This window comes from Urtica dioica, chromosome 4, assembly GCF_054948205.1.
Source record: "Urtica dioica subsp. dioica isolate 48M chromosome 4, U.dioica_male_clone48M_v1_H2, whole genome shotgun sequence".
NCBI classification, from domain to species: domain Eukaryota; kingdom Viridiplantae; phylum Streptophyta; class Magnoliopsida; order Rosales; family Urticaceae; genus Urtica; species Urtica dioica.
In genome coordinates this window covers 22,449,695-22,519,182 of record NC_142759.1, presented here as the reverse complement: position 1 = coordinate 22,519,182, position 69,488 = coordinate 22,449,695, and the positions used below count along the sequence as shown (strand labels likewise).

General features: G+C 44.0%; 7 protein-coding genes and 4 pseudogenes across 13 annotated transcripts; 1 reads left to right on the top strand and 10 right to left on the bottom strand.

Annotated features, from left to right (window-relative positions):
- Nucleotides 1–20,390: 20,390 nt before the first annotated feature.
- Nucleotides 20,391–20,858, bottom strand: LOC149401261 (uncharacterized). Its single transcript, XM_089610640.1, has one exon. It carries the CDS (start codon nucleotides 20,856–20,858, stop codon nucleotides 20,391–20,393), a length of 468 nt encoding a protein of 155 aa, XP_089466766.1.
- Nucleotides 20,859–24,187: 3,329 nt separating this feature from the next.
- On the top strand, nucleotides 24,188–26,416 carry LOC149401260 (L-type lectin-domain containing receptor kinase IX.1 pseudogene; annotated as a pseudogene).
- Nucleotides 26,417–34,508: 8,092 nt separating this feature from the next.
- LOC149401259 (uncharacterized) lies at nucleotides 34,509–37,457 on the bottom strand. Of its 3 annotated transcripts, XR_016296605.1 has the most exons (4): nucleotides 37,054–37,457; nucleotides 36,481–36,585; nucleotides 35,910–36,089; nucleotides 34,509–34,771 (listed from the first exon to the last, which is right to left on the bottom strand). XR_016296605.1 is itself a non-coding variant. In XM_089612847.1 (2 exons), exons 1-2 carry the CDS (start codon nucleotides 37,395–37,397, stop codon nucleotides 36,540–36,542), a joined length of 390 nt encoding a protein of 129 aa, XP_089468973.1. In that variant the 5' UTR covers nucleotides 37,398–37,457; the 3' UTR covers nucleotides 36,112–36,539. The 3 variants fall into 3 exon arrangements, 1 of the variants encoding a protein (XP_089468973.1); XR_016296604.1 differs by lacking the exon at nucleotides 34,509–34,771 and having other exon boundaries at nucleotides 34,789–36,089; XM_089612847.1 differs by lacking the exons at nucleotides 34,509–34,771; nucleotides 35,910–36,089 and having other exon boundaries at nucleotides 36,112–36,585.
- Nucleotides 37,458–38,095: 638 nt separating this feature from the next.
- On the bottom strand, nucleotides 38,096–39,056 carry LOC149401258 (uncharacterized). Its single transcript, XM_089610639.1, has 2 exons — nucleotides 38,845–39,056; nucleotides 38,096–38,489 (listed from the first exon to the last, which is right to left on the bottom strand). Exons 1-2 carry the CDS (start codon nucleotides 39,054–39,056, stop codon nucleotides 38,096–38,098), a joined length of 606 nt encoding a protein of 201 aa, XP_089466765.1.
- A 1,897-nt stretch (nucleotides 39,057–40,953) lies between these two features.
- LOC149401257 (uncharacterized) lies at nucleotides 40,954–43,745 on the bottom strand. 3 transcript variants are annotated; one of them, XR_016296607.1, is made up of 4 exons: nucleotides 43,340–43,745; nucleotides 42,767–42,871; nucleotides 42,196–42,375; nucleotides 40,954–41,057 (listed from the first exon to the last, which is right to left on the bottom strand). XR_016296607.1 is itself a non-coding variant. In XM_089612858.1 (2 exons), the coding sequence occupies exons 1-2, from the start codon at nucleotides 43,681–43,683 to the stop codon at nucleotides 42,826–42,828; spliced, it is 390 nt and encodes a 129-aa protein (XP_089468984.1). In that variant the 5' UTR covers nucleotides 43,684–43,745; the 3' UTR covers nucleotides 42,348–42,825. The 3 variants fall into 3 exon arrangements, 1 of the variants encoding a protein (XP_089468984.1); XR_016296606.1 differs by lacking the exon at nucleotides 40,954–41,057 and having other exon boundaries at nucleotides 41,064–42,375; XM_089612858.1 differs by lacking the exon at nucleotides 40,954–41,057 and having other exon boundaries at nucleotides 42,348–42,871.
- Nucleotides 43,746–44,383: 638 nt separating this feature from the next.
- Nucleotides 44,384–45,344, bottom strand: LOC149401256 (uncharacterized). Its single transcript, XM_089610638.1, has 2 exons — nucleotides 45,133–45,344; nucleotides 44,384–44,777 (listed from the first exon to the last, which is right to left on the bottom strand). The coding sequence occupies exons 1-2, from the start codon at nucleotides 45,342–45,344 to the stop codon at nucleotides 44,384–44,386; spliced, it is 606 nt and encodes a 201-aa protein (XP_089466764.1).
- A 1,897-nt stretch (nucleotides 45,345–47,241) lies between these two features.
- On the bottom strand, nucleotides 47,242–49,986 carry LOC149401255 (uncharacterized). 3 transcript variants are annotated; one of them, XR_016296609.1, is made up of 4 exons: nucleotides 49,628–49,986; nucleotides 49,055–49,159; nucleotides 48,484–48,663; nucleotides 47,242–47,345 (listed from the first exon to the last, which is right to left on the bottom strand). XR_016296609.1 is itself a non-coding variant. In XM_089612866.1 (2 exons), the coding sequence occupies exons 1-2, from the start codon at nucleotides 49,969–49,971 to the stop codon at nucleotides 49,114–49,116; spliced, it is 390 nt and encodes a 129-aa protein (XP_089468992.1). In that variant the 5' UTR covers nucleotides 49,972–49,986; the 3' UTR covers nucleotides 48,636–49,113. The 3 variants fall into 3 exon arrangements, 1 of the variants encoding a protein (XP_089468992.1); XR_016296608.1 differs by lacking the exon at nucleotides 47,242–47,345 and having other exon boundaries at nucleotides 47,352–48,663; XM_089612866.1 differs by lacking the exon at nucleotides 47,242–47,345 and having other exon boundaries at nucleotides 48,636–49,159.
- A 687-nt stretch (nucleotides 49,987–50,673) lies between these two features.
- On the bottom strand, nucleotides 50,674–51,634 carry LOC149401254 (uncharacterized). Its single transcript, XM_089610637.1, has 2 exons — nucleotides 51,423–51,634; nucleotides 50,674–51,067 (listed from the first exon to the last, which is right to left on the bottom strand). Exons 1-2 carry the CDS (start codon nucleotides 51,632–51,634, stop codon nucleotides 50,674–50,676), a joined length of 606 nt encoding a protein of 201 aa, XP_089466763.1.
- Nucleotides 51,635–59,360: 7,726 nt separating this feature from the next.
- On the bottom strand, nucleotides 59,361–61,445 carry LOC149401253 (L-type lectin-domain containing receptor kinase IX.1 pseudogene; annotated as a pseudogene).
- A 1,376-nt stretch (nucleotides 61,446–62,821) lies between these two features.
- Nucleotides 62,822–65,196, bottom strand: LOC149401252 (L-type lectin-domain containing receptor kinase IX.1 pseudogene; annotated as a pseudogene).
- An 885-nt stretch (nucleotides 65,197–66,081) lies between these two features.
- LOC149401251 (L-type lectin-domain containing receptor kinase IX.1 pseudogene) lies at nucleotides 66,082–68,284 on the bottom strand (annotated as a pseudogene).
- Nucleotides 68,285–69,488: the final 1,204 nt, after the last annotated feature.

The window sequence follows — 69,488 nt, the reverse complement described above, 5'->3', positions numbered from 1 at the left end:
GCAGCGCACCACAAGACAAAGGGACTTAGGGATCTTTAAGACGAATCCACGCATGTTGGAATCGATCTAGGGTTTAAGAAAAAGTTTAACGCTTCGTTAAGCGGCGGAATTTTAAAAATTTTCTTTTTAAGTAAAACTAGTTTTTACTAACCTAGACAAGAGCATGTGCATGTAAATAAAAACTAATATGAGCTATTAAAGTTACTAACCTTTCTTGAAGCTTGAACCTTGTAGAAGCTTTTGGAAAGTTGCAATGCTCGTCTCCCCTCGCAGCACGTCTCTCTTCCTTTCCTCGGCACCTCGAGCAACCACGAAAGTTTCTATCACTAAATCACTCGAAAAGAAGGAATCAGTGAGTGGGCACTTTTAAACACTACGACTTGAGAACGAGTCTCGAAGTCGCAGAGCTAAACACTAGGTCGAGTGAGGACCTAGGTGCCAAGACAAAAAATAATCGAAAATAAACTAGAGAGAGAGAGAGGATTTTCGGCCAAAGTTCTAGAGAGAGAGTCTCTCAAATCTCTTAAACTTGGATGAATGAATTGTGAGGAAATGAGGCTCCTATTTATAGGAGAGGCTTTACCTTCAATAAGGTAGTTTCCTCTTCTATAGAATATCACATATTCATGAGCAAATATTGCCTCTTTCCCACTTGAGAAACTCGGCCAAACAAGGCTTCTAGAAGCCTTGATTTGTTTCCAATTTTGTTCAACGCCTTGCCTTGTCTCTCACTTGGCCGATTACCCTAAAGCATCCTCATGCAAATTTGTTTCCTCTTTTTCTTTTGGCAAGTATCTTGATATATTTATGCACAAAATATTCTCTCTTGGTTGGGTATGTTGGGCGCCTATGTCTTCTAGAATGGGCTTCTAGAAGCTTTTCCATTTGTTCATGACAACATGAAAAAGGCCCAATAAGAATTTTCAATAAAATTCTTATGAAATGAAATTAATTCACAAGGCCCAATGATCAACTCATGGCCGAGTGAAACATGTCATAAAATGACCTTGTCAAAAATTTATTGACATTCATTTCATCGTTTGTCTCAAAAGACAAAAATACCCTTTTCACTATTTTCGTTCTTGTTTTGACTTAGCTTCCAGTTTAACTATTCCTATCGATGTGATTCGTGACAGTGACCTCATGGACCCAAATGAACAAAGCTTTAGCTAAACACTTGGACTCAAAAGTTCACAAACCTTTTCCAAGTTTAGCTTAATGCCAACTGACTCCACTAAAGAGCTGACACTGAAAATCTCTCGGTTCAAATGAATTTATTTTCTACTCAAGAATTCGACCTAATTATGATGAGCGGATCCACTGAATATTATCTATGTTTACCCTTCATGAATGTCATCAGCTAGTCGGGATTTACTAAATTACCATTTTACCCTTCTAGCTGTTATTTCCTCAACTCCTTTGTCGCTTGTGAATAAGTTAGAAACAATGTATTGACGAGGAGCTAACAAGTCACATTGTTTCATCCAAAAGAGTCAGGACTCAATTTGGACACTGGCCAGTTCATTTATTCACACTCCAAGGAACAAAGCATGAGGTGACATACATTGCATTTCAGCAATCTTGTACATGAATTCCATATCTATGAGAACTTCACAAAGTTACTCATGACAGACTCACAACTTAGTACTTCACCAATAGGCCTTGTTTCACATAGTGAGTCCGAACTTTGACTTTCTCAAATGAGAATACTAAGGTGTGAAATGGCATGTCTCATTTCAGGATTAAGGTAAGCATGATGCAATTCATACATAGTGACTTCGAGACATAAGAGATTAAATGGTTTGTTCTTATCTTGTCTCTAGAAGTGCACTGGTCAATTCAGTACATTCGGAAGATACCTAGAAGAACTATAGAGTTCCTAACTCTCAATGCCTCATAACCAGACATCATAGATTCTTCTAACAATCATACTGAGGTCAATAGTCCTTTGACCCTAAGATTGCGAATATATCGTTTTAAGCAAACTACGAAGAGTTTGTTCATGCAAATCTACATTTGTCTCTTCGTAAGTTATTAAGTTTGTTTATGGGCTAAAAGACTATGGTTTTATCATAAAGCTTCAGACAAGGAAGATTAAATGAACGTTTCAACTTTATTAATGAATGAATACGCAATTACAAGCAAGAGTCTTCATGAGACTTTATTACATCAAATGTTCAAAATAAAGACTACAACTCTTCTTGTGGGCACCATTGACAACAAACTCCCACTTGACTCAAAGAAGGTGTGTGTAGTCCTTCATGCCTAATCCCTCACGATGTTGGTCGAAGACCTTGTTCGATAGGGCCTTGGTGAATGGATCTGCGAGGTTGTCCACCGTTGAGATCTTCTTCACTTCCACGTCTCCTCGCTGCACGATCTCTCGAATCAAATGGTATTTCCTCTCAATATGCTTAGAGCGCTTATGGCTTCTAGGTTCCTTTGAGTTAGCGACAGCCCCACTATTATCACAATAAAGGGTCATGGGCTCGTCGACGTTTGGAACAATTTCCAAATACTTAAGGAACTTTCTAAGCCATACAGCCTCTTTGGATGCTTCACAAGCAACCACATATTCTGCCTCCATTGTGGAGTCAGCAATGCAAGATTGCTTAATACTTCTCCACACAACAGCTCCACCATTAAGGATGAACACAGATCCCGAAGTGGATTTCCTGGAATCCTTATCCGCTTGAAAATCGGAGTCGGTATATCCCGTCATAGTCAGGTCAGTACCTGAGTATGTAAGCATCAAGTTCCTAGTTCTTCGAAGATACTTAAGAACATGCTTAACAGCAATCCAGTGCTCGGGTCCAGGGTTGGATTGGAAACGGCTAACTACGCCAACGGCGAAACAGATGTCAGGTCTAGTGCAAAGCATAGCATACATAAGGCTTCCTATGGCAGAGGCGTAAGGAATTTTTCTCATGTCTTCAATCTCTTGTGCAGTCTTGGGAGACTGGTCCTTAGAGAGTGAAACTCCATGCCTAAAGGGTGTTTGACCCCTCTTGCAGTCTTGCATCGAGAAGCGATCCATGACCTTATCAATATAAGATGCTTGAGAGAGCGACAGGGTCCGGTTTTTCCTATCTCGAAAGATTTGGATCCCCAGAATGTACGCGGCTTCTCCTAGATCCTTCATGTCGAATTGCTTTGCTAGCCAGACCTTAACCTCAGATAACTTACCCACGTCATTACCAATGAGTAGTATATCATCGACATATAGTACCAGAAACACAACTTTGCCTTCGTGTATTAACTTGTAAACACAAGGCTCATCTATCGACTGTTCAAAGCCGAAGCTCTTTACAGTTTCATCGAATCTAATATTCCATGACCTAGATGCTTGCTTTAGTCCATAAATGGATTTAAGCAACTCACAAACCTTGGTCTCTTGACCTTTATCCACGAAACCGTCTGGTTGAGCCATGTAAATGCGCTCGTCAAGATTGCCATTCAGAAAGGCTGTCTTGACATCCATTTGCCAGATCTCATAGTCGAGAGCTGCAGCTATGGATAGGAGTATGCGGATGGATTTAAGCATCGCGACTGGCGAGAAGGTTTCTTCATAGTCAATCCCTTCTTGTTGGGTATAACCCTTTGCCACAAGTCGTGCTTTGAACGTCTCGACGTTCCCATCAGGACCCCTTTTCTTCTTGTATATCCACTTACACCCTACGGGTTTAATCCCTTCGGGAAGGTCTACAAGTTTCCAGACTTTGTTGACATACATCGAGTGCATTTCAACTTTCATGGCGTCAAGCCAAAGGTTTGATTCAGAACAAGCCATCGCTTGGCTATAGGAAACAGGGTCATCCATGTCGGAGACGGCTACAAGAGAGTCTCCATAAGACATGTACCTGTCAGGCTTTTGAGTAGCCCTCCCACTACGTCTAAGTACTACTTGACGAGATTCTGATGAGTTAGGTTGTGTTTCAGTTGGGGTAAGAACAGTTCTTACAGATGAGGTAGAAGCTTCCTCACCCAACTTTTCTTCAAGCACAATTTTGCTTCTAGGTTTCGCATCCTTCATAAAGTCCTCCTCAAGGAAACGAGCATTCGTGCTAACGAAAGTCTTATCGTCCTCGGGACTATAGAAAGTAAAACATTTGGTTTCCTTCGGATATCCTACAAACAGGCACAATTCTGACCTACTAGCCAACATGCTAGTCTTTTGCCTCAGCACGTGTGCAGGGCAACCCCAAATTCGGACGCGGCCAAGATTCACTTTACGGCCAGTCCATCTCTCATAAGGAGTACCAGGAACCGTCTTGGACGGAACTTGGTTCAGAATGTAGGCGGCTGTTTCGAGGGCATATCCCCAAAAGGAAAGCGGGAGTGATGAGTAACTCATCATTGATCTAACCATCTCCATAAGAGTTCGGTTTCTTCTCTCTGACACTCCGTTTTGTTGAGGTGTGCCAGGTGCGGTAAGCTGAGAAGCGATACCTTCTTCTTTAAGAAAGTCATCGAACTCTCCAGACATATACTCACCACCTCGATCAGAACGAAGGGTTTTGATCACTTTGCCAGTTTGCTTTTCCACTAAAACCCTAAAGACCTTAAATACGTTAAAGGTCTCGGATTTGTGTTTAAGCAAATAGACAAACCCATATCTTGAGTAATCATCAGTGAAGGTAACGAAGTATTCGTATCCTCCACGTGCCTGTTGGTTGAGCGGACCACATATATCAGAATGTATTAGTTCCAGCAACTCAGTGGCTCTTCGACCCTTATCGGAGAAAGGTCGCTTAGTCATTTTTCCTTCTATACAGGATTCACAAGTAGGCAGTGAGCCTATTGCAGAGGCTTGGAGTGGACCATCCCTCACAAGTCTCTTAATCCTATCTAGACTGATATGACCAAGTCTTAAGTGCCAGAGGTATGTAGATTTTGTTAGATCGGAGGATTCAGAAAGTTTGATCCTCTTTGGCTCCCTAATTAGATCGTTATCTATTTCGGTGTTTAAAAGAGAAGGTTGAGTGGGATAGATGTAAAAAAGACCATTCTTCATACATGCATCAGTGACGAAAGAATTAGAAAAAGAAATACGAATTCCATTCTTTATAAACTTTAAATAATAATCTTGCTCGAAAAGTTGAGCAACAGATACTAGGTTTTTCCCAAAGGAAGGAACATAATACACATTATTCAAATTTAAAGTTCGATCTTCAAAAGATAGCGTCACGGATCCCACAGCCTTCGCAGACACCACGCTCTCATCACCCCACTTGAAGCAGAAGTCGCCATCCTCTAAGCTTTTGCTTTTCCTAAAACCAGTCAAGGAGCAGCAAATGTGGTTAGTAGCAGCGGAGTCAATAATCCACGATGATACATTATCAGCTACTAAACAGGCTTCAGTAACAAGTACAATACCTTTTGCTTTGGTTTTGAGGTAGGCAGGACAGTTCCTACGCCAGTGACCAGGCTCGTTGCAGTGGTGGCACTTGTCTTTAGACTTGTCCACCTTCGGAGCCTTTGGCGCCTTCTTCTTCGTTTGAACCTTAGGTTGGTTCTTCTTCTCGGCGTTGCGAGGTCTCTTCTTAGATCCAGAGGTGGAGGCAGTAGCATGTACTTCTCCTTGAGCCCTCTTTTTCTTAGTGAGTACCTCAGCGGTTTGAAGTTCCTTCGTGAGCTCGGTAACAGTGTACTCTAGCTTGTTCATGGAATAATTCAATTTGAAGGTATCAAAGGTTTCGGGGAGAGTTTCCAAGATCATATCTATTTTAGTCTCCCCATCAATCTCAGATCCAAGAATCTCCATCTCGTTGAGATAGCTAATGATCAGCATCGTATGATCTCTAACGGGAGTTCCAGCCTTCATACGACAGTTCATGAATTGTCGGACCGCTTGTTGCCTAGCTTGACGTCCTTGCCCTCCAAACATCTCATGGAGATTGTAGAGCATATCGGTGGCAGTTTCATAATCACGATGTTGTTGTTGCAACACATTGTTCATCGATGCCAAAATATAGCATCTCGCAATCTCATCGGATCGAAGCCAGGCCGCCAGGACATCTTTCTCCTCTTGCGTCGAATCATCATTCGTTTGAGGACAGGGGGTGGTGAGAACCCATTTGTGCTTGTCGACAGTAAGGACTATGTCGAGGTTACGTTTCCAGTCGACGTAATTGTCGCCTTCGAGTTTATTCGAGGAAAGAATTGTAGAGAGAGGGTTGAGAGACATATTGCCTATAAAAGTTGAAACAAGTTTATGATTAGTCTTTGGTTTAGGATTTAAGTTTTATTAAGACTTTTATAAAATCCAAAGGTGTTATAAACCAAACGATAATTTACTCCCTCAAGAGAAGGCCGCAAAAAATCTCCTTTTATAAGTAAATGACACATCATTAATGCTTAGCCAAGATGTCAATACATCTATTTTGACTAGCCACCTTGTAAATTGGTTTGATCACTCACATCCTTTCGCAGAGCCTCAAGGGAGGATACTAGGGATTGAGCCTAAGCGTGCAACCAACCACTTAGTCCAAAAGATCAGCTTTGAAAAACAATCCCCCAAGGGGAGGCCTTGCCATCATTGCATCACTCTCGGACGTAGCTCATTGAGCAATGATCGAAGCAATAACGCCTTGGAGTACTCACATTTAAGTGAGGGTCGCAAGAGCGGCTCTTAGTCCCACGTTATTGCATCTTTCACTAGTGTTGGGGATCGCGGGTTACAAACAACGAATATAACCCTCCCACTTAGTTTTTGGAGTTGGTTCATCGACTCATATAAGTTCGGAAACAAATTTCCTAGTTAGAGAGCGACAGAGCGGACAACTAGAAGAGAATCCTAGATCGACATGTTCAGAGCAGTATTAGTGCATAAAGGCACAAGGTACATACTCGATCTTTTCCTATTTTCTATTTCGGGAAAGTGCGTGAGGGAAGTGTGAACTTCAACTCACTCGAACACTTGAAAGTTTGAGATTACACATCTTTTTATTTTTCAGCTTGTTTACAAGGAGACCTCCCACTCAAAATTTCAAGAGCATATAGATTTTTAACATATGTGATATAGATATAGTTTTGAAAACATTTTGAAAACTTATTTGATTTGGATGACAAAATATTTTCAAGTTTGAAAGTGAAAACGGTTTTTCAAAATTCAAACTAGTTTTGTAAAAAAACAATTTCAATTAAACTTTCAAAAATCAAAACATTTTAATCTTACACATCATGTTTATAATCATATGAAAAACATTTTTGCTCAAGAAAGTTTTCTCATTAGAGTTCTATAACTCATGGTAGTGGGGTTTGAAAATCCGGATTTCTAAAAAAACTGGAGTTTCAGACAGCCGCGCACCTCGGAGTAAAATCGCCATAACTGGCGGCTCCGATGTCCTTTTGAGTCGAAACCGGTGGCATTGGACAGAGGACAGACAGAGCTTTAATTTGATTCAAGAATCATTAAATTTCGATTTCTGAGCAGAGAGTTATGCCACTTTTAATGCGGGTTTACTCCAGCTCAAAGAAAAAGAAATAAATTAAAACGTTGGTCCTTTTTAGGTGCGAAAAAGAATCAAGTGTAACGGAACGTTTTAAGATGTTGTTTAAAGCTTTTATATGTGTTTTATTAGCAAGGTAATAACATAGAATAAAAGAAATAACAACAAGCATAAAACGATTCAAGTAAAAATAAGAAACTAGCAAGATATCAAAACTAGTCACAAAATTTTACTCGAAATTTTTCAAACCTTTAAAACACGTTTTTCAATATAAAAAATTAAAAACTTTTAGAACTGATTCTAATGTGTTTTAAAAACATCCCAAACTCATAGAAAATCAACATGGTTTTTAATTTAGAGACATGAGCAATAAATTTAAAAAAAAATCTAAGATTACAATTCTAACTTGTCACAAAATTAGTAAACTTTCGAAAACGATTTTCAAGCTCATAATTTAAAAACATGCACATGCATTCCTTTGACCATAGCTCTGATACCATTTTTTGGAATCGATCTAGGGTTTAAGAAAAAGTTTAACGCTTCGTTAAGCGGCGGAATTTTAAAAATTTTCTTTTTAAGTAAAACTAGTTTTTACTAACCTAGACAAGAGCATGTGCATGTAAATAAAAACTAATATGAGCTATTAAAGTTACTAACCTTTCTTGAAGCTTGAACCTTGTAGAAGCTTTTGGAAAGTTGCAACGCTCGTCTCCCCTCGCAGCACGTCTCTCTTCCTTTCCTCGGCACCTCGAGCAACCACGAAAGTTTCTATCACTAAATCACTCGAAAAGAAGGAATCAGTGAGTGGGCACTTTTAAACACTACGACTTGAGAACGAGTCTCGAAGTCGCAGAGCTAAACACTAGGTCGAGTGAGGACCTAGGTGCCAAGACAAGAAATAATCGAAAATAAACTAGAGAGAGAGAGAGAGGATTTTCGGCCAAAGTTCTAGAGAGAGAGTCTCTCAAATCTCTTAAACTTGGATGAATGAATTGTGAGGAAATGAGGCTCCTATTTATAGGAGAGGCTTTACCTTCAATAAGGTAGTTTCCTCTTCTATAGAATATCACATATTCATGAGCAAATATTGCCTCTTTCCCACTTGAGAAACTCGGCCAAACAAGGCTTCTAGAAGCCTTGATTTGTTTCCAATTTTGTTCAAGGCCTTGCCTTGTCTCTCACTTGGCCGATTACCCTAAAGCATCCTCATGCAAATTTGTTTCCTCTTTTTCTTTTGGCAAGTATCTTGATACATTTATGCACAAAATATTCTCTCTTGGTTGGGTATGTTGGGCGCCTATGTCTTCTAGAATGGGCTTCTAGAAGCTTTTCCATTTGTTCATGACAACATGAAAAAGGCCCAATAAGAATTTTCAATAAAATTCTTATGAAATGAAATTAATTCACAAGGCCCAATGATCAACTCATGGCCGAGTGAAACATGTCATAAAATGACCTTGTCAAAAATTTATTGACATTCATTTCATCGTTTGTCTCAAAAGACAAAAATACCCTTTTCACTATTTTCGTTCTTGTTTTGACTTAGCTTCCAGTTTAACTATTCCTATCGATGTGATTCGTGACAGTGACCTCATGGACCCAAATGAACAAAGCTTTAGCTAAACACTTGGACTCAAAAGTTCACAAACCTTTTCCAAGTTTAGCTTAATGCCAACTGACTCCACTAAAGAGCTGACACTGAAAATCTCTCGGTTCAAATGAATTTATTTTCTACTCAAGAATTCGACCTAATTATGATGAGCGGATCCACTGAATATTATATATGTTTACCCTTCATGAATGTCATCAGCTAGTCGGGATTTACTAAATTACCATTTTACCCTTCTAGCTGTTATTTCCTCAACTCCTTTGTCGCTTGTGAATAAGTTAGAAACAATGTATTGACGAGGAGCTAACAAGTCACATTGTTTCATCCAAAAGAGTCAGGACTCAATTTGGACACTGGCCAGTTCATTTATTCACACTCCAAGGAACAAAGCATGAGGTGACATACATTGCATTTCAGCAATCTTGTACATGAATTCCATATCTATGAGAACTTCACAAAGTTACTCATGACAGACTCACAACTTAGTACTTCACCAATAGGCCTTGTTCGGAATCACATAGTGAGTCCGAACTTTGACTTTCTCAAATGAGAATACTAAGGTGTGAAATGGCATGTCTCATTTCAGGATTAAGGTAAGCATGATGCAATTCATAGTGACTTCGAGACATAAGAGATTAAATGGTTTGTTCTTATCTTGTCTCTAGAAGTGCACTGGTCAATTCAGTACATTCGGAAGATACCTAGAAGAACTATAGAGTTCCTAACTCTCAATGCCTCATAACCAGACATCATAGATTCTTCTAACAATCATACTGAGGTCAATAGTCCTTTGACCCTAAGATTGCGAATATATCGTTTTAAGCAAACTACGAAGAGCTTGTTCATGCAAATCTACATTTGTCTCTTCGTAAGTTGTTAAGTTTGTTTATGGACTAAAAGACTATGGTTTTACAATAAAGCTTCAGACAAGGAAGATTAAATGAACGTTTCAACTTTATTAATGAATGAATACGCAATTACAAGCAAGAGTCTTCATGAGACTTTATTACATCAAATGTTCAAAATAAAGACTACAACTCTTCTTGTGGGCACCATTGACAACAACGCATTCGCACACGCCTGAGCCGGGTCTTGTCCCGCAATGAGTTTTCACAAAGACAAGAAAATACGCTCTATTGAGCTCAACACACACAAAGCCAACACAAAAATATCTATCAAAGGAAACTACTATTAACACCGTGCTGCCCCACTCGGGAAAAACAACACAATGTACCGCCTCCAACAGTTTAGTTCCAAAGAAACAAAAATATTAACTAAGGTTTGGAAACCATACTGGCTCACCAGGGCAAAACAATATGCCGAAATAGTCTGGAAAACATAATAAATTTACTGAATGAATAAAAAAAGGTAGAACACGATAACTTGTCTCATTGGGAAGCTTGATTAGGCCGGCTCAAGGTTCCAGCTCGCTCGCCCGAGGCGATAGCAGTTGTTGCGATATTTTTATAACTAGCACGCAAGCGGACGTATCGAACAAGTAATAGTGTTACGTAAAGAACGGATATCGATCTCACATAGACTAGTTACTATAGCGATGTTAAACAACCTAGAGCAAATTGATTTCACAGAATTAAAGTTGGTGGTGCCAGAATTGACTACAATTAAACTAATAAAACCTATAACAGAAATTAAACACGAAACTTTGATTAAGAGAAAATGGGGGTTACGACTTCACCGGAAAACTAAGACTCGGGGGTTTTTGGTTCGAACAACTTGAGGTACTCTATTCACGCTAATCTCACTCTCCCTATGATATTACTAGCCTTTCTCGAGTGATCTAGCAACCTTGGTAATTGACGGATTATATATCATCTCGGCCTCTAATCCTATTAAAACAACTACGAGCAATAAACGCGAGAATTCAAACAATTACATTAAGCTTAAGCCGTCTAGCAACCTAAGAACAATACGAAGCATGAATTATGAGCTTGAGATTTCGCTCTCTCTCGAGTGATGAAAACTCCTAAAAACAATCCTAGATATGGCCAATATAAAGAACGCATTAAGACCACAGTCACACAAGCACGAATAATTAAGAAAATCAAAGCATAATCTAACTCTAATGAAACCCCCTAACTCAATTCAATCCGGCTACGTCGCAACCACGTTAAAGACTTAGCCTCTAACGGAATTCATATTCATAAGCATAGTGATCAAGACGAGAATCAACATAACCATATATAAGAAAAGCAATAGGGAATTCATGAACGGGAAGAATGAAACTATTAATTAACGGGAATTAAAGTAATAGAGAATAAGGGAAAGAAGGAAAAACTACTAAAAACGGGAGTTCACGGTTGCTTGTTCGTCAGATCTTCGACTAAACTTTTCTCCCAAACAAAAGCTCTAAAAAAAAAGTGCAAAGTAGAAAAAACAAAACTAGAAGAATGAAGAATGAATTTTTTAGGTTACAAAGGTTTTTTTTTTTTTTTACTCTGAGTGTGTCTTTTTTCGGAGTCATCTGAGCCTTCCAATTAAATCCAAGGGTCAAAATCTTCATAAAAACGTCAATTTCTTATTCCAGCAAATCGGAAGCGCGCGGAGCGCGAACTAGACTTTAGTTTACGCGCTCTCCGCGCATAAGACTCTATGAGTTCTCTCGTTTTTTTTCCAGTATGCGCAGCGCGCACAAAGAAGCACACGGCGTGTGGTCTCGAAGTCTGTCTTCCTGCGGCGCATGAGGTGGTGCGCGCGGCGCGCGGAGTCGCAGATTTTTTACTATTGCCTTTTTACTCCATTTCAACCGTTTTGTCTCCAAATCACGTCCTTTTCCATGCAATTGACTGTAGACACTCTATTGCTCCTTTGAATCTGAAACTAATAAAAAACATACTAAAAACTATTAAAATACTCGAGAACTCGTCGGTTTTTGGTTCGGAGAATAGGAGTTTTACGCGTGATTAACGCACCTATCAAATCCCCCCAAAACTCAAACCCTTACTTGTCCTCAAGTAACAAAAGAGGATAAAAACATAAAATCACACAAAAGAAGTTATCTATACTAAATTGGTAAATTTCAACGCCCTGACTACAATGATCGACTTATGCTTGCCTCAACTTCAATCCACTAGACTTACATCGACATAGAAATTTGTGGTTTTAAACTCCAAGTCAACTACCAAGTGTAAAGGAACCCTTATAAATTCGTGTTAGCCCGAGCCGTTTGCAATGTTCTTTTGTCTCGATTAGCTTTTGATTCCCAAGTCTCGTAGCCTTTCCAATCCTAATACGCGACCACAAAAATCGTTTCCTTTGAATGATCATTTATTCGATTCGACACACCATAAGCCTTCTCTTCACCCTTGATCTCCACTAATGCGCACACGTCATTCCTAGCTAATCAATAGGTCTTAAAGGCTTGTAATGTTTAGGCTTAGGTTCGGGTATGGAAAAAAAATTTAGTGGCTTCGACATTAACCTTAGCGACTCCATCCTCACGAAAACACCACCTTCTCATTCCTTCACTCACTTATTTTCCAATGCTCTTGGCTTTGAATACGCCTTTTGAGAAACTTCTTAATGCTTTAGTCTATCTTTCCCAAATCCCCCCAAACTTCGACTCAACTACAACCAATCTCTCCAAATAAATAGAACACCACGCTAGAACTACAAACACCTCAATTAGGCACACTTGTTATTATTATACTTTTTTTTGGTAATATATACGAGATACAGATAGATAAATCACTGGCGTGGTGTCTAAAAATCTAACAAGCACAGAGAGATTGGTCGAAGTACATATCACAAAATTGGAAGAATTCACTCAAATACGTCACTCAGGAGTCGCTAAAGTTAATAGGGCTCTTTGTGGGATTTCAAACTTATTGGCTCGGCTTTTTCTGACTGAGTATCAAGAAAGGTAAATCGATCGGCTTTTTGTGAGTGGGTTCTAATTGATACATATTTTTGGGTTGGCTTTTTGGCTCGACGGGTTATTCCTAATGCCTATATCATTCTTACTAGACCAGTGTGCGTTCAATTTCGCTTCGACTAGGGATCCGAAGAGGTTCTTAGTGTGTTCGGTGGTCACTTTTTAGAACTTAGTTAAAATACTACTCAAGGTCATCTAAGCATCGAGACAAACATTATTCGGGCTTTAGGCGATAACAGATAACTCAACAAGATTCTTTTTCGCTCGGTAATTCACAGATCTTTTCATATATCTACATCTTAAGACTATCCATATCATTGACAAACATTTATCGAGTCAATCAAAGCAGACAAAACACCAATTTCTACCAATTATCCTAAAATAAAACAAAAAAAAATCAACCTAGAAAATTAATTACTAGTATACAAAACAGCCCCGCAAAACAAACAATAATCATCCCCCCAACTCAAAACTTACATTGACCTCAATGTAACTATGCAAAACACGGATGGATGGACTTACGTTGCGGGGGTGGTCGAGCGCCCCTAATCACCGTGGCCATGATCCTCGTCCTTGTCGGGGTCACAGGGAGCGTAAGCCCTTGGCTCCAAAGGAGGATACGCCGGGTATGGTGCCACCAGGTGTTGCGGGTACGCGGGGTAGATGGGGGTGTTAGGATATGCTCTGGCTTGAGCATCGGGATGAGGAACGGGGAAGTTTTGATGGTGCGTCGTCCACGTGTTGTAAATTTTTTGGTGAAACTCATCTCTGTCGCGTTGTCTTTGGCCGAAGTCGGTAAGGAAGCTCTCAATTGCATTATAGCGCTGGCCAAGTTTTTCGATGTTCTGGTCGATTCGACCCAAGTGTTGGTCGAAACGGTTCATCATGGCTAACATTTCATTGTATCCGGCTATGGGTGCTTCGTTGGTCGCGACCGGGGGTCGGATGTCATCGGGAGCATCTAAGATGGGAGCACCCGGGTTGCCTTGATATTGTTCAGGAATGTCTATGAACCTGCAACCATCTGGGTGTGCTGCTCCGTGTTTCCACTGCTTCAGGCTCATGATCCTCCGATCGTCGATTGGGTCCCCCAATTTTTCTCGCGTCTCAGAGGCCGGGATTCGAAGTCCCTCGTTGAGGTAGAGCTGTGTGATGAGCCCTCTATTGCCGAGTGTGATGTCGATATCGCGATTTGCATAGAACACGAACCTCTCCATAAAGATTTTTCCAATGTTGACGCCTTTACCAGTGACGATTCACACTTGTAGCGCCATGCGTTGGAGATCAACCGTGAGCTCACGTAGATTAGGAAGGATTGTGGCACAGATGAAGTTCTCCAACGCCTTTGCGTAACGGTTCAGGCTCGAGATGAGGAGGTGGCTTGGGACCACCTGGCCATGCACAACTTTCGTCTTGTAGGTAGCTCCAGGGTGGACGAGTAGGCGAATCCATTCCTCCCATTGTGGGTACAAGAAGTGGTCGGCGTAGTCGTCATTCTCGGGTTCTGGGATCCCGAGTTAGTCATTGAGCGCCGGCGCCAAGATGTTCTCCACCACATTACGCACTTTGACGAAATTTCCCTCTGTTACTGAGAGATTTGCGTAGAACTCTCGCACCAACTTTGGTGATGCTGGCGTCTCGATATTGCACAATTTTTCCCAATATATGGAGTCTATGGATTTGTGCTGACATGTTCCCACACAGCCTATTGGGTGTAAGCACGTGCTCAGCTATCAATCCTTTTTTAGAAATGGCATCCCTCACCTCGCCGGCACCTTCAAGTAGCGTTGATGGTCGAGGCAAAGCCGCCCCCGATTGACGAACACGTTTGGGTTTGACTCTCGATGTCGAAGCTCGTTGCATCTACAAAACACAACACAAAATGAGTCGAAGATATTGTGATGATCGTTTATTAACCCCTTTCTACCCCCAAACATATTCACAACTAAATCCCGTTCTTATTAACCCGTAAGCATAGGCAAATATTTCACTTTTTCCTTTCCTTTGCATGCCAATTTTCTATATAAAATTGAGTCACGAAGAGTAACTAAACCTTTCCTTTAGCAAGCATTCTCTAATCCACTCTTAATATCACGAAATCATCACCATTCAACAATAGAGTTTGAGTTAGAAAGTCATACCTTGATGTGTTGGGGATGGAGAGGTTGAAGAGATGAAAAACACCAAAAACAAACACAACTCACGCAAATTGATGTAGATGAATCAAGTACAAGGAGTTTGATGATCAAAGACCGTGTTTTTATGGTGATTGTGATCGAATTTTTGTGAATAGGGTTCAGGGTTTGAGAGAAATCGGAGAAGAGAAAGAAGTTTATGAAAAAAATCACCTAAAAACCCATTTTAAAATCACTTACGCGGCGCGCGGACCAGAATCTTGACATACGCGCAGAGCGCGCATTAGACTTTGTAACTCTACGTGAAAAACTTCGATTCGCGCGCCGCGCACATGGGACCCCACGGCGCGCGGAATCATGTCACCTTCGCACTGCGCATATGATGTCATCGCGGTGCGTGATTTATGGTTCGGCTTAGTCGCGGTCTATGCATATGACACTGTGAATGAAAAATGCCGAAGTTTATGCTCGCGCGCCGCGCAAGGGGTTACTCGCGGCGCGCGATATGCGTTTTTTTTTCGAAACCAGAAAACTAACAAAGCAAATTAAATATCGAGTTCAACCAAATGAAAAATTAAAATACAACGAAAGAAAGTCAGGTTGCCTCTCGATTAACGCTTTAGTTAACGTCAATAGCTTGACGGGATATGTCTTTTTTTAATGAAATGGTGGTGATGAAGGTAACCGCTTTCTCACTCTCGAACACGCCACCAAAGTATGGCTTCACCCTTTGACCGGTGACTTTGAAGCATTCTTCCTGCTTGTTCCCCAGTTCCACCCAACCGTTTGGATATACGCTCATGACTTCGAACGGGCCCGACCATCTCGACTTTAGCTTCCCAGGGAAAAGCTTCAACATGGAATTATAGAGGAGTATCTTCTGGCCTGGGTTGAGGTCCTTCTTGACGATGTGCTTCGCATTCCATGCCTTGGTCTTGTCCTTGTAGATCTTGGCATTCTCGTATGCTTCTCGTCGGAGTTCATCAAGGGTGTTCAGCTGAAGGAGTCTTTGTTGGCCCACAGCTTTGTAGTCGAAGTTGAGCTTCTTCATCGCCCAAAGCGCCCAGTGCTCTAGCTCAACTGGAAAATGGCATGCTTTTTTGCAAATGAGATGGTACGAGGACATATCAATTGGCGCCTTAAAAGTTGTGCGGTAGGCCCACAGTGCGTCGTCGAGCTTGGCAACCCAGTCTTCCAGAGAACTTCCCACCGTCTTTTCTAGGATTTACTTGATTTCCCGGTTAGAAACCTCTGCTTGACCGTTGGCTTGAGGGTGGTACGCCAATGTCTTCCGGTGTGTGACGTTGTATTTGGCGAGGAGTGCGTCGAACTGCCGGTTGCAAAAGTGTGCTCCCCTGTCACTGATGATGGCTCGTGGTGTGCCGAATCGGGTGAAGATGGTCTTCAAGAACTTCAAAACCACATTCCCATCACTTGACGGAGTAGCTTTGGCCATGACCCACTTAGATACGTAATCCACCGCCAGGAGAATATACTTGTTTCTGTAGGAGGACGGAAATGGGCCCATGAAATCTATTCCCCAGACGTCGAACGGTTATATTTCCAAAATGTTAGTGAGTGGCATCTCATTCCGGTCACATGCAATGATGAAGTCACAGATATCTTTGAAGAGCGTCAGCCAATAGAAGCCGCTTTGAAGAACTTTCACTATCGTGCGGTTCGGGCCAAAGTGGCCTCCGCACTCGAGACCATGGTAGTGTCGTAGGACTGATTCCATCTCATCCTTTGGAACACACTTTCTCACGATCAGGTCTGCACATTGCCGATAGAGAATCGGCTCCTCCCAATAGTACCTCCGGACCTCCAAAAGAAATTTCCGCTTCTGGTATGTCTTTAGGCATCGCCTTGCTTACGAGGTAGTTCACTATGTCGGCGTACCAGGGGAGGATGGATTGATGGACGGCCAAGAGCTTCTCTTCGGGGAAGTCATCGTTGATGAGTACCGTTTTGTCCGAAATATGCTCGAGCGTCTCCAGTGTCGAGAGGTGGTCGGTTACTAGGTTCTCTGTGCCCTTCTTGTCTTTGACCTCGATGTCGAACTCTCAGAGCAGAAGGACCCAACGGATTAGGCGTGGTTTGGCGTCCTTCTTTTCCATGAGGTATCTTATGGTTGCGCAGTCGGTGTAGACGACTACCTTGTTGCCGATGACGTATGGTCTGAACTTGTCGAAGGCGAACACCACTGTGAGAATCTCCTTCTCCATCGTCGTGTAGTTCACTTGGGCTTCGTTAAGGGTCCGGCTCGCATAGTAAATAGCGTGGAAAGCCTTATCTTTACGCTGCCCAAGGACTGCACCCACCGCGTGGTCGCTGGCGTCGCTCATAATCTCGAACGGAAGACTCCAGTCTAGGCCGATGATGATCGGGGCGGTATTGAGTCGCTGCTTGAGGGAGTTGAAGGCCTCTAAGCACTCGGTGGTAAAGGAAAACTTGGTGTCTTTTTCGATTAATCCACATAATGGCTTTGTGATTTTGGAGAAGTCCTTGATGAAACGCCTATAGAAACCGGCGTGCCCCAAGAAGCTTCTCACTCCCTTGACCGAGGTTGGCGGTGGTAGCTTCTCGATTGTGGAAATTTTTGTGATGGCCCAACACGTTGCCTTCTTGTACCATGAAATAACACTTCTCCCAGTTTAACACAAAGGCTCGTTTCTTCACACTTGTTAAGCACCTGAGACAGATTCTCTAAACATTGATCAAATTTAGGGCCAAATACAAAGAAATCGTCCATAAAAACCTCAATTGTCTTCTCCACCATGTCGGAGAAGATGGCCATCATGCATCTCTAGAACGTGGCTGGTGCGTTACATAGTCCAAACGGCATTCGCTTGAAGGTGAAAGTGCCATAAGAGCATGTAAATGTGGTCTTCTCCTTATCCTCCGGTGCAATAGTGATCTAGTTATAACCGAAATAGTCATCAAGATAGCAATAATACCTGTGACCTGCGAGACGGTCAAGCATCTGGTCGATGAATGGGAGTGGGAAATGGTCTTTGCGTGTGGCATTGTTGAGCTTGCTGTAATGCATGCAAATTCTATACCCGGTCACCGTCCGAGTGGAAATGAGCTCGTTGTTGTCATTTCTTACCACCGTCATTCCGCCTTTCTTCGGAACGCATTGCATCGGACTTACCCATGCACTGTCGGAGATCGGGTAAATGAGCTCGACCTCGAGCCACTTCAGGATCTCCTTCCTCATGACCTCCTTCATCGCCAGATTTAGGCGTCTTTGGTGCTTCACCGATGGACGATGTTCGTCCTCCAAGAGTATGCGGTGGACGTAATAGGAGGGGCTGATCCTTTTGATGTCCGAGAGTGTCCACCGGATCGCTCTCTTCTGCTTGTGTAGCACCACGAATAGCTTTTCTTCTTCTCCCTCGGTAAGGTGATTCGAGATGATCACCAGAAGGGTCGAGTCTGCGCCTAAGTAGGTGTAGCAGAGATGTACCGGTAATTCCTTCAACTCGAGTGAATGGACGGGAGCACCCAAGGTTGGCTCCCCCCGAAACTCTCGATCGAGTTAAGTCGATATGGCATGGCTGCGTTCATGTACTCCACATGCTCTAAAGCTTCACGTTCATCAAACTTGTTAGTGAAATCGATAGAGTTTAGCAAACTTACCTCGAGCGGGTCCTCGGGTTGGTGGGAGAAGTCGGCGATGATGGAGTTACACACGTCGATCCGGTAGACACCGTCGCTCGCCCTTAGGTACTTTATGGCGTTGAACACATTGAACACTACTTCTTCATCTTGCACCCTCAGCTTTAGTTCTCTTTTCTGAACGTCGATGAGTGCTCCTCTTGTGGCAAGGAATGGCCGCCCTAAGATGATTGAGACGTCGCGGTCTTCCTCCATGTCAAGAACCACGAAGTCGGCGGGGAAGATTAAACTTGTCGAGTTTGACTAAGAGGTCCTCGATCACTCCTCGTGGATATACGATGGACCTGTCCGCCATTTGGAGCGTGATTCGGGTCGACTTCACCCCTCCAGGTTGATGCGCGCTCTTAGGTCGCATAGTGCTCGCTCGAAAAAGGTGTTCCCGATAGCACACGGGACGATGAAGCTTCCTGGATCCTTCATCTTCACCGAAAACTTCCTCTGAATGATGGCGGAGCACTCTTCGGTGAAGGTGATCGTGCTACAGTCCTCGATCCTCCTCTTTTTCGAGAGGATGTCTTTCGGAAACTTGGCGTACGTCGGCATTTGCTCAAGAGCGTCAGCAAACAGGGTGTTTATCTGAAGCTGCTTGAACACCTCGAGGAAATTCCTGAATTGATGGTCAAGTTTCCCTTCTTTCTGCCTCTGGGGGAAGGGCAGCTTTGGTGGGCTTGTTGGAGCTGGGGCACTCGCCGGAGGTGGCATGGCTCAGCTCGCCGATGTTGAAGGTTCATCTTTCTCTATTTTCTCTTTTTTCTTGTTTGAGTTGTCAATCACTTGTCCGCTTCTGAGTATAATGGCGTTGACTTGTGACCTGGGGTTGATGTCGTGTTACTCGGTAGTGTTCCCTGAGGTTGCGAGTTTACCGCGGTTGACAGTTGCCCCATTTGTGCATTGAGATTTCAGATCTGAGCCGTTTGGTTCGAGAGAGACGTCTTCGTTTCGTGCATGAATTCTGTGGTGGAATTTATGAAGGCGGTTTTTGACGTGGCCAAGTTGGCGATGAGCTCCTCTAGGTTGGTCTCGCCTTTGTACGCTCGGAATGAAGGGGCTTGGTTTGATGGTGGTCAGGGCTGATTCTGTGGCGATCAAGGCACGGCTTGAGGCAGGAGTTGCATTGACATGTTATTTTGGGGACCTCTCCATCCCTCATTCTCGTAGTTGTTCCTTGGGCCTTGGTTGTAGTTATTTTGGGGCGGCCTGTTGTTGATGAAGTTGGTCTGTTGGCCGTTGTCCCCATAAGCGCATTCGTCGCTATTGTGCTGCCCGTTGCACCAGAAGCATACCTCAGGGGTATACACGGCTTGGACAGAGGCCTTCTGTCCCTAGACTGACTTTGTGAGATCCGCCACCTGTGCCGCCAGTGCCTTTATCAGCTCCATCTCGGGAGTGACTGGCATGTTCTTCAAGATGCGCCACTCAGACGGGCATTGATCGTTGTTGTATGTCAGCTCCTCGAGGATGATGTGAGCTTCTTCCTCCATCTTCTGAAAGAACGACCCTCCAGCGGCTGTGTTGACTAAGGTGTGTGACGATGGCGAGAGCCCGGCATAGAAAATCTGCACCATCATCCACCCTTGGATGCCGTGATTGGGACACCTCCGCTCTAACTCCTTGAAGCACCCTCATGCGTCAAATAAGGACTCTTTGTCGTATTGCGGAAACGGGTGGATCTCGTTGCATCTCTTGTGCATCCTCTCGAACGAGAAGAACTTTGAGATGAATTTGATGCGCAGGTCAGCCCATGAGGTGATGGAGCCTGGCGGGAGTGACCTGAGCCACGTCTTGGCTCGGTCCCGTAGAGAGAATGGGAAGAGGTGGAGGCGGATGGCTTCATCGGACACGTTGTTGAGCTTGAACATGTTTGCGATCTCGACGAAGTTCATTAGATGGTCTTGCGGGTCTTCGGTAGGTGATCCAGAGAATTGATTCCCTTGGACCATATGTATTATGCCGGTCTTGATCTCAAAATTCTGATTAACCACAAGAGCCGGGAGAGCGATTGCCGATTGCGCGGCGTCAGCTGGTGGTAACCCATATTGAAATAGGGTTTTTAGCTCTTCGATCGCCGCGTTGTTCGCTCTATCTCTCATTGTTCATTCCTTTGATTGGTTTGTGTTTGTCTTGTAGAATTTTTCGATCTCAAGATTGAGTGGAATGAGGTTTGATGTTCCCTCACTCCGCATGCACCTTCAAAACAGAGAAAATGACACGCAAAGTTATGAAACGAGTAACGAAATCAAATGGCAAAGCAGATTATTTTTCGACGCTATTGTAAAATGTCCCTGGCAACAGCGCCAAAAACTTGTTGTGATATTTTTATAACTAGCACGCAAGCGGAAGTATCGAACAAGTAATAGTGTTACGTAAGTAACGGATATCGATCCCACGAAGACTAGTTACTATAGCGACGTTAAACAACCTAGAGCAAATTGATTTCACGGAATTAAAGTTGGTGGTGCAAGAATGGACTACAATTAAACTAATAAAAACTATAACGGAAATTAAACTAGAAATTTTGATTAAGAGAAAATGTGGGTATGACTTCACCAGAAAACTAAGACTCGGGGGTTTCAGGTTCGAACAACTTGAACTACTCTATTCACGCTAATCTCACTCTCCCTATGATATTACTAGCCTCTCTCGAGTGATCCAGCAACCTACGTAATTGACGGATTATATATCATCTCGGCCTCTAATCCTATTAAAACAACTACGAGCAATAAACGCGAGAATTCACACAATTACATTAAGCTTAAGCCGTCTAGCAACCTAAGAACAAAACGAAGCATGAATTATGAGCTTGAGATTTCGCTCTCTTTTGAGTGCGAAAACTCCTAAAAACAATCTTAGAGATGGACAATCTAAAGAACTCATTAAGATTACATTCAAACAAGCATGAATAATTAAGTAAATCAAAGCATAGTCTAACCCTAATGAAACCCCCTAACTCAATTCAATCCGGCTATATTGCAAGCCCGCTAAAGACTTAGCCTCTAACGGAATTCATATTCATAAGCATAGTGATCAAGACGAGAATAAACATAACCATATATAAGAAAAGCAATAGGGAATTCATGAACGGGAAGAATGAAACTATTAATTAATGAGAATTAGAATAATAGAGAATAAGGGAAAGAAGGAAAGACTATTAAAAACGGGAGTTCACGGTTGCTTGTTCGTCTGATCTTCGACTCAACTTTTCTCCCAAACAAAAGTTCTCCAAAAAAAAGTGCAAAGTAGAAAAACAAAACTAGAAGAATGAAGAATGAATTGCTTAGGTTACAAAGGTGTTTTATTACTCTGAATGTGTCTTTTTCGGAGTCATCTGAGCCTTACAATTAAATCCAAGGGTCAAAATTTTCATAAAAACGTTAATTTCCTATTCCTGCAAATCGGAGGTGCACGGCGCAGACTTCAGCTTACGCGCGCTCCGCGCATAAGACTCTATGAGTTCTCTCAATTTTTTTCCAGTATGCGCGGCGCGCGCAAAGAAGCATGCGGCGTGCGGTCTCGAAGTCTGTCTTCCTGCGGCGCGCGAAGTCGCAGATTTTTTACTATTGCTTTTTTACTCTATTTAGACCGTTTTGTCTCTAAGTCTGTAGACACTCTATTGCTCCTTTGAACCTGAAACTAATAAAAAAAACATACTAAAACTATTAAAATACTCGAGAACTCGTCCGCGTGATTGACCCACCTATCAGCAGTCTCAGCCCCGACTGGAGAAGTCCTTACGTTAAGAGAAGAGGTCTCATCCATGAGATCGACATTCAACCTGAACTCATCTACGACCTTGGGAATCGCTTGCTCAACATCCAATCCACCTAACTCCGGATATGGAGTAAAGTTCACATCGGAGAGGTTGAGCGTAGGAACGGCACCCAGACTATCGATGAAGGTTGTCTCCAGGTCCTTTCGATCCACCTCAGCGTCTCTCAGCTCATCCTCGATCGTCGACGTCCCTTCCACCGGCCACTAGAGAAGGGAGACGTTGGCGCAGCACTCCGTCACATTGAGCTCGGCCGTCTTCACCATTTCCTTGGCTGCGTAATGGGCCTTAATGGTGCTGATGAGGGGTTGGTACTTCATGGAGGTTGCCATTCTTCCTTCACAAACCCGCTTCTCCATCTCGTCTCCGAAGGCCTGATCAAGCTCTTCATGAAGCGACGTAAGCCGATCATGCTCTCTCTGCATCTCGGTGAGCTCGTTGATGATGTTTACGTCCCTCTCCTTGCATGCTCGATAATAATCAAGCTTCGACGCCTTGACTTTCTCCCTCTCCCCCGTGAGCTCAAGCTTAAGTTCTCCTTCCTTCTCAAAACGAGCATTGACTTCGTTCTCAAGCTCCTCAATCTTCGCCCCATTTTGGCCAGTTGCATCGAAGGGACCTCAGCTTTCTCGAGCAGCACTCTTGGACGAATGCATCCCTTTCCATGTGCTTCAGCTCGTGCTTCTGGTGAAAAAGGTTCAGCTTGGCCATCGCCTTATAAAAATAAAAGAAGGTACTTCTCAAACTCATTCAGAATTTTTGATAAGTAAATTTAGTATCACTTACCTTGGCAATTGTGGTGTAGGCTCGGCAGTATTACTCGAACTCAACCAGCTCCTTGACCGGAGCCAGCCTAATCTCGGGCTTATTGACCTGTCGGAGGAGAGCGGCCGTCGTCATCGAATCCTCATACAAGGGCCTGGAACCCTTGTAGTCGAACATGATCAGCACTGGAGGAGACCCGGGCTTGGTCACTTGAGTTTCCTCTTCCTTTCCCGAAGGATGAGGCTTTTTTTGCCAGCTCCCGCTATGTTGACACTTCGGCGACCTTTTCTGATCGCCGTTCCGAGCTTCAGAACCCGCAACCTGCGCATCCTTCTCCAAGCAGAGATTCCCTTTCACCTTCGCTCCATTTGGGGTCACAATGATGACCTTTTTAGGAGCGGGCTGAGAAACCCATTTTCCCTTAGAAGGGACATCTCATTCTCTTCTTTCCTCTTCTTCTTCTTCCTCATCGTCTTCTCCGATCTTCTTCTTTCCCTTGTGATCTCGCGCAAGCGACGGAGGCCCATCCAGCTCAGAGTCAGGATGGGAGGCCACATGAGTGATCACCACATCGTAGTCTAAATCGGCCCTACTAAGAAAAGAAGAAGGACACTCGTGAATAAACTGGGGGACTTATTTCTTGATTGACTCAACTGAAGTATTTGACGGGCAAGGAAAAGGTAATTAGTCAACGGAGACTCACAAATGTCTCTCGTTTCTTCTATTTTTTTTAAGAACTATTCGACGGAAACTATTATTTCTTGATTGACTCAACTGAAGTATTTGACGGGCAAGGAAAAGGTAATTAGTCAACGGAGACTCACAAATGTCTCTCATTTCTTCTATTTTTTTTAAGAACTATTCGACCGGAATCCCAAAAGCATAACAAATGATACCAGCGTTCCAGACTTAAAGTAATAAGAGAGGTTAATTAATTGATTAATTAACGATGATGGGTTTAATCTTGGTGTGGTCGCTACAATTGCTTGCCAAGCAAAGCAGTGCCTCCTTCAGCTTTGAATTCCAGGAACTGGTGACACCGACGGCGAAGATAGAGAGAGAGAAAGACGTGTATCATTCCCTTGTGGGCCTTGAACTCACGAAGAACCAAGTTGACGGCAACATTGGAGCCAGTTATGGCCGAGCCTCGTACTATGGCCCTATCAAGCTATGGGACCCGCTGACGAGGCGGCTCGCGGACTTCACGACCCGGTTCTCCTTCGTCATAAGGAACGTCCACAACGACACCAACACCGGCGACGGGATGGCTTTCTTCCTCGCTCCGTTCGACTCGTCGATGGCCAACAACTCGTCTGGAAGGGACCTCGGCCTCGTCAACGAGAACGTCACGGCGGCTAATGCCAGCGCGACTGGCAACGCCTCCTTTGTGGCCGTCGAGTTCGACACTTTCCCAAACCCGCCGTTCGACCCGCAGTTTCAGCACGTCGGAGTGGATGTCAGATCGGTGCACTCGGCGGTCACCGCGCGGTGGACGGACGGAAGCATGACGGACGGTCGGACGGCGTGTTCGTGGGTGACATACGACTCCGCTTCTCCTAACCTCACCGTCTTCATGACTTACGATCGGAATCCTGTTTTCAGCGAGAAGTACCGTCTCGTTTCGCATCAACTGGATTTAAGAGATTATTTGCCTGAGCGGGTTAGAGTTGGTTTCACTGCCTCCACAGGTGCGTCTTTGGAAACACACACGGTAGTCTCTTGGTCGTTTAACTCGTCCTTAGACTTGGTTCATAACAGCACGGGTCTCAGACCTCCTAGCCCTAGCTTGGAAGTGATTCCTCCGACCGCTACCACGTACCCTGATCGAGGGAGTGAGAATTCCGGTTTAGCTATTGGATTGGGCGTGGGTTTTGGCGGTGCTACTATTTGTGGCCTGGGAATATATTTTTGGTTTGCCTGTGTGAGAAAGAGGAATGGCGGCGATGAAATTGTAAGCGACGTTGAGGAAGCAGAGGACGAATTCGACCCAGCCATTGATGGAGAGTTTGAGAGAGGAGCAGGGCCAAAGAGGTTCACTTACGACAAGCTCAGGATCGCGACCAATGATTTCTCCGAGGAAATGAAGCTCGGGGAAGGTGGGTTCGGAGGAGTCTACAAGGGCTCGTTCCCCGACAGGCAACTCGTGGCGGTGAAGAGAATCTCCAAGGCTTCAAAACAAGGGTCTAAAGAGTACATATCGGAAGTGAAAATCATAAGCAGGTTGAGGCACCGGAATTTGGTGCAACTCATTGGGTGGTGCCACAAGCAAGGTGAGTTTCTATTGGTGTACGAGTACTTGCCCAACGGAAGCCTCGATTCGCATCTCTTCCCTGGCGGTAAATTCACAACTCCGTTGCCTTGGGAAACAAGGCACAAGATCGCCTCTGGTCTAGCCTCGGTGTTGCTGTACCTCCACGAGGGATGGGAACAATGCGTGGTTCATAGAGACATCAAGTCAAGTAACATCATGTTGGATGCCAACTTTAATGCCAAGCTCGGGGATTTTGGGCTCGCAAGGCTGGTGGACCACGAGTACAGCTTGTACACGGTGGCTCTCGCGGGCACGATGGGCTATATTGCTCCCGAGTGCCACGAGACTGGAAAGTCCAGCAAAGAGTCCGATGTGTACAGCTTTGGCGTGGTGGCTTTGGAGATTTGCTGCGGAAGGAGAACGGTGGTCCCGAACCCGAGCGAGGAGAGCAGAGTGAGGCTGGTGAATTGGGTGTGGGAGTTCTACGGCAAAGGCCAGCTTCTTGAGGTTGTGGATGAGAGGCTTGGCGCAGAATTTGAGGCACGAGAGATCGAGTGCTTGATGATTGTGGGGTTGTGGTGTTGCCATCCGGATCCGGGTTTCCGACCGGCAATGAAGCAAGTGATGAGCGTGCTCACATTTGAATCGCCGTTGCCGGATAATCTTCCAAGAGAGTTTCCAAGGCCGATGTATTGTGTGTCATCTTCATTCAGTACAATTCTTGACTCTTATAATTCATCAGCTCATGCAGGGAGTTCGATTTCCTCTTCCAACTCCGGTGTGAAAGGCGCTTCTACTAAACCTTTGTTGAAAACTGATTGTTGATTTTTTTTTTCCCGTGTATTTCGATCGTTTGTTATATACCCTGTGTTTCAATGTGTTTCTTTGTTTCTTCTTTAGTTTTTAAGAGAGTCTTTTGAACTTTTGTTTGTGTTATGAAAGTAATTAATAATGAAGTATAATTAGTTCATGTTGTGTATGATTCGAGGATCTTCAAACAGCGGAACGCTCAGGTCCCTAGAGGCTCAAAACCCGACCCATTAAGACAACCTATTAAGAAATTGTAATTGCATGTGATGGCTGTTTTATACAACTTTATCTCAAGAATACTGTATTCAAAGCTTTTCTTGCAAAAATAACCACTTTCAAATTATTAAGAGTTATTTTTTTTTTTTTTTTAATTTTCTTCATGTTTACGGTCTTATTTTCTATTTAACTTTATTTAGTGTTTACAATTTCATTTATAAAGAAAATAATTATTTACCATTTGAAAAAAATTATTATTTTTAAAATAACTGCTATTTTTTAAAATATTATATTTAAAAGAACATTATTTTTGTAATTTCCCATCAAAATAGCCTAAGCCTTCTTCCTTTCTCCTTCTTTCTACTGAAGGCATTATTATTATTTTTTTTCAAACAATGAAAAAATAATTAAGAAATATTTATGGTAACCGTTCGAGCCGATGAAATTAGTAATATTATCCGTAAACGTATTGAACAATATAACAGAGAAGTAAAGATTTTAAATACAGGTACTATATTTCAAGTGGGCGATGGCATTGGCCTATCTACCCTGTGGTTCATACCTTTTCGTATAGTCATGACATTAAAGTCAGACTTTAATTTTGTCTTCTCCGATATTGAGACTCAACATTTTTATTATTATTATTGAGATAATATTAAAATTATGATCATTTAAAATTGAGATTTGTTAGTAATTAGCCTATCTATAAGGGGCAAGTTAAAATTAATGCCAAACTATCAACTTATATAAAATAATAGCCAACATTAATAAGAGTTTCCAAAAATATATATATTTTTTCCCTAATTCACCTCCGATTCTAACAAGTATTGTGTTTTATAAACTATAAATTCATTGTACTAACACAACTATAACATTTTCATTTTTGCGAATAACCAGAGGATCCGGATCCTCTATCGACCTTTGGTGTGACCCTCCCTGTGCCTGGTGATATTCTCACATGTCACGCATTCTTTGTAATTGTTTTGCTTTGTTTGTTGATAATGTTACTTCATTGAAAAACCCTCACTCTCCATTATATATAGCTAAATAGCCTCCTAAAAATATACAGTTTTGGATTTAGCCAACATTTGGTTAATTTTGTGTTAATAGCCAGGCGAATTTATTTACATAGTTAAAAATACCAATATATCCTCACACACTACTACAAATTCACATTTCTGGTGCGGAAGGGTATTAGGTGCGACATGTCGCACCTAAATGTCGCACCTAAGCACATATTAGGTGCGACATGTCGCACCTAATACCCTTCCAAGCGACTAAAAATTTCGCTGGTGATTAGTGCTATCCAGTGCGACTTTGTCGCACCAGATATGATAATGTCGCACCTAATACCATTAGGTGCGACGAGTGTCGCACCCAATAGTATTAGGTGCGACAAGTGTCGCACCTAATGGGTTTGAAAATTTCAAACGGTCAGAAATTCCCCCCGAATATTTTTGGTTCTGGAATTTCACATTGGGTGCGACACTGATGACTATTAGGTGCGACACTGTCGCACCTAATAGTTTTAGGGTATTTATATACCCGAGCGTCTTCTTCCTCGCCCAAACCACCTCTCTCTCTCTAACTCTCATCCCCGACGCTCGTCCCCGGCGCGACCAGCCCCGCGTCCAGCCCCGCCACGCGCGACCAGCCCCGCGTCCAGCCCCGCCACGCGTGACCCCCATTCCCCGACGCCGTGACCAGCCCCGCGTCCAGCCCCGCGTCGCGCGATCAGCCCCGCGTCCAGCCCCGCCGTCCTCCTCCAAGGTACGTCTCTCTCTCTCTCTCTCCCCCCATCTCTCTCTCAATCTCAATGAGCTCTCTCTCTCCATATGGCCGTGACCAGCCCGCCGCTCCACTGCCCCGCCGCCTTCCCGCCCCGTCCCGCTGCCCGCGACCCCCACTTCGGCGCCGTGACCAGCCCCGCCACGGTCCAGGCCCGCCACGCGTGACCCCCACTCCGGCGCCGTGACCAGCCCCGCCACGCGTCCAGCCCCGCTGCTCCGCTGCTCTACCGCCCTCCAATCTTGTCTTGATATCTCCAGCTTCATTCGCCAACTCAACACTTACGTAAGCCTTTCAATTTCACACTACGTCTGTAAATCTATCTACAATTTGTTTGTATCGATTGTTGTTTGCCTAAATGCTTTTCTTTAAAGTGAGTTTATCAGACATTGTTAAGGGTTTGTATATGATTTTTAATAGGAAGCAAATTCTGTATTGAATTGATTATTGAACCTTCGTCAATTTTTAATTCATTTCCTCTTCAACAGATCAGAACATTGTTATTTCACTCTATATTCGTGTATCTATATACAGATTATTGCTTTCAATTCCTCTTTTTTTTTTTGGATTTGTGATATTTTCTGAATCTGAGACATTGTTACACTTACAATGGTTTTTACCGAAGACCTGTTTGTTTGAAATTGAATACTTTCTGTTATAAACTGAGCAAATTATCTTAGCTAAGACTACATCGAATCGCATTAATGTTTGATAAAATATGCTTCGTTGAATTGATCCTAGTCAATTTTTTAGACTCTTGAGACAAAAAGAGGGAATATGAAATACTATAACAACTCATTTCCTCTGACCAGACATTTCTTAAGAATTTGTTTTTTTTTTGGCTTTGAATTCATTTTCGCAGGGGTTCAAGAAAGTCGATCCGCAGCTTGGTCACTTGCAGCCCCCCGCCGTAGCTCGTTGCCTCTTCGTCGCCTCGGAAAAGGTTAGTTATTTTAATAATATCTAATATTTTAGATTAGATCGATTAAGTTGATTACTATGTTAGATTAGATTAATTAAGTTGATTACTTTTAATAATATGTAATATGTTAGATTAGATTAATTAAGTTGATTACTTTTAATAATATGTAATATGTTAGATTAGATTAATTAAGTTAAAATTAACATATTAAATTAATTAGTAACAGGTTTAGTGTAATTTAATGTAACATGTTTAGTGTAATTTGATTGCAATTTGTTGAATTAGTAACATGTTAAATTTAATTTAAACTTATTGAAAATTTATTGCGACCGAGCCACAGAGGCTCGATTTAGTATTTAGTATGTTAATAGGATAGACCTGGTTGGTTATATATGTGTTTTTTTTTAATTGCAGATTTTGGTTAGTCAATATTTTAGGGGAAACTCTGCCGAATTTTCGGTAGAATAATAACTCTTTGTAATATAACGAATTCTAACCATTTTTTCAAATTAATACATATTTTTCACAATTTCTCTTTCACTCACTAATTTGCTCTCGAATCTTTCAAATGTTAACGAGTCACTCTCAATTTCCTAACAATTCATCACTCTCAATTTCCTAACAATTCACTTTAAATTTCAAATATTCACTCTCAGTTTTACCTCTCAATGTCAATAATTCACTCTTACAAAATGAATTCTAACGATTCAGTTTTATCTCCCAATTTCCCGTCTCATTCAGAAGAATGTCAAATCCAAGTAGGGACTGGATTACCGAGAACAATCGGTTGAGTTTGCAATATAAAACAGGGGTTAACGAGTTTATCCGCGTTGCAAGCAGACTCCCGAACGAAAACGGTCATTATCGTTGTCCTTGTAAGTCTTGCAATAACGTGAGATGTCTGGACATCGGGGTCGTAAAGAATCACCTTTTGAACAAGGGGTTTACTCCGGGATACACCGAATGGTATCATCACGGCGAACGTCGAATGGTAGAAGATGCCAGCGAGACTAACCAAAGAGGAGTCGGTGGATTGCACGATGCTCTCCATGATATAATGGATCACGAGGACTTCGACGATTTTACGGATCCGACTCCGAGTGAAGTGCGTGCAGATGAGCAAGTGGAAGATTTGTTCGCTGAGTTGGAAGCAGAATTGTACCCTGGGTGCAAAGAGTTTTCGTCTTTGTCGTTCTTGGTTTCGTTGATGCACATCAAAGTCACGAACCATTGGACGAACAAGTCGTTTACAGAATTGTTGCAGCTCTTGAGGAAGTCTCAACCAATTGGTAATCGAATTCCGGAAAAACACTACGAGGAAAAGGCAAAGCTGAAGCGTTTCGGTATGGGATACGATATGATCGACGCGTGCATCAACAATTGTGTGTTATTTCAAAAAGATCTCGAGAAAGATGAAGTGTGCCCAATTTGCAATGAGAGCAGATGGAAGCCAACCGGGAAGAATGTATCACAAAAGATATTACGATACTTTCCCTTGAAAGATCGATTGAAGCGATTGTACGCTTCTCGACACACGTCGCTTGAGATGCAGTGGCATGAACAAGATCGCGTCAAAGAAGAAGGCGTTTTGCGACATCCTGCAGATGGTTCGACATGGAAGAATCTAGACGAGAGATACCCAAATTTCGCTGCAGAGCCTCGTAACGTACGTCTGGGACTAGCTTCTGATGGGTTCAACCCGTTTGGGGAAATGAGTCTAGCGTATAGTATGTGGCCCGTGGTACTAACTGCGTACAACTTGCCACCTTGGTTGTGCATGAAAAAAGAGTACTTGATGCTAACGCTTTTGATACCTGGACCGAGCTCACCTGGAAAAGACATGGACGTGTTTTTAGAACCACTAGTTGAAGAGCTGAAAGAATTGTGGGATAATGGATTCCAAGTGCGAGACGGGGCGAACGATGAAGTGTTTCGGTTGCGTGCCGCGCTTCTATGGACGATAAACGACTTTCCGGCTCGATCGTATTTGTCGGGATGGAGTAGCCAAGGGTATCTTGCTTGCCCCACGTGCAACATTGAGACGCCATCTATGAAAATTAGAAACAGGATTGTCTACTATGACCATCGCCGATTCTTGCCTACGCCTCACCGATTGAGGAAAAGCACTGATCACTACGTAAATCGTCACGAGAAACGCCTGAAACCTGTCAAGTTGACTGTGCAAGACATACTCGATCAGTTGACTAGTGTGTCTTCCACGATAACCGGCAAGAATATCGGTAAACGAAAACGTGCTGAGTGCGAATTGAATTGGACCAAAAAGAGCATCTTTTATAAGTTGTCTTACTGGTCAGAATTGGAGTTGAAGCAAAACATGGACGTCATGCATATAGAGAAGAACGTGTGCGAGAATCTTCTCGGGACGATGCTCAGCTTGGAAAAGAAGAACTACGATACGGAGAAGTCGAGATTTGACTTGATGGACTTGAAAATCAAGTCTTCTCTGCACTTGAGACAACAAAGGAATGGGTGGTACAAACCGCCAGCAGCGTACACGTTAACGCTTGAGCAGAGACACCGGTTTATCGAGTTCCTCCAATCTGTTAAATTCCCAGACGGGCTCGCTGGAAATTTGAAGAAAAATGTAACTGCTGACGGGAAGCTCACAGGTTTGAAGCCGCACGATTGTCACGTGATCATGCAGAGGCTGTTGGCTGATGGTATTCGCCCTTTTGTGCCAAAACCGATACAAGAGACGATCTCAGAGCTCTGCAACTTTTTCAAGTTGATCAGTTCTAGAACCCTGAGAGTGGACGATCTCGAAAAAGCGCAAGATTCAATCATTGAGATATTGTGTAAGCTTGAGATGATATTTCCGCCAGCTTTTTTCACGATCATGGTTCACGTGACAATTCATCTACCAGATGAAGCATTGTGTGGTGGTCCGGTGCATATGCGATGGATGTACCCAATTGAGAGATACCTTGGAACGTTAAAACAATTTGTCAGAAATAGAGCTAGACCCAAAGGCTCCATTGCGGAAGCGTACGTTGTAGAAGAGGCATTGACATTTGTTGCAAGGTATCTCGAAGATAAGAAAACTGTCGATGAAGTTCAAGTGCGGGAACTTAGTGTTTTTTTATCTGAAAACTGTGTGCCTTACGGGATGATGAAGCCGATAGTTTTAGACGACGACCAAAAAGAGAAGGCGGAGTGGTACATTTTTACCAATTGTCCAGAAATCGATCTGTATTTGATGTAAGAGAATCTTTCATTTAAATATGTACATAATCTAGCTCATTGATTTACATCTAATTACGTAATGTTAACAGTGAGCATTTGGAACTTATACAAAATAACTCTGAAGCGGGAACTGCAGATTCTGATCTCGAAGCAATGCACAGAAAAGAATTCAAAATTTGGTTTACGAAAAAGGTAAACTGAAAGGATTCATTTGCTGAAGTTGTTATCGACCGTTCAGGAATGGGAATCAACGAGGGATATGGGACATTCCTGAAGTTGATCCGACCACTTCAGCATCGATTCCATTGACAATAGAATTGTCAAATATCGACCGTCTTAATCATCGACACGAAACTGCTACGACCGAGCTTGTTAATGTCGTTGAAGATGATGAAGAGGTGGATGAAGAAGATGAGGCGCTTGCCGTTTTTGAGGGAGACGATGTTGATGTCGATACTAACATTACATCGAGTGACAACGATGAATGACTAACACCATGTAATAACCGTAGTCGTCGAATAGTAATTACATAGTAATTAAAAATACTAACTACAATTCATTTTGCAGGATGTCTACTTCAGGTCAGGACCCATCAGGAGGAGAGTGTGACCCCCCGCAGATGCCGAGGAAGAAGCGGGGACCAACGACTGGCGTCGTTTCTGCGAGAGCTCGTGTTGGGACCCCTGGAGCGAACACAGTTCGCTACGATCATAATGCGCAGGCGTTCTACCAAGACGTCAGGGAGCAAAATCCGTTGATCGGGACGTTCCAAAACCGATTAGGAAACCTGATCAAGAGTACCATTCCAGTCGACCTCCCAGACTGGAACCATGTGCCTGGGCAGAGTGTGGCGGCTCTTATGAACTCGATTCATAACGAGTATCACTTCGTTTATGAACATCCCGAGAGTGGCGAGCTTGTGCCTGCAGATCCTATTCGCAACGAGATTGATATGGCTATCATTCGCGAAGCGAAGAGGATGCGCCGTGGCCAGAAGTCGAGGTTGTCGCAGCTCTTCTTCAAGACATTTTGCGGGAGTAAGGATCTCGCTAAAAACGAAACTCCCGAAGGCTATAACCAGGAAGCCTGGTTGAAAGCAATAGAGACGTTCGACTCGCCGGAGCATAAGGTATGAGTTGAACTTCCGATGGTTATTCGAATTTCTTAAAATTAAACTTAACGAATTTATGTCTTGCAGGCGAAATCTCTCCGCAACCGGGAAAATTCGAAGATGAAGAAGACGAAGGCGAGACAAGGGTCGCTTAGTTTTTTTGGTCATCGCTCGAGGAACGTAAGTCTCCTAATATTAATATGCAATATAAATGTGATTCATATTTTAATGTTGAAAAATTACAGCGAAGAGAAGATGGGAGTATAGGCTCGGCTTTAGCGATATGGTTAGAAAAACACCAGGACGCTAAGGGATCGTGGACGACGGACTTCGCGAAGACGCAATACGTAAGTTAATTTTTTTTATTTACTATATTTAATTACTTTATTTCTTCTTATCTGATAAGTTTTTTGTGGTTTTATTTTGAAGGATCAAGTCACCGCCCAGACGATAGATATTTTGCGGCAAGCGGAGGAGCAAAACGTCGTGATCTCCCAAGAAGATGCGGAGATGTACGCGATGCGCGATGTTTTGGGAGTGCGCAGAGACTGGGAAGTCGGTTTAGGGCCTTCGATCCCAAGGTCATCGTTGGGTGTTGCCCAAACGCTAGATGGAGGCTCGTCAAGTTCGTCATCTCAGACCGATCCATTGGTTGCCGAGATGCGAGCTCAGATGGATGCCCAACAAGCCGAGCTGCAAGTGATGCGGCAACAGATCGCCTTCCTCAGCCAGCAGCACAACCAACCTCCCACGACTCCTCAACCTCCGCCTGCATCGCAACCAGGTGGGACGGATCAGCAGACGCCAGGTTCTACGCCGGGTTCTACGCCTGGTTCTATGGATTACTTGCGAGACCGTCCTTACGGAAGCGGCGGAACGAGCGGCAGCGCGTGTCACGACCCGCGAGCGACAGCTCGCCCACGAACCGCGACTGATCAACTCAAATCTATACATAACTCATAATATAATAAAATAGTTTGCGAAAATTCGGGGAAATTTTTCGCTTTTATAACTTAGAGTCTTATAGCGACTCCTATACAAATATGTTTTGGAACGTTTTATCAGAAGATACTAACCCCGATTAAGAAACCCCATAGCCCATAGGTCAAGGCAATACGCGCTCGATCTCGGTCTTCAATCTCGTTTCCCGCTTACCAGCTTTTCCCTTATCTACATTACCAAGGGTCATAAAACTATGAGTCGATTGACTCAGTAAGTGGGAGTCTATCTATAAAGTAAAACGACTAATGCCATGTGACGTGCAAACAAGCATACAAGAAGCAGAATGATTGCTAGATGTAGCTAGAACATAACATTAGAGCATGACTGACGCGTGATATCACACTCTATCTATTCACTTGTCGTTCTGCAAGATCGTACATCCTCTTCTGCTACGATCTCCACAACGACAATAAGCCAGCCTCAGACCTCGAGCAGCAGTCTTACGGCGGCTTGGGTGTTTTAAGATTGTCTGGGATCCACTAGTGGTACCATCTTCATCTGACGTCGGCGCATGTGTGCCCCCTTGGCACGACAATGAGTTCACTCGAGGCGACTGCTCATTGCTGAATGGGTTCACTCTAGGCGACTGCCCATTACCATCGGGTTCGCTCGTGGCGACTGCCCGTTATCGTTGGGTTCGCTCGAGGCGACTGCCCTTTACCATCGGGTTCGCTCGTGGCGACTACCCGTTACCGTTGGGTTCGCTCGAGGCGACTGCCCTTTACCATCGGGTTCGCTCGTGGCGACTGCCCGTTACCGTTGGGTTCTCCCCAGTTTTGAGTACTCAGCGCCATACAGACCACCTAGGTCTGCCACAAATACAAGTCGTTGACTTGTGGGTACCACCGACACGAGTTTAATTAAAGTTTGGGTACTCTGCGGCTAGCAGCGTACACGTTAAACTTATATACGGAAGAGCGTAACGGGATAAACCCCGAAAGAACTTATTGTTTCCCTTTGAAGCTCGTTAAGTGTTTTAAGCTGAAAGCTCGAAATGTGACTTTCGAACTCTCTACTCCCGATTGAATTCGAGAGTCTATCGCTCTTCCGTCCTCTCGATTCTAACCTACTTCCTAGAGTTAGAAGAGAGTCTAACTATACACAGAGCAAACGTGGCCGGTTCAAGTTAGCGTTTGAACCTAACGGGCGTACCCGAACTAAGTTTTCAAGCAAGAGTGGCCGAAGCCTTAACTTTTAAGTTCATTCATTTTAGGGCTTTCACCTACTCTTGTTTACTAGCAAACAAATGCACAAACAAACAAGGTTATTCCCTTGGTAAGTAGTTGACTTAGGTCTCCTCACTTACCCGGAATTATTTGACAGAAAGCTCGACGATTCCCGAATATGTCTTGCTTCACACGTTCTTCGAGGCACTTGACTCTTGTCGAAACGTCGAAAGAACTAACATCCGGAGTTTCCATGCTTTTCATGCTTCCCGAGACTCTACACATACTGAAGCGTTAACATGTCCTGAAGCGTCGAGAAACTAAAACATGAAGTTGAAATCTCATTAGTCAATGATTCGGGAGAAGCTGACGAGCTTAAGGTTCGTTATCGGGATTCACTGCGAGTCGGTTCAGGGGTTCGAGAATTTAATTCACTTATTTCTCAGCTTTTCGGAATTTAAACTTATTCAAGACTCGTGCGAGTTCGTACCAGAGAACGAGTACGAAATAAAATCCAAATCATTATTTGACGAGTCTTAAATAAATTAAATGAATAATCCGAAAAATCATACAAACCGAGAATTCTGAATTAATTAACCAGAATGTAAATTCTCGAACATTCTTAAATAAATAATTAATAATCCCTGAATACAATCTCAAATCCAAAAATTAAAACTCGAGTCTAACGCTATAAAGCGATAAACGACTCACGAGTGAGATCGAGCTCTAAAATCTCTTTATGAATTCATTACTCTTGGGCTTCGACGCGCTCAGTTTCCGCCGATCTCGCTCGATTCTATCCGATCTGTGACTGAGCTGTGAAATTCAGAAATAAACATCGAGTCAATTCCTAAAGTCCAACTCCCAACTCAAACCTAGAATCCGAAAACGAACAACTAGCACGAATCTCAATTTGTCACAAAATATTCCCGACTCATCAACAAATACACAACAAGCTCAATGTAAATCGTTCCCGAGGCTTAGAGTTTAGCAACATAACTAGTGAACCAAAACACATAACCGAGACCAAACTCACGGCCACAAACAGCCCTCGGCCAAGACAACACTGGCCACAAAACAAACAAATCTCAAGTATCCAAAATTCACAAACAACTCATCACGGCCTCAAAACAATTTCAAATAACCATAAATCCGAGCACAAATCCATACTATTCGGTTATCAAACTCACTTCAATTTCACAAATCCATCACAAACCAAAAACTCCCAAATCTGAAATCATAAACCCTAGGTTTCAGATTTCAAAACCAAGTGAGAAATCTCACCTTGTTTCGTGGTTCCCGGAGCTCACACACTCCTTCTCCGGCGATTTCCTCTCAGCCGGCGTCACGGCGAGCTCGCGGCAGTGGTGGCTCGTCTCGGTCGGAGCACGCGTCCACCGCTGGAGCTTGGTGATCACGCGAGGACGAGGCTCGTCCAAATAGCGAGATTCACAGCTTTCCCTCACAGCTTTCCCTTCCCCGACGTTGGTCCTCCTCGGCGACGACGTTCTCGGCGAGCTCGCGGCGACGGTGTTTTCTTCACTCGGTCGACGCACGCAGAAGGGTTCTCGATTGAAGACGCGCAAGGAAGAGCAAGAAGGTTGAAGAAGACGATGGAGATCTTTCATCTGGGTTTGTTTTTTTTTTTTTTTTTTCCTTTTGTTCGTGTTTTCTTTGCAGGTCGCGATGGAGATGAAGGAAGCATGAGATGGACATGATAAGAAGAAGAAGAAGAGAGAGGAAGCTACGTGGAATAATACTCGGGTCCCACGTGTGGACATGTGGCATGACCAGATTAATTGCCAAACCCTCCATTTTTCCAACTTTCTTTAACATTTCGTCCTTCATTTGTTGCACATAAGTCCTTTTAAAATAAAATCTCACAATTATCTCCTTAATTAAAAATAATCTTGAAAAATAACCGAGAAAATTATTATTATTTCCCGTTATCCTGAATATATTTAAGGGATCTCGGAATTTATTTTTACTCTCGAGATTTTTAAATCTCCGAGTCTATTCCGAATAGTTTTATTCGGAAACAATATCGAGTTCACTCGAATATTCTCATTCCGAAATTTCATCGACCTTAAATATTATCATTTTTCAAGATATTTAAAATATAAGGACGTCTCATATGCAACAAGAATTTGAAATAAAACTCGTCCATTTTATTCAAATTCACAAGTCGAGCGTTTACAAAAGTTTATACATTACAATCCCTACCCCCTTAGAAGAGTTTCGTCCTCGAAACTTAGAACAAGGCAGGGTATTTCTTTTGCATTTCGCTCTCAAGTTCCCAAGTAGCTTCTTCCGCGGAGTGACTCTTTCAAAGTACCTTGACCAGAGGTATAGTCTTAGTCCTTAAGACTTTCTCCTTACGATCTAGGATTGCGACGGCTGGCTCTTCATATCTGATTTCAGCACAGATCTCAACCTCTTGCTCTTGCAGAATATGCGAAGGGTCAGACACGTACTTTCGTAGCATGAACACGTGGAATACATCATGGAGGTTGGACATAGATGGCGATAACGTCAAACGATAAGCTGTCTTGCCTACACGCTCAAGGATCTCAAAAGGTCCAACATATATTGGACTGAGCTTCCCTTTCTTCCCAAACCTCATAACTCCTCGCATGGGTGAGATCTTCAGAAAAAACTTTCTCTCCTGCTTCGAACTCCAGAGGCCTCCTACGCCTGCCAGCGTAGTTTTTCTGACGACTCTGGGAGGTTTTCATTCGAGCTTGGATCTTCTTAACCGCTTCTATGGTTTGTTCAAGCATATCAGATCCAATAAACTTGCTCTCACCAGCTTCATCCCAATGAACTGGAGAGCGACACTTCCGCCCGTACAAAGCTTCATACGGCACCATACCAATTGTCGCCTGATAGTTGTTGTTGTACGAGAACTCAACTAGCGGAAGGTAATGACTTCATGAGCCTTGGAAGTCTAAAACACAAGCTCGGAGCATGTCTTCCAACACTTGGATCGTTCGTTCGCTTTGACCATCGGTTTGTGGGTGAAAAGCAGTACTAAACTTCAGGCGAGTCCCCAGGTTTTGTAATCCCTTCTAGAACCTTGATGTGAAGTGAGCATCACGGTCAGAAACAATCGAGCTAGAAACCCCATGAAGATGTACAATCTCTTTTATGTAGAGTTCAGCGAGCTTATCCACGGTGTGAGTGGTTTTGATGGGCAGGAAATGAGCTGATATGGTCAATCTGTCGACAATGATCCAGATTGAGTCGTGACCAGCTGTGTTTTTTGGCAGATCTGACACGAAATCCATCGTTATATGCTCTCACTTCCACTGTGAAATCTCAAGTGGTTGCAGCATTCCTGCTGGTTTCTGGTGTTCTGCCTTGATTTTCGAGTAAACCAGGATGTTGTCAATAAACACGATAACGAACTTGTCCGACAAGTTAGCTTCACTCAGGTACTTCCCATGGAACAGATTGAGGAAATGGGCCTACGTCATCGAGTGGACATCCTCAGATGACGTCATCACTTCCCACTAGCCCCTAGCCTCATCCTCCAGTTCATTCACAGCGCAAGCCACTCTCTTGGTAACAGATAGCTGCATGTAGTTGAAGATCTGATGCATCTTCTTGACCCAGTTCTCAACTGCAGCTGGATTAACATGGCCGTCAAACGTTGGAGGCCTCTTCTCACGGAACCTCTCGTATACCGGCCCGCTCATAGGAGGAACGACATCAAGAATCTGGAAGTTGAACTCCTCAGGAGGGTCCATAGGCACTTGCAGTGGATTTTCTTGTCGTTCTCCTAGAACTGGAGGTGCTAGGTGCTGTTGAGGCGGCGCGTTCAGCCTCGTTAAGAGTTCTACGATCGTGTGGTTCTGCTCATCTAGCTACTGCGCGAACCTCCGACTCATCTCATCTCTGGGCCGCGTTGACAGCTTGTCTCACCAGCGCGCGTCTGATCTCAGTGAGATTCACCGCTGTAACATTCTCGGCATTGGACGGGTCTTGTCTAGGCCCCATGTCTGCTCAATTCTACACATGGAATAGGGCATGGTTAAAATCCAAGTCACATCATCGAGAATGCATAACCAACCTGGACTAGCCTCTCAAGAGCTAGTCAAACGAGACTTAAGCACAAAATGCTAGTTCTCTCGTTACACACACAAAGCAACCACTCTCGTGATTGACAAGCAAACGTCTACGCAGCTGGGTCGTTCGAAGGCTCTGCGGGATCCTTCTCGGAATCTCCCTCGTCACAATCAAGCTTCTCGTCATCATGCGGAACGACCACCGGAAAAGCAATCATCGGGGGTAAGGTACTCATATACCACATCACGTCACGACGAGGAACTCAGTCTGCATTCGCAAGACAGCGAACGAGGGACAATCAGATTCCAGCGTCAGATATTGGAGCTCTACACACAGCTCCCAATACTCGATACCTTGCTGGAGTCTATCCTCGAGCACGTCAGACACCGGTCCACAATTATTGAACAAGTCGGTCTCCATATCTGACAACCGATTCAATCCCGAGCTGGTAGAATCCGTAAGCTTTCTCCTCCCACTCGTCCCTCTCTCCTGGCCCCGAACGTGTGTAGTATCACCTTCTGGAACATTTCACAATCTCGGCTGATAATGCCGTCAGCGGTGAAACGAGTCCCTTGACTCAACGTTGGCCAATAAGGAGGGGTCATCGCGATACCCGTACGAGAGCAGTGAAGCGTCGAGATAACACTCATCTACTCACAAGACAGACCGGTCCACCGGCCCCTAAGTCATGGTGTCTCCCACGACACTGAACGTACTTGCGGTCGAAGAAATTCACGTGATCGCATCGCGGTACAGACGAATCTCATCGGGGAGGAGAGATCTATCTCCTAGCAACTCATCATGCGTCATGTCGAACCTATCTCTAGACAGGTCGACTCTAAACACAACACTAACACATGGCATACTCGCGACCTATACCGAGAACACGTATCCCAAGTCTACAGAAACGGCTAAACCTGGGGCTCTGATACCACAAAATCTGTCACGACCCGCGAGCGACAGCTCGCCCACGAACCGCGACTGATCAACTCAAATCTATACATAACTCATAATATAATAAAATAGTTTGCGAAAATTCGGGGAAATTTTTCGCTTTTATAACTTAGAGTCTTATAGCGACTCCTATACAAATATGTTTTGGAACGTTTTATCAGAAGATACTAACCCCGATTAAGAAACCCCATAGCCCATAGGTCAAGGCAATACGCGCTCGATCTCGGTCTTCAATCTCGTTTCCCGCTTACCAGCTTTTCCCTTATCTACATTACCAAGGGTCATAAAACTATGAGTCGATTGACTCAGTAAGTGGGAGTCTATCTATAAAGTAAAACGACTAATGCCATGTGACGTGCAAACAAGCATACAAGAAGCAGAATGATTGCTAGATGTAGCTAGAACATAACATTAGAGCATGACTGACGCGTGATATCACACTCTATCTATTCACTTGTCGTTCTGCAAGATCGTACATCCTCTTCTGCTACGATCTCCACAACGACAATAAGCCAGCCTCAGACCTCGAGCAGCAGTCTTACGGCGGCTTGGGTGTTTTAAGATTGTCTGGGATCCACTAGTGGTACCATCTTCATCTGACGTCGGCGCATGTGTGCCCCCTTGGCACGACAATGAGTTCACTCGAGGCGACTGCTCATTGCTGAATGGGTTCACTCTAGGCGACTGCCCATTACCATCGGGTTCGCTCGTGGCGACTGCCCGTTATCGTTGGGTTCGCTCGAGGCGACTGCCCTTTACCATCGGGTTCGCTCGTGGCGACTACCCGTTACCGTTGGGTTCGCTCGAGGCGACTGCCCTTTACCATCGGGTTCGCTCGTGGCGACTGCCCGTTACCGTTGGGTTCTCCCCAGTTTTGAGTACTCAGCGCCATACAGACCACCTAGGTCTGCCACAAATACAAGTCGTTGACTTGTGGGTACCACCGACACGAGTTTAATTAAAGTTTGGGTACTCTGCGGCTAGCAGCGTACACGTTAAACTTATATACGGAAGAGCGTAACGGGATAAACCCCGAAAGAACTTATTGTTTCCCTTTGAAGCTCGTTAAGTGTTTTAAGCTGAAAGCTCGAAATGTGACTTTCGAACTCTCTACTCCCGATTGAATTCGAGAGTCTATCGCTCTTCCGTCCTCTCGATTCTAACCTACTTCCTAGAGTTAGAAGAGAGTCTAACTATACACAGAGCAAACGTGGCCGGTTCAAGTTAGCGTTTGAACCTAACGGGCGTACCCGAACTAAGTTTTCAAGCAAGAGTGGCCGAAGCCTTAACTTTTAAGTTCATTCATTTTAGGGCTTTCACCTACTCTTGTTTACTAGCAAACAAATGCACAAACAAACAAGGTTATTCCCTTGGTAAGTAGTTGACTTAGGTCTCCTCACTTACCCGGAATTATTTGACAGAAAGCTCGACGATTCCCGAATATGTCTTGCTTCACACGTTCTTCGAGGCACTTGACTCTTGTCGAAACGTCGAAAGAACTAACATCCGGAGTTTCCATGCTTTTCATGCTTCCCGAGACTCTACACATACTGAAGCGTTAACATGTCCTGAAGCGTCGAGAAACTAAAACATGAAGTTGAAATCTCATTAGTCAATGATTCGGGAGAAGCTGACGAGCTTAAGGTTCGTTATCGGGATTCACTGCGAGTCGGTTCAGGGGTTCGAGAATTTAATTCACTTATTTCTCAGCTTTTCGGAATTTAAACTTATTCAAGACTCGTGCGAGTTCGTACCAGAGAACGAGTACGAAATAAAATCCAAATCATTATTTGACGAGTCTTAAATAAATTAAATGAATAATCCGAAAAATCATACAAACCGAGAATTCTGAATTAATTAACCAGAATGTAAATTCTCGAACATTCTTAAATAAATAATTAATAATCCCTGAATACAATCTCAAATCCAAAAATTAAAACTCGAGTCTAACGCTATAAAGCGATAAACGACTCACGAGTGAGATCGAGCTCTAAAATCTCTTTATGAATTCATTACTCTTAGGCTTCGACGCGCTCAGTTTCCGCCGATCTCGCTCGATTCTATCCGATCTGTGACTGAGCTGTGAAATTCAGAAATAAACATCGAGTCAATTCCTAAAGTCCAACTCCCGACTCAAACCTAGAATCCGAAAACGAACAACTAGCACGAATCTCAATTTGTCACAAAATATTCCCGACTCATCAACAAATACACAACAAGCTCAATGTAAATCGTTCCCGAGGCTTAGAGTTTAGCAACATAACTAGTGAACCAAAACACATAACCGAGACCAAACTCACGGCCACAAACAGCCCTCGGCCAAGACAACACTGGCCACAAAACAAACAAATCTCAAGTATCCAAAATTCACAAACAACTCATCACGGCCTCAAAACAATTTCAAATAACCATAAATCCGAGCACAAATCCATACTATTCGGTTATCAAACTCACTTCAATTTCACAAATCCATCACAAACCAAAAACTCCCAAATCTGAAATCATAAACCCTAGGTTTCAGATTTCAAAACCAAGTGAGAAATCTCACCTTGTTTCGTGGTTCCCGGAGCTCACACACTCCTTCTCCGGCGATTTCCTCTCAGCCGGCGTCACGGCGAGCTCGCGGCAGTGGTGGCTCGTCTCGGTCGGAGCACGCGTCCACCGCTGGAGCTTGGTGATCACGCGAGGACGAGGCTCGTCCAAATAGCGAGATTCACAGCTTTCCCTCACAGCTTTCCCTTCCCCGACGTTGGTCCTCCTCGGCGACGACGTTCTCGGCGAGCTCGCGGCGACGGTGTTTTCTTCACTCGGTCGACGCACGCAGAAGGGTTCTCGATTGAAGACGCGCAAGGAAGAGCAAGAAGGTTGAAGAAGACGATGGAGATCTTTCATCTGGGTTTGTTTTTTTTTTTTTTTTTTTTCCTTTTGTTCGTGTTTTCTTTGCAGGTCGCGATGGAGATGAAGGAAGCATGAGATGGACATGATAAGAAGAAGAAGAAGAGAGAGGAAGCTACGTGGAATAATACTCGGGTCCCACGTGTGGACATGTGGCATGACCAGATTAATTGCCAAACCCTCCATTTTTCCAACTTTCTTTAACATTTCGTCCTTCATTTGTTGCACATAAGTCCTTTTAAAATAAAATCTCACAATTATCTCCTTAATTAAAAATAATCTTGAAAAATAACCGAGAAAATTATTATTATTTCCCGTTATCCTGAATATATTTAAGGGATCTCGGAATTTATTTTTACTCTCGAGATTTTTAAATCTCCGAGTCTATTCCGAATAGTTTTATTCGGAAACAATATCGAGTTCACTCGAATATTCTCATTCCGAAATTTCATCGACCTTAAATATTATCATTTTTCAAGATATTTAAAATATAAGGACGTCTCATATGCAACAAGAATTTGAAATAAAACTCGTCCATTTTATTCAAATTCACAAGTCGAGCGTTTACAAAAGTTTATACATTACAATCCCTACCCCCTTAGAAGAGTTTCGTCCTCGAAACTTAGAACAAGGCAGGGTATTTCTTTTGCATTTCGCTCTCAAGTTCCCAAGTAGCTTCTTCCGCGGAGTGACTCTTTCAAAGTACCTTGACCAGAGGTATAGTCTTAGTCCTTAAGACTTTCTCCTTACGATCTAGGATTGCGACGGCTGGCTCTTCATATCTGATTTCAGCACAGATCTCAACCTCTTGCTCTTGCAGAATATGCGAAGGGTCAGACACGTACTTTCGTAGCATGAACACGTGGAATACATCATGGAGGTTGGACATAGATGGCGATAACGTCAAACGATAAGCTGTCTTGCCTACACGCTCAAGGATCTCAAAAGGTCCAACATATATTGGACTGAGCTTCCCTTTCTTCCCAAACCTCATAACTCCTCGCATGGGTGAGATCTTCAGAAAAAACTTTCTCTCCTGCTTCGAACTCCAGAGGCCTCCTACGCCTGCCAGCGTAGTTTTTCTGACGACTCTGGGAGGTTTTCATTCGAGCTTGGATCTTCTTAACCGCTTCTATGGTTTGTTCAAGCATATCAGATCCAATAAACTTGCTCTCACCAGCTTCATCCCAATGAACTGGAGAGCGACACTTCCGCCCGTACAAAGCTTCATACGGCACCATACCAATTGTCGCCTGATAGTTGTTGTTGTACGAGAACTCAACTAGCGGAAGGTAATGACTTCATGAGCCTTGGAAGTCTAAAACACAAGCTCGGAGCATGTCTTCCAACACTTGGATCGTTCGTTCGCTTTGACCATCGGTTTGTGGGTGAAAAGCAGTACTAAACTTCAGGCGAGTCCCCAGGTTTTGTAATCCCTTCTAGAACCTTGATGTGAAGTGAGCATCACGGTCAGAAACAATCGAGCTAGAAACCCCATGAAGATGTACAATCTCTTTTATGTAGAGTTCAGCGAGCTTATCCACGGTGTGAGTGGTTTTGATGGGCAGGAAATGAGCTGATATGGTCAATCTGTCGACAATGATCCAGATTGAGTCGTGACCAGCTGTGTTTTTTGGCAGATCTGACACGAAATCCATCGTTATATGCTCTCACTTCCACTGTGAAATCTCAAGTGGTTGCAGCATTCCTGCTGGTTTCTGGTGTTCTGCCTTGATTTTCGAGTAAACCAGGATGTTGTCAATAAACACGATAACGAACTTGTCCGACAAGTTAGCTTCACTCAGGTACTTCCCATGGAACAGATTGAGGAAATGGGCCTACGTCATCGAGTGGACATCCTCAGATGACGTCATCACTTCCCACTAGCCCCTAGCCTCATCCTCCAGTTCATTCACAGCGCAAGCCACTCTCTTGGTAACAGATAGCTGCATGTAGTTGAAGATCTGATGCATCTTCTTGACCCAGTTCTCAACTGCAGCTGGATTAACATGGCCGTCAAACGTTGGAGGCCTCTTCTCACGGAACCTCTCGTATACCGGCCCGCTCATAGGAGGAACGACATCAAGAATCTGGAAGTTGAACTCCTCAGGAGGGTCCATAGGCACTTGCAGTGGATTTTCTTGTCGTTCTCCTAGAACTGGAGGTGCTAGGTGCTGTTGAGGCGGCGCGTTCAGCCTCGTTAAGAGTTCTACGATCGTGTGGTTCTGCTCATCTAGCTACTGCGCGAACCTCCGACTCATCTCATCTCTGGGCCGCGTTGACAGCTTGTCTCACCAGCGCGCGTCTGATCTCAGTGAGATTCACCGCTGTAACATTCTCGGCATTGGACGGGTCTTGTCTAGGCCCCATGTCTGCTCAATTCTACACATGGAATAGGGCATGGTTAAAATCCAAGTCACATCATCGAGAATGCATAACCAACCTGGACTAGCCTCTCAAGAGCTAGTCAAACGAGACTTAAGCACAAAATGCTAGTTCTCTCGTTACACACACAAAGCAACCACTCTCGTGATTGACAAGCAAACGTCTACGCAGCTGGGTCGTTCGAAGGCTCTGCGGGATCCTTCTCGGAATCTCCCTCGTCACAATCAAGCTTCTCGTCATCATGCGGAACGACCACCGGAAAAGCAATCATCGGGGGTAAGGTACTCATATACCACATCACGTCACGACGAGGAACTCAGTCTGCATTCGCAAGACAGCGAACGAGGGACAATCAGATTCCAGCGTCAGATATTGGAGCTCTACACACAGCTCCCAATACTCGATACCTTGCTGGAGTCTATCCTCGAGCACGTCAGACACCGGTCCACAATTATTGAACAAGTCGGTCTCCATATCTGACAACCGATTCAATCCCGAGCTGGTAGAATCCGTAAGCTTTCTCCTCCCACTCGTCCCTCTCTCCTGGCCCCGAACGTGTGTAGTATCACCTTCTGGAACATTTCACAATCTCGGCTGATAATGCCGTCAGCGGTGAAACGAGTCCCTTGACTCAACGTTGGCCAATAAGGAGGGGTCATCGCGATACCCGTACGAGAGCAGTGAAGCGTCGAGATAACACTCATCTACTCACAAGACAGACCGGTCCACCGGCCCCTAAGTCATGGTGTCTCCCACGACACTGAACGTACTTGCGGTCGAAGAAATTCACGTGATCGCATCGCGGTACAGACGAATCTCATCGGGGAGGAGAGATCTATCTCCTAGCAACTCATCATGCGTCATGTCGAACCTATCTCTAGACAGGTCGACTCTAAACACAACACTAACACATGGCATACTCGCGACCTATACCGAGAACACGTATCCCAAGTCTACAGAAACGGCTAAACCTGGGGCTCTGATACCACAAAATCTGTCACGACCCGCGAGCGACAGCTCGCCCACGAACCGCGACTGATCAACTCAAATCTATACATAACTCATAATATAATAAAATAGTTTGCGAAAATTCGGGGAAATTTTTCGCTTTTATAACTTAGAGTCTTATAGCGACTCCTATACAAATATGTTTTGGAACGTTTTATCAGAAGATACTAACCCCGATTAAGAAACCCCATAGCCCATAGGTCAAGGCAATACGCGCTCGATCTCGGTCTTCAATCTCGTTTCCCGCTTACCAGCTTTTCCCTTATCTACATTACCAAGGGTCATAAAACTATGAGTCGATTGACTCAGTAAGTGGGAGTCTATCTATAAAGTAAAACGACTAATGCCATGTGACGTGCAAACAAGCATACAAGAAGCAGAATGATTGCTAGATGTAGCTAGAACATAACATTAGAGCATGACTGACGCGTGATATCACACTCTATCTATTCACTTGTCGTTCTGCAAGATCGTACATCCTCTTCTGCTACGATCTCCACAACGACAATAAGCCAGCCTCAGACCTCGAGCAGCAGTCTTACGGCGGCTTGGGTGTTTTAAGATTGTCTGGGATCCACTAGTGGTACCATCTTCATCTGACGTCGGCGCATGTGTGCCCCCTTGGCACGACAATGAGTTCACTCGAGGCGACTGCTCATTGCTGAATGGGTTCACTCTAGGCGACTGCCCATTACCATCGGGTTCGCTCGTGGCGACTGCCCGTTATCGTTGGGTTCGCTCGAGGCGACTGCCCTTTACCATCGGGTTCGCTCGTGGCGACTACCCGTTACCGTTGGGTTCGCTCGAGGCGACTGCCCTTTACCATCGGGTTCGCTCGTGGCGACTGCCCGTTACCGTTGGGTTCTCCCCAGTTTTGAGTACTCAGCGCCATACAGACCACCTAGGTCTGCCACAAATACAAGTCGTTGACTTGTGGGTACCACCGACACGAGTTTAATTAAAGTTTGGGTACTCTGCGGCTAGCAGCGTACACGTTAAACTTATATACGGAAGAGCGTAACGGGATAAACCCCGAAAGAACTTATTGTTTCCCTTTGAAGCTCGTTAAGTGTTTTAAGCTGAAAGCTCGAAATGTGACTTTCGAACTCTCTACTCCCGATTGAATTCGAGAGTCTATCGCTCTTCCGTCCTCTCGATTCTAACCTACTTCCTAGAGTTAGAAGAGAGTCTAACTATACACAGAGCAAACGTGGCCGGTTCAAGTTAGCGTTTGAACCTAACGGGCGTACCCGAACTAAGTTTTCAAGCAAGAGTGGCCGAAGCCTTAACTTTTAAGTTCATTCATTTTAGGGCTTTCACCTACTCTTGTTTACTAGCAAACAAATGCACAAACAAACAAGGTTATTCCCTTGGTAAGTAGTTGACTTAGGTCTCCTCACTTACCCGGAATTATTTGACAGAAAGCTCGACGATTCCCGAATATGTCTTGCTTCACACGTTCTTCGAGGCACTTGACTCTTGTCGAAACGTCGAAAGAACTAACATCCGGAGTTTCCATGCTTTTCATGCTTCCCGAGACTCTACACATACTGAAGCGTTAACATGTCCTGAAGCGTCGAGAAACTAAAACATGAAGTTGAAATCTCATTAGTCAATGATTCGGGAGAAGCTGACGAGCTTAAGGTTCGTTATCGGGATTCACTGCGAGTCGGTTCAGGGGTTCGAGAATTTAATTCACTTATTTCTCAGCTTTTCGGAATTTAAACTTATTCAAGACTCGTGCGAGTTCGTACCAGAGAACGAGTACGAAATAAAATCCAAATCATTATTTGACGAGTCTTAAATAAATTAAATGAATAATCCGAAAAATCATACAAACCGAGAATTCTGAATTAATTAACCAGAATGTAAATTCTCGAACATTCTTAAATAAATAATTAATAATCCCTGAATACAATCTCAAATCCAAAAATTAAAACTCGAGTCTAACGCTATAAAGCGATAAACGACTCACGAGTGAGATCGAGCTCTAAAATCTCTTTATGAATTCATTACTCTTAGGCTTCGACGCGCTCAGTTTCCGCCGATCTCGCTCGATTCTATCCGATCTGTGACTGAGCTGTGAAATTCAGAAATAAACATCGAGTCAATTCCTAAAGTCCAACTCCCGACTCAAACCTAGAATCCGAAAACGAACAACTAGCACGAATCTCAATTTGTCACAAAATATTCCCGACTCATCAACAAATACACAACAAGCTCAATGTAAATCGTTCCCGAGGCTTAGAGTTTAGCAACATAACTAGTGAACCAAAACACATAACCGAGACCAAACTCACGGCCACAAACAGCCCTCGGCCAAGACAACACTGGCCACAAAACAAACAAATCTCAAGTATCCAAAATTCACAAACAACTCATCACGGCCTCAAAACAATTTCAAATAACCATAAATCCGAGCACAAATCCATACTATTCGGTTATCAAACTCACTTCAATTTCACAAATCCATCACAAACCAAAAACTCCCAAATCTGAAATCATAAACCCTAGGTTTCAGATTTCAAAACCAAGTGAGAAATCTCACCTTGTTTCGTGGTTCCCGGAGCTCACACACTCCTTCTCCGGCGATTTCCTCTCAGCCGGCGTCACGGCGAGCTCGCGGCAGTGGTGGCTCGTCTCGGTCGGAGCACGCGTCCACCGCTGGAGCTTGGTGATCACGCGAGGACGAGGCTCGTCCAAATAGCGAGATTCACAGCTTTCCCTCACAGCTTTCCCTTCCCCGACGTTGGTCCTCCTCGGCGACGACGTTCTCGGCGAGCTCGCGGCGACGGTGTTTTCTTCACTCGGTCGACGCACGCAGAAGGGTTCTCGATTGAAGACGCGCAAGGAAGAGCAAGAAGGTTGAAGAAGACGATGGAGATCTTTCATCTGGGTTTGTTTTTTTTTTTTTTTTTTTTTTCCTTTTGTTCGTGTTTTCTTTGCAGGTCGCGATGGAGATGAAGGAAGCATGAGATGGACATGATAAGAAGAAGAAGAAGAGAGAGGAAGCTACGTGGAATAATACTCGGGTCCCACGTGTGGACATGTGGCATGACCAGATTAATTGCCAAACCCTCCATTTTTCCAACTTTCTTTAACATTTCGTCCTTCATTTGTTGCACATAAGTCCTTTTAAAATAAAATCTCACAATTATCTCCTTAATTAAAAATAATCTTGAAAAATAACCGAGAAAATTATTATTATTTCCCGTTATCCTGAATATATTTAAGGGATCTCGGAATTTATTTTTACTCTCGAGATTTTTAAATCTCCGAGTCTATTCCGAATAGTTTTATTCGGAAACAATATCGAGTTCACTCGAATATTCTCATTCCGAAATTTCATCGACCTTAAATATTATCATTTTTCAAGATATTTAAAATATAAGGACGTCTCATATGCAACAAGAATTTGAAATAAAACTCGTCCATTTTATTCAAATTCACAAGTCGAGCGTTTACAAAAGTTTATACATTACAATCCCTACCCCCTTAGAAGAGTTTCGTCCTCGAAACTTAGAACAAGGCAGGGTATTTCTTTTGCATTTCGCTCTCAAGTTCCCAAGTAGCTTCTTCCGCGGAGTGACTCTTTCAAAGTACCTTGACCAGAGGTATAGTCTTAGTCCTTAAGACTTTCTCCTTACGATCTAGGATTGCGACGGCTGGCTCTTCATATCTGATTTCAGCACAGATCTCAACCTCTTGCTCTTGCAGAATATGCGAAGGGTCAGACACGTACTTTCGTAGCATGAACACGTGGAATACATCATGGAGGTTGGACATAGATGGCGATAACGTCAAACGATAAGCTGTCTTGCCTACACGCTCAAGGATCTCAAAAGGTCCAACATATATTGGACTGAGCTTCCCTTTCTTCCCAAACCTCATAACTCCTCGCATGGGTGAGATCTTCAGAAAAAACTTTCTCTCCTGCTTCGAACTCCAGAGGCCTCCTACGCCTGCCAGCGTAGTTTTTCTGACGACTCTGGGAGGTTTTCATTCGAGCTTGGATCTTCTTAACCGCTTCTATGGTTTGTTCAAGCATATCAGATCCAATAAACTTGCTCTCACCAGCTTCATCCCAATGAACTGGAGAGCGACACTTCCGCCCGTACAAAGCTTCATACGGCACCATACCAATTGTCGCCTGATAGTTGTTGTTGTACGAGAACTCAACTAGCGGAAGGTAATGACTTCATGAGCCTTGGAAGTCTAAAACACAAGCTCGGAGCATGTCTTCCAACACTTGGATCGTTCGTTCGCTTTGACCATCGGTTTGTGGGTGAAAAGCAGTACTAAACTTCAGGCAAGTCCCCAGGTTTTGTAATCCCTTCTAGAACCTTGATGTGAAGTGAGCATCACGGTCAGAAACAATCGAGCTAGAAACCCCATGAAGATGTACAATCTCTTTTATGTAGAGTTCAGCGAGCTTATCCACGGTGTGAGTGGTTTTGATGGGCAGGAAATGAGCTGATATGGTCAATCTGTCGACAATGATCCAGATTGAGTCGTGACCAGCTGTGTTTTTTGGCAGATCTGACACGAAATCCATCGTTATATGCTCTCACTTCCACTGTGAAATCTCAAGTGGTTGCAGCATTCCTGCTGGTTTCTGGTGTTCTGCCTTGATTTTCGAGTAAACCAGGATGTTGTCAATAAACACGATAACGAACTTGTCCGACAAGTTAGCTTCACTCAGGTACTTCCCATGGAACAGATTGAGGAAATGGGCCTACGTCATCGAGTGGACATCCTCAGATGACGTCATCACTTCCCACTAGCCCCTAGCCTCATCCTCCAGTTCATTCACAGCGCAAGCCACTCTCTTGGTAACAGATAGCTGCATGTAGTTGAAGATCTGATGCATCTTCTTGACCCAGTTCTCAACTGCAGCTGGATTAACATGGCCGTCAAACGTTGGAGGCCTCTTCTCATGGAACCTCTCGTATACCGGCCCGCTCATAGGAGGAACGACATCAAGAATCTGGAAGTTGAACTCCTCAGGAGGGTCCATAGGCACTTGCAGTGGATTTTCTTGTCGTTCTCCTAGAACTGGAGGTGCTAGGTGCTGTTGAGGCGGCGCGTTCAGCCTCGTTAAGAGTTCTACGATCGTGTGGTTCTGCTCATCTAGCTACTGCGCGAACCTCCGACTCATCTCATCTCTGGGCCGCGTTGACAGCTTGTCTCACCAGCGCGCGTCTGATCTCAGTGAGATTCACCGCTGTAACATTCTCGGCATTGGACGGGTCTTGTCTAGGCCCCATGTCTGCTCAATTCTACACATGGAATAGGGCATGGTTAAAATCCAAGTCACATCATCGAGAATGCATAACCAACCTGGACTAGCCTCTCAAGAGCTAGTCAAACGAGACTTAAGCACAAAATGCTAGTTCTCTCGTTACACACACAAAGCAACCACTCTCGTGATTGACAAGCAAACGTCTACGCAGCTGGGTCGTTCGAAGGCTCTGCGGGATCCTTCTCGGAATCTCCCTCGTCACAATCAAGCTTCTCGTCATCATGCGGAACGACCACCGGAAAAGCAATCATCGGGGGTAAGGTACTCATATACCACATCACGTCACGACGAGGAACTCAGTCTGCATTCGCAAGACAGCGAACGAGGGACAATCAGATTCCAGCGTCAGATATTGGAGCTCTACACACAGCTCCCAATACTCGATACCTTGCTGGAGTCTATCCTCGAGCACGTCAGACACCGGTCCACAATTATTGAACAAGTCGGTCTCCATATCTGACAACCGATTCAATCCCGAGCTGGTAGAATCCGTAAGCTTTCTCCTCCCACTCGTCCCTCTCTCCTGGCCCCGAACGTGTGTAGTATCACCTTCTGGAACATTTCACAATCTCGGCTGATAATGCCGTCAGCGGTGAAACGAGTCCCTTGACTCAACGTTGGCCAATAAGGAGGGGTCATCGCGATACCCGTACGAGAGCAGTGAAGCGTCGAGATAACACTCATCTACTCACAAGACAGACCGGTCCACCGGCCCCTAAGTCATGGTGTCTCCCACGACACTGAACGTACTTGCGGTCGAAGAAATTCACGTGATCGCATCGCGGTACAGACGAATCTCATCGGGGAGGAGAGATCTATCTCCTAGCAACTCATCATGCGTCATGTCGAACCTATCTCTAGACAGGTCGACTCTAAACACAACACTAACACATGGCATACTCGCGACCTATACCGAGAACACGTATCCCAAGTCTACAGAAACGGCTAAACCTGGGGCTCTGATACCACAAAATCTGTCACGACCCGCGAGCGACAGCTCGCCCACGAACCGCGACTGATCAACTCAAATCTATACATAACTCATAATATAATAAAATAGTTTGCGAAAATTCGGGGAAATTTTTCGCTTTTATAACTTAGAGTCTTATAGCGACTCCTATACAAATATGTTTTGGAACGTTTTATCAGAAGATACTAACCCCGATTAAGAAACCCCATAGCCCATAGGTCAAGGCAATACGCGCTCGATCTCGGTCTTCAATCTCGTTTCCCGCTTACCAGCTTTTCCCTTATCTACATTACCAAGGGTCATAAAACTATGAGTCGATTGACTCAGTAAGTGGGAGTCTATCTATAAAGTAAAACGACTAATGCCATGTGACGTGCAAACAAGCATACAAGAAGCAGAATGATTGCTAGATGTAGCTAGAACATAACATTAGAGCATGACTGACGCGTGATATCACACTCTATCTATTCACTTGTCGTTCTGCAAGATCGTACATCCTCTTCTGCTACGATCTCCACAACGACAATAAGCCAGCCTCAGACCTCGAGCAGCAGTCTTACGGCGGCTTGGGTGTTTTAAGATTGTCTGGGATCCACTAGTGGTACCATCTTCATCTGACGTCGGCGCATGTGTGCCCCCTTGGCACGACAATGAGTTCACTCGAGGCGACTGCTCATTGCTGAATGGGTTCACTCTAGGCGACTGCCCATTACCATCGGGTTCGCTCGTGGCGACTGCCCGTTATCGTTGGGTTCGCTCGAGGCGACTGCCCTTTACCATCGGGTTCGCTCGTGGCGACTACCCGTTACCGTTGGGTTCGCTCGAGGCGACTGCCCTTTACCATCGGGTTCGCTCGTGGCGACTGCCCGTTACCGTTGGGTTCTCCCCAGTTTTGAGTACTCAGCGCCATACAGACCACCTAGGTCTGCCACAAATACAAGTCGTTGACTTGTGGGTACCACCGACACGAGTTTAATTAAAGTTTGGGTACTCTGCGGCTAGCAGCGTACACGTTAAACTTATATACGGAAGAGCGTAACGGGATAAACCCCGAAAGAACTTATTGTTTCCCTTTGAAGCTCGTTAAGTGTTTTAAGCTGAAAGCTCGAAATGTGACTTTCGAACTCTCTACTCCCGATTGAATTCGAGAGTCTATCGCTCTTCCGTCCTCTCGATTCTAACCTACTTCCTAGAGTTAGAAGAGAGTCTAACTATACACAGAGCAAACGTGGCCGGTTCAAGTTAGCGTTTGAACCTAACGGGCGTACCCGAACTAAGTTTTCAAGCAAGAGTGGCCGAAGCCTTAACTTTTAAGTTCATTCATTTTAGGGCTTTCACCTACTCTTGTTTACTAGCAAACAAATGCACAAACAAACAAGGTTATTCCCTTGGTAAGTAGTTGACTTAGGTCTCCTCACTTACCCGGAATTATTTGACAGAAAGCTCGACGATTCCCGAATATGTCTTGCTTCACACGTTCTTCGAGGCACTTGACTCTTGTCGAAACGTCGAAAGAACTAACATCCGGAGTTTCCATGCTTTTCATGCTTCCCGAGACTCTACACATACTGAAGCGTTAACATGTCCTGAAGCGTCGAGAAACTAAAACATGAAGTTGAAATCTCATTAGTCAATGATTCGGGAGAAGCTGACGAGCTTAAGGTTCGTTATCGGGATTCACTGCGAGTCGGTTCAGGGGTTCGAGAATTTAATTCACTTATTTCTCAGCTTTTCGGAATTTAAACTTATTCAAGACTCGTGCGAGTTCGTACCAGAGAACGAGTACGAAATAAAATCCAAATCATTATTTGACGAGTCTTAAATAAATTAAATGAATAATCCGAAAAATCATACAAACCGAGAATTCTGAATTAATTAACCAGAATGTAAATTCTCGAACATTCTTAAATAAATAATTAATAATCCCTGAATACAATCTCAAATCCAAAAATTAAAACTCGAGTCTAACGCTATAAAGCGATAAACGACTCACGAGTGAGATCGAGCTCTAAAATCTCTTTATGAATTCATTACTCTTAGGCTTCGACGCGCTCAGTTTCCGCCGATCTCGCTCGATTCTATCCGATCTGTGACTGAGCTGTGAAATTCAGAAATAAACATCGAGTCAATTCCTAAAGTCCAACTCCCGACTCAAACCTAGAATCCGAAAACGAACAACTAGCACGAATCTCAATTTGTCACAAAATATTCCCGACTCATCAACAAATACACAACAAGCTCAATGTAAATCGTTCCCGAGGCTTAGAGTTTAGCAACATAACTAGTGAACCAAAACACATAACCGAGACCAAACTCACGGCCACAAACAGCCCTCGGCCAAGACAACACTGGCCACAAAACAAACAAATCTCAAGTATCCAAAATTCACAAACAACTCATCACGGCCTCAAAACAATTTCAAATAACCATAAATCCGAGCACAAATCCATACTATTCGGTTATCAAACTCACTTCAATTTCACAAATCCATCACAAACCAAAAACTCCCAAATCTGAAATCATAAACCCTAGGTTTCAGATTTCAAAACCAAGTGAGAAATCTCACCTTGTTTCGTGGTTCCCGGAGCTCACACACTCCTTCTCCGGCGATTTCCTCTCAGCCGGCGTCACGGCGAGCTCGCGGCAGTGGTGGCTCGTCTCGGTCGGAGCACGCGTCCACCGCTGGAGCTTGGTGATCACGCGAGGACGAGGCTCGTCCAAATAGCGAGATTCACAGCTTTCCCTCACAGCTTTCCCTTCCCCGACGTTGGTCCTCCTCGGCGACGACGTTCTCGGCGAGCTCGCGGCGACGGTGTTTTCTTCACTCGGTCGACGCACGCAGAAGGGTTCTCGATTGAAGACGCGCAAGGAAGAGCAAGAAGGTTGAAGAAGACGATGGAGATCTTTCATCTGGGTTTGTTTTTTTTTTTTTTTTTTTTTTTTTTCCTTTTGTTCGTGTTTTCTTTGCAGGTCGCGATGGAGATGAAGGAAGCATGAGATGGACATGATAAGAAGAAGAAGAGAGAGGAAGCTACGTGGAATAATACTCGGGTCCCACGTGTGGACATGTGGCATGACCAGATTAATTGCCAAACCCTCCATTTTTCCAACTTTCTTTAACATTTCGTCCTTCATTTGTTGCACATAAGTCCTTTTAAAATAAAATCTCACAATTATCTCCTTAATTAAAAATAATCTTGAAAAATAACCGAGAAAATTATTATTATTTCCCGTTATCCTGAATATATTTAAGGGATCTCGGAATTTATTTTTACTCTCGAGATTTTTAAATCTCCGAGTCTATTCCGAATAGTTTTATTCGGAAACAATATCGAGTTCACTCGAATATTCTCATTCCGGAATTTCATCGACCTTAAATATTATCATTTTTCAAGATATTTAAAATTTAAGGACGTCTCATATGCAACAAGAATTTGAAATAAAACTCGTCCATTTTATTCAAATTCACAAGTCGAGCGTTTACAAAAGTTTATACATTACAGCGCGTCAGGCAGCGGTGGACGAGGACGCGGAAGCGGTTCTCGAAGTTCTGGCAACTTATTCGGTAGAGGAAATTCTACTATCGATAAGTTTTATAGGAAAAAAAAATTAGGAATTCATTTTTTTCGCTTTTTTTGGAAAGAATTTGTATTTTTAATTAAGAATTCTATTTTCAGAATATTATTTCTAATTCATTTAGAATTTTGTTAATTAATTTTTATTTAATTTTAAATGAATTACAATTTACTTTTTTAATTTTGTATTTTTTTTTAATTTAACAAACATATTCGGTGCGACATTGTCGCACCGAATACCATGGCGCGAACATATTCGGTGCGACATTGTCGCACCCGATATGTATTTACCCGCCAATTTTATAAAATTTGGCAGGAAAATAACTTGGACATTAGATGCGATAAGTCGCACCTGAAAGTGTCGCACCTAAAGGGGGACTTATTAGGTGCGACATGTCGCACCCAATACCTTCTGCGACGGGTTATCCGGTGCGACGCTGTCGCACCTAATGTCGCACCTAATAAACTTTTAGATGCGACATTTGAGGCATTGGGTGCGACATTCGTCGCACCGGATAACGTATTTTGTCCTAGTGACAACTATTCCCGCCCGTTCCCCTATCGAAAATAAAATCAATTAAAGCAAATCTTTGGATAATAACTGCCGCGTATTTCAAGGGCCTTCATTACGCTGTAATTAATACCTAATATACACGCAATATTCTCTCTCATTCAAACACAAATTCAAAAACGAAATCCCAAAAAAAAAAAAAAAAAAAAAAACAGCTCTGGTTTCATCCCCAACGTGATCGGCTCGATGTACACGACGCACATCCCGATCATCGCCCCGAAGATCAGCGTCGCGGCCTACTTCAACAAGAGACACACGGAGCGGAACCAGAAGACCTCGAACTCCATAACCGTCCAGGGCGTGGTGGATCTGAGAGGAGTCTTCACCGACATCTGCATCGGATGACCGGATCCATGGCCGACGATCAAGTCCTCGAGAAATCCGCTCTCCACCAGCGAGCCTCCTCCGTCGGACTCCTCAGGGGAGTCTGGATCGCCGGCGGCTCGGGCTTCCCTCTCGCCGACTGGATCCTCGTCCCTTACACGCAGCAGAACCTGACTTGGACTCAACACGCCTTCAACGAGAAGATCGCCGAAATCCAAAGCTCGGCTCGCGGAGCCTTTGCGAGGCTCAAAGGACGGTGGTCGTGCCTTCAGAGGCGGACTGAGGACGCTCGAGGGGAAGTTCGGGCCGTACTCGGCGTGCCCCGCCCGGAAGAGGAGCCCGGTGGCGGAGAAGCGGGCCCAGGTCGAGGCGCTGAGGGCGAGGGCCGAGGAGGAGAGGACTAGGCACGACAAGTCCGTGGGCGTGACGAGGACGATGACGCTCAACAATCTTCAGATGGGTTTGCCTCACGAGGACGATGACGCTTAAGGCTTTTTGCTTTTTTTTCTTTTTCTTGTATATATGGGATTAAAAGGGATTGGGGATTTGCAAGTGCTTGCTTATTTATTTGTGTAAATAGATAGCCTATTTACAGTATGTTCGTGTAAATAGAAATCATATTTACAGTATATTCGTGTAAATACGAAGCTTATTTACAGTATATTCACTGTAAATACAAAGCCTATTTACAGTGTATTCGTGTAAATAAACTGAAAAATTCTGGAAATATTTTGAGCACGAAAATTCTGGAAATTATGACAATTAATGGCTGATTTCTTTCAAAATCTGCTCAAAATTCAAATTTCAAATTTGAAAACTTCCCTATTCGGTTTCAATATTTAATTCGAAGTTTTTTTAAAAAAAATGCCTAATTAAAATAGCATAAGGACAAAAAGGTAAAACTAATTCAATTAATAAGCTGTCACGTAAGCAAGATGGCTATTTACGAGAAATTAACGAAAGGTTGGCTAAAACCAAATTGCTAGTGTTTTAGATGGTTAAACAGCTAATTATTTGTTATTATTTTCCCACCCAAAACTCAAATGTAGTATGATTTTTATTATAAGAAAAGGAGAGTCACGAGGGTCAATTTCTTCTGTGTCGCCTAATCATCGGAGCACATTCTGCCAGATGTTCTTCACATCTGACCCATGTCAACGACTTTGTCGTAGTACTTCCATGGGTGATATTCTTTTCCTTGGTCTGCTTCCGGTCATTTTATTCTCCGTCAGTCCGTAATATTCTTGTGGCTCTCAAATGAATAAATAGAGCCTTAACCTCATATTAGAGAGCTTTATGAAGAGTCTCTTCTAGGTCATCTGAGCTCAAGTCTAACCATTGAGAAATCCAATCAGAGAGTTCTTCGTTTAAACAAGTACAAAGTTATATATCTGACAAAACAGTAATCATCAACCATATAATATTAAGTAATTACAAACTAATAAACAAAAAAAATTAAACTTTATTATTCACTTGATTCATCACACAAGCAAATTTTTAAATTTGACATCAACGAAGAATCGGAATACACAAAAATAATTAACAATCACCTTTCAACAAAGGTTTAGAAGCGTGCTTCACGGCGGGGTTGGCTGAGGCAGTAGAACTTCCTGTGTATGCTGATGAATCATAAGTGTCGAGACTTACATTAAATGACGAAATATAATACGTTGCCCTTGGAAGCTGTCTCGGCAGATTATTTGGGAGCGGGGCTTCAAAGCTTAACACATTCATCACTTGCTTCATCACCGGTCGAAAATGCGGATCCGGATGACAACACCACAGCCCCACAATCATCAAGCACTCGATCTGTCGTGCTTCAAATTCTGTGCCAAGCCTCTCATCGATGGTCTCAAGAAGCTGGCCTCTCCCATAGAGCTCCCAAACCCAATTAACAAGCCTAACTTTGCTCTCCTGGATTGAGTTTACGAGAATCGATCTTCTTCCGCAGCAGATCTCCAAAGCCACCACGCCGAAGCTGTATACGTCAGATTCTTTGCTGGAATTTCCAGTCTCGTGGCACTCGGGAGCGATATAGCCCATTGTGCCGGCAAACGCCACCGTGTACAAGCTGTACTCATGGTCCACCAGCCTGGCGAGCCCGAAATCTCCGAGCTTGGCGTTGAAATTGGAGTCCAACATGATGTTGCTTGACTTGATGTCTCTGTGGACCACGCATTGTTCCCACTCCTCATGAAGGTACAGCAAAGCTGAGGCTAACCCTAGTGCGATCCTATACCTTGTCTCCCAAGGCAAAGGGGTCGGGAATTTCCCGCCGGGGAAGAGATGAGAATCAAGGCTTCCGTTGGGCAAGAACTCATACACCAAAAGAAACTCATTTTGCTTGTGGCACCACCCGATGAGCTGCACCAGATTACGGTGCCTCAACCGGCTTATGACCTTGACCTCCGAGACGTACTCCTTTTGGCCTTGACTGGACGTCTTGGAGATCTTCTTCACTGCCACGAGTTGTCCGCCTGGGAGCAAACCCTTGTAGACGCCTCCGAACCCGCCCTGTCCGAGCTTTCCTTCCTCTGAGAAATCACTAGATGCAGCTTTCAGCTCCGCGTAAGCGTACCCCTTTGGCCCGGTGACATTTTCAAACTCTCCATCAATTTCCGGGTCGAATTCATCCTCAGCTTCTACATTGCCAATTTTTTTCCTCAAGCAAACAAACCACAGACATATCCCGATGCCACATATCATTGCACCACCCAAACCCACCTCCAAACCAATAGCTAAATCGGAATTTTCATTCCCTTGGGTATTACGACTCGGCGGATCTAATTCCAGACTTGGACTTGGAGCCCTTAAACCCGTAGTGTTGTTTTCGCTCGAGTCTAAGGACAAGTTGAAGGACCAAGAGTGAATTGTATTTGCCTGATAGAAACTCCCCGTTGACGCAGTGAAACCAACCCTAACATTCCCGGGCAAATGCTTTCTCAAATCCACTTGATACCAAAGCACGCAATACCTCTCGCTAAAAACGGGATTGTGATCGTAACTCAGCGAAACAGTTAGGTTACGGGTAGCAGAGTCATATCTCACCCACGAAGTCGCGACCCGACCATCCGTCAAGTGATTACCCCCGTCCCACACGGCGGTTTTCGCCGAGATTACGTTGTTGATATCGACACCAACGTGCGCGGCTCCAGGAGGGTCGAAGACGTTTGACATGGTGTCGAACTCAATGGCCACAAAGGTGCCGTTGTCGAGCTCGTCGGGCTTGACAGTGCCTTTGTCGGGCCAGCTGATGAGGCCCAAGTACTCCCCGCCAGAGTTTTGTGCCATGTCCAGCTCAAACGGGGCGAGGAAGAAGGCCATGCCGTCCGCGGGAGGATTTCTGTTGAGGTTCCTCATAGAGAACGTGAAGCGGGTCACGAAGTCCGCGAGCCGCCGAGTCCGTTGGTCCCAGAGCCGGACGGGGCTCTCGTATGAGGCACGGCCGTAGCTGAATGCCAGGGTACCAGAGAGTTTCGTCAGCTCGATGTCGCGTCCACGGATCGATGCATCGTGTTCGACGTGGATCTTCTTAGGGTCGTCGAAGTTCTCAAACTCGAAGCTGAAGGAGGCTGTGCCTTGCTCAGCAAGCATTAGCGACAGCAATACCAGAGCAGCGATCATTACTACTTTTTTTCTCCCTACGTATTATAGAGTGAATTTTATCAGTAGTTTATATGTATAGATAAGGAAATCGATCAAATATATATTACGAACAAAAACATATATTGTGTCTGGAGCGTTGACCGAGTTCTTTCTCCAATATTTGCCATTTGTGATCATGAAATTTCAGGGGAAACTTTCCTGGTTAGTAGTCCCTGTCTATGTACGTTGAATTGAGCATGTTTTCGTCGCTAATAAATATGCCATTTTGACAAAACTACACCCATCATAAATAATATAAAGTTGTCTCCAATGGGTCAATTTCTAGCCCTTACAATTGGGCCAGACACAATGATAGCTAGAAGAGAAAACACTACTAGTGATTTTTTATTTTTTTTTCTAAATTGCTCCTTGGGTTTTTTGAAATTTATTTGAATGGATAGAAATCCAACGGCTCATACTAAAAAAAAATTCATAAAACTATGACGGGACAAACTGTAAAATAAGAGTTTCGGTTTGTTCCAATTAGTTCTGGTTCCAACTACGGAACTGGAACAGCGTTTAATGTTTATTCACCAGAACAAAATTCCGGTGGGTATCCAGAACCGAAAGTTTCGGTTTCTTCCGGTTCCTAACGTCTAGGTGTACGGTTTAGTCATGACAACAATTATGGTCAAATTTTGACCATTTAACTTAGGTGTTCTTGCACTTTTTTTTAAAATTATGCTATTCCCACCTGTTCTTCCTTCTCACTCTCTCTGACAGTGTTTGTGTATGAACGAACAAGAGAAACGAGAGACACAGAATGAAGACGATCTGTTAGATCAACGAAATCTTCGTTAGCTTTGAACAGTATTAACAAACAGGTAATTATACAATCATCAGAGTTCTAACTAACTATCTAACAGACTCACACTAGTATTACACGGAATGCCATTGAGGCTTTATACAAACATAGTGTGTATGCTGAGTTGGCACTAGCACCACCTCAGCATCTTGGCTAACACTCTCTCTCTCTCTCTCTCTCTCTCTCTCTCTCTCTCTCTCTGTTCTCTTGTTACAAATTTCAAATTATCATATTTCACGGCTTGCAGAGAACTCCCGCCAATCTGCAGGACGTGGGTAGTAAACGCCCTCAACCAATTTGATTGATTTGGCGTTGGTGATTCTTCGTCTCTGCGAGGTCAATTTCTAGGTTAAAATGTTAAATTGGTGTGGCTGTGGTTTGATTTGATGAAATTGATTTCTCCGGTAGGTTTAGAATGTTGAAAACCATTTCGGAGGTCCAGAGTCGGATTGTTTATCCATTCATAATTACAATTTCTTATTCAGTATAAATTACGTATTTTGGGAAAAACAGAATTACGTAATTAACTTTATAATTCTCTAACTTCATTACGTAATTCGGAGGGTTATGCGATCGTTCATTTGGAGAAAACAGAATCTTCAACCATTAAAAATTACGTAATTACATTTTTATTATTCACACTAACTTCATCACACCAGCGAAGCTCAAGATTTGACATCAACAAATAATTGAGATACACGAAAACAATCAACAATCGGCTTTCAACAAAGGTTTAGAATCGCTTTTTGTGGCCGAGCTAGACGAGGCGACAGAACTCCCCGTAAAAGCCGACGAAGAGGAATAAGAGTCGAGACTGACATTGAATGATGACGCGTAATACATTGGCCTCGGAAGCTCTCTCGGTAGATTATCGGGCAATGGAGACTCAAATTTCAGAACGCTCATCACATGCTTCATTGCCGGTCGAAAACTCGGATCCGGGTGGCAACACCACAGCCCCACGATCATCAAGCACTCGATCTCTCGGGCTTCGAATTCTGTGCCGAGCCTCGCATCCACGGCCTCAAGAAGCTGGCCTTTGCCATAGAGCTCCCACACCCAATTCACCAGCCTCACTCTGCTGGGCTCGCTTGGGTTCGGAACCACCGATTTCCTTCCGCAGCAGATCTCCAGAGCCACCACGCCGAAGCTGTACACATCGGACTCTTTGCTTGACCTTCCGGTCTCCATGCATTCGGGAGCAATGTAGCCCATCGTGCCGGCAAAGGCCACGGTGTGCAAGCTGTACTCGTGGTCGACCAGCCTGGCGAGTCCGAAATCTCCGAGCTTGGCGTTGAAATTGGAGTCCAACATGATGTTGCTTGACTTGATGTCTCTGTGGACCACGCACTGTTCCCACTCCTCGTGGAGGTACAGCACCGCTGAGGCTAACCCCATGGCGATTCTGTGCCTTGTTCCCCAAGGCAACGGACTCGGGAATTTCCCGCCCGGAAAGAGATGGGAGTCGAGGCTTCCGTTGGGCAAGTACTCGTAGACCAACAGAAACTCCCCTTTCTTGTGGCACCATCCGATGAGCTTCACCAAGTTCCGGTGCCCTAACCGGCTTATGATCTTCACCTCCGAGATGTACTCTTTTGACCCCTGCTTTGAAGCCTTGGAGATTCTCTTAACAGCCACGATTTGTTCGCCGCCGAACAACCCCTTGTAGACGCCTCCGAACCCGCCTTCCCCGAGCTTCCCTTCCTCCGAGAAATCCGACGTTGCGATCTTGAGCTCGCTGTAAGTGAACCTCTTCGGCCCAGCTCCTCTCTCGAACTCTCCGTCAATGGCTGGGTCGAATTCGTCCTCTGCTTCCTCAATATCACTTTCTACGTCACTGTCTTTCCTTTTCCTCAGACAAATGAACCACAGATAAATACCAATGCCACAGACCGTTGCGCCGCCGAAACCCACGCCCAATCCAATAGCTAAAGCAGAATTTCCATTCCCGTGGGTATTGCCAGTCGGCGGAGTTAATTCCAGGCTTGGACCCGGAGCATCTGAACCCGTGGTGTTCTTGATTAGATCCATTGACGAGTTAAAGGACCAAGAGAGAATCGTGTGTGTTTCGACGGATACACCAGTGGAAGCCGTGAAACCGACTCTGATCCTCTCTGGCAAATAAAGCCTCAGATCCAGTTGATGCCAGAGAATGCAATATTTCTGACTAAGAACCGGATTTTCATCGAAAGTCAAGAAGACGGAGAAGTTATGAGAAGCGGAGTCGTATCTCACCCATGAAGTCGCGACCCGACCGTCTTTCAAGCTTCCCTCAGTCCACGTCACGTTGACGACGGAGATCACGGAGCCAATGTCGATCCCGATATGCTCGGGGCTGGGGTCGAACCAGTTCTTGAAGGTGTCGAACTCGACGGCGACCACGGAGCGGTTGTCGGTCTTGTTAGTGACGGGGTCAGGCCAGCTGATGAGCCCGAGATTCTCTCCGGCGGAGTTGTTGGCGATGACCGAGCCCTCCGGTGCGAGGAAGAAGGTCATCCCGTCACCGGTGTCGGTCTTGTTGTCAAGCTCTTTGATGGAGAACGTGAAGCGGGTTGTGAAGTTGGCGAGCTCTCGGGTCGCCGGATCCCAGAGCTGGATTGGGTCCTCGTACGAGGCCCGGCCGTAGCTGCCTCCGATTTTGCGGTCCACCTGGTTCCGGGTCAGATCGATTCCCGCGGTGGAAACAGACGCGTCTTTTTCAAGGAACAAGCCCTTCGTGTTTGGTCCGAAGTTGGGGAAGTTGAAGCTGAAAGACATGCCTTGCTGTGCAAGCAATGCAAGAAAGAGCAACGTCAGACTCATTTTGGTTGATCCCATGAGTCGATTCATGTGAGAAGGACGATTGTTTCCGAAAATGAATAATGGAGATAGTTGTAGCATGCCTCTAGGTCTGTTGTTTCTCAGACTAAAGCCTTAGCCTTTTCTTTTAATTGAGAAACAGTCTTGGTCAACAGATAGCTTTTTCTCTTTGCTGTCTCTCTTGAATTCTTCTAGATTTGTCTTTGTCAAAATTGGTGGATTGGCGTCCTATTAGTATAGTATAATATAACGAAGTTAGTTGAGGTGGTCCTGCTGTTAGATATATATATATTATTTATTGCCCAGTTAAACTTGTAAATAGCCCCTCAACTGTCATTTTTTTTTTAAACTAAAAGTTTGTGTTTCCTAAATAATCAAAACAATCATGTGTATTATTTTACACCATATATATTTAAAGATAGATGAGAATGAGATTCATCCGTACGTTCAAATTTTGTGTAATAATGGCAGTAACTAAATAGATTTTAATTTCACTAGCGTTTCTCTAAAGTTTCAGTTGAATGGTGTTATCAAATTTCTAGTTATTATTTTGTTGTATTTTTCTCAAATGTTAATCCTATTAGTTTTTAACTTGTAGACCAATGACAATACTGTGGTAGGCTGGAATAAACTGTTATTTTTATATAATATTGATCGGGTCAATTCTAATTTAATCTTGTTCGCGTCAGAACAGTGTTAACAAGAGCAGTGTGGTCCAAACTGGCGGCGATACTTGCAATCCTTGTGGAATTCACTGTTCAAGCCAAACTCTTAGTAGAGAATGGTTAAAAGGAGAGAAAATAGCCAAAAAGACCAAAGAGGGCATATTTGAGACACCAAGACCCGGGTAAGAGAGAATGGGCCACAAAGAACGATCCGTTGACACCAAAGTGTGGGCCGTCAAGGGCAGGCCAGCAAAGCGCGACAGTTCAGACCGTCTAAGGCTGTGACTGTTGAACAAATAAGGCAAAGGAAGATGAGTCCTAAGTAATGAAAAAATACTGATACATCAGACAAAACAGGAATTTTTAAGAGATTATCCCCCATTCAATATTAAGCAATGACTGTTTACTTTTCGTTAACTTATAACATAAACAAACTACAAGATTTAGAATCAACCAAAAAATGATGTGCACTTGAACAATCAACAATCAGATAGTAACAAAGGTTTAGAAGCGCTCTTCGTCACAAAGTTGGATGAGTCAACTGAGCTCCCCGTATGAGCCGATGAAGTATAAGAGTCGAGGCTTACGTTAAATGACGAAAAACAGTACGTCGGCCTCGGAAGCTCTCTCGGCAAATTATCTGGCAGTGGGGCTTCAAAGCTCAGCACATTCATCACTTGTTTCATCGCAGGTCGAAAATGCGGATCCGGATGACAACACCACAACCCCACAATCATCAAGCACTCGATCTCGGCCGTGTTAAATTCCACGCCAAGCCTCTCGTCGATGACCTCAAGAAGCTTGTCTTTGCCGTAGAGCTCCCACACCCAATTCACCAGTCTCACTCTGTTCGGGACCACAGATCTCCTTCCGCAGCAGATCTCGAGAGCAACCACGCCAAAGCTGTACACGTCAGACTCCTTGCTGGACTTTCCAGTTTCCATGCACTCTGGGGCGATATAGCCCATCGTTCCTGCGAACTCCAGGGTGTTCAAGCTGTACTCGTGGTCCACTAGCCTGGCGAGCCCAAAATCTCCGAGCTTGGCATTAAAATTGGAGTCCAACATGATGTTGCTTGACTTGATATCTCTGTGGACCACGCACTGTTCCCACTCCTCATGAAGGTACAGCAGCGCCGAGGCTATTCCTAGTGCAATCTTGTGCCTTGTCTCCCAAGGCAAAGGGGTCAGGAATCTCCCGTTGGGAAAGAGATGAGAATCAAGGCTTCCATTTGGCAAATACTCGTAGACCAACAGAAACTCTCCTTGCTTGTGGCACCACCCGATGAGCTTCACCAAATTGCGGTGCCTCAACCGGCTTATGACCTTGACCTCCGACACGTACTCCTTTTGGCCTTGCCTAGACGCCTTTGAAATTCTCTTCACAGCTATGTATTGTCCATCAGCGAACGAGCCTCTGTAGACGCCTCCGAACCCGCCTTCCCCGAGCTTCCTCTCCTCGGAAAAATCACTGGTCGCAGCCCTCAGCTCGGCGAAAGTGAACCTCTTTGGCCCGGCTCCATTCTCGAACTCTCCGTCGATGGCTAGGTCGAATTCGTCCTCTTCTTCCTCATTTCCATTCTTTCTTCTCAGGAAAACAAACCACACATAAACTCCGATTCCACAGATCGTCGTGCCGCCCAAACCCAGCCCCAAACCAATAGCTAAATTAGTATTTCCATTCCCTATATTACCACTCGGAGGATCTGATTCCTGACTTGGACTCAGAGCTCCAGAACTGGTGTTGGTGTTGTTTTGGAGCAAGTCCAAGGACGAGAGGAACGACCAGGAGTGAAGTGTTTTTGTCTGAAAAAGCAGCCCACTAGATGCAGTGAAACCAACCCTGATCTTTTCAGGCAAATAGTCTCTCAAATCCACTTGATACCAAAGCAAGCAATACCGCTCGCTAAAAACAGGAGCCTGATCGTAAGTGAGCGAAATAGTTAGGTTACGTGTGGCTGAGTCATACCTGACCCACGAAGTGGTGATCCGACCGTCTGTCACGTTACCTTCGTCCCACGAGGCGTTTGCCACCGAGTAAATGTTGTTGATATCGACCCCGACGTGCGGGCCAGGAGGGTCGAAGTAGTTTGAGGCGGTGTCGAACTCAACGGCCACGAAGGTACCGTTGTCGGGCCTGTCGGTTCCTTTGTTGGGCCAGCTCATGAGGCCCAAGTACTCTCCGCCGGAGTTTGGCGCCATTTCCAGCTCGAACGGCGCGAGGAAGAAGGCCATGCCGTCAGCGGTGACGGTACTGAGGTTCCTCATGGAGAACGTGAACTGTGTAGCGAAGTCCGCAAGCCGCCGTGTTCGCGGGTCCCACAGCTGGACGGGGTCATCGTACGAGGCACGGCCGTGGCTGAATTCCAGGTCGCCGGAGACTCTCGTTAGCTCGATATCGCGGCCATAGATTGACGCATCGCCTTCGACGCGGATAGCGCCTCTGACGTCCTGAAAGCTCTCGAACTCAAAGCTGAAAGAGGAGGTACCTTGCTGCGCAAGCATCAGCAGCAACAGCAAAACCGGAGCGATCATGAATACGATCCTCATATGTTAAGATTATAAATATTATCAAATTTATCAGTAAGTGTATCTTTAGAAAATTCGATCAAGTATATGTTATGAATGAAAATATATATTGTGTGACGATGGCATAAGTCTGGAGCGTTGATCGCTCTTTTCTCCAACTTTGTCTTGGTCTCTTAATTCATTTTCTCATGAAATACTAGCTAGTGGTCCTTAGTGTTCTGTTTGTTTTTGTCAATACTGGTTGTTGCAATAGCGTGCGTTGAAGTGGTCTTGATCATTGATATATTTGACGCCAAATAAATATGTGCAATTAATTACGACTTGTATAAACGGGCCATAGTCAATAAATATGTGAATTTTATTACTAACGGTGGGCAGTCACATTTAACCCGCTATATGGCCCATCTTTGATCCTTACTATAGTATATACATATATGCACGGATAGTAGGCAGAGCCGGCTTAATACATTTCGGGTCCTAAAGCGAACATTCTAATTAATAGGGCCTTTTTATTGAAAAAAAAAAATATAAACATAACCAACTTCTTCTCTTTTTTTTTTCTTAATATAATCATACTACGATATTGATAATTTTTATATAATTATTCTTTATTTATATTAAAAATTAAGCCAAACTAACAACTATTGACAATATACAACAATCAGAAACAAAAAGTACACAAAAGTAATGTTTAATTGATATTTATGAGGCAAACAGCATAAATAATACAGAGTAGAAACAAAGACAATAAATAAACAAAGAGAAATACAAATGATAATAGACTTCTTTATACTTTATTTGCAATCAAAATAAACATAATTTGAAGAATATATATATATATATATATATATATATATATATATATATATATATATATCGTTTATAATTTGAAGGGTAATGCATCGTTTAATAGTATGTGTCTGTTCGTGACTTTATTAAAAATGGGAAAGGAAAAACAAAAGGCTGTGTAGTTTAATATTTGGGGAAGAAAGTTTTTTTTATTTTAAAGTGGGCCCATTTTTAAAAAAGACTTAATAGTGATCAGTGGGCCTATGTAACATGTATAATTGTGAAGCAAAAAATAACGCATACCCGAATAGAAAGAAGACGTAAGATGATACGAGTATAGGCAGTTTTTTAATTATTATTTTTTTTTTTGCATGGTATGCTATTAAGTTGCCAAGTATGGGCATTACTAAATCATGAGGCCTAAAGCCAATGCTTT

Coding starts and splice junctions, on each gene's coding strand:
- LOC149401254 (XM_089610637.1), bottom strand. CDS start 51,634: ATGGATTTCGTGTCAGATCTGCCAAAAAACACAGCTGGTCACGACTCA. Junction 51,068..51,422: donor GATGCTCACTTCACATCAAG/GTTCTAGAAGGG, acceptor AAAACCTCCCAG/AGTCGTCAGAAAAACTACGC.
- LOC149401259 (XM_089612847.1), bottom strand. CDS start 37,397: ATGAAAGATCTCCATCGTCTTCTTCAACCTTCTTGCTCTTCCTTGCGC. Junction 36,586..37,053: donor TCCGGGAACCACGAAACAAG/GTGAGATTTCTC, acceptor TGAATTTCACAG/CTCAGTCACAGATCGGATAG.
- LOC149401256 (XM_089610638.1), bottom strand. CDS start 45,344: ATGGATTTCGTGTCAGATCTGCCAAAAAACACAGCTGGTCACGACTCA. Junction 44,778..45,132: donor GATGCTCACTTCACATCAAG/GTTCTAGAAGGG, acceptor AAAACCTCCCAG/AGTCGTCAGAAAAACTACGC.
- LOC149401261 (XM_089610640.1), bottom strand. CDS start 20,858: ATGAGAGATAGAGCGAACAACGCGGCGATCGAAGAGCTAAAAACCCTA.
- LOC149401257 (XM_089612858.1), bottom strand. CDS start 43,683: ATGAAAGATCTCCATCGTCTTCTTCAACCTTCTTGCTCTTCCTTGCGC. Junction 42,872..43,339: donor TCCGGGAACCACGAAACAAG/GTGAGATTTCTC, acceptor TGAATTTCACAG/CTCAGTCACAGATCGGATAG.
- LOC149401255 (XM_089612866.1), bottom strand. CDS start 49,971: ATGAAAGATCTCCATCGTCTTCTTCAACCTTCTTGCTCTTCCTTGCGC. Junction 49,160..49,627: donor TCCGGGAACCACGAAACAAG/GTGAGATTTCTC, acceptor TGAATTTCACAG/CTCAGTCACAGATCGGATAG.
- LOC149401258 (XM_089610639.1), bottom strand. CDS start 39,056: ATGGATTTCGTGTCAGATCTGCCAAAAAACACAGCTGGTCACGACTCA. Junction 38,490..38,844: donor GATGCTCACTTCACATCAAG/GTTCTAGAAGGG, acceptor AAAACCTCCCAG/AGTCGTCAGAAAAACTACGC.